This window comes from Panthera onca, chromosome B4 (genome assembly GCF_046562875.1).
Source record: "Panthera onca isolate mPanOnc1 chromosome B4, mPanOnc1 haplotype 2, whole genome shotgun sequence".
Classification (NCBI taxonomy): Eukaryota; Metazoa; Chordata; class Mammalia; order Carnivora; family Felidae; genus Panthera; species Panthera onca.
In genome coordinates, this window is record NC_138345.1 from 71,905,259 (window position 1) to 71,975,916 (window position 70,658).

General features: G+C 38.5%; 1 protein-coding gene and 1 long non-coding RNA gene across 2 annotated transcripts in view; one reads left to right on the plus strand and one right to left on the minus strand.

Annotated features, from left to right (window-relative positions):
- The window catches only part of DBX2 (developing brain homeobox 2), a 38,173-nt gene extending 33,709 nt beyond the window's left edge, over positions 1–4,464 (minus strand). Inside the window, exon 1 of the mRNA XM_060657875.3 lies at positions 3,941–4,464. Within this exon, the coding sequence (XP_060513858.1) occupies positions 3,941–4,361 (421 nt within the window). The 5' untranslated portion in view covers positions 4,362–4,464. The remainder of the gene's footprint in view (positions 1–3,940) is intronic.
- Positions 4,465–20,277: 15,813 nt separating this feature from the next.
- Positions 20,278–60,503, plus strand: LOC132660347 (uncharacterized). Its single transcript, XR_009601727.1, has 5 exons — positions 20,278–20,333; positions 20,620–20,711; positions 37,463–37,608; positions 56,492–56,557; positions 60,362–60,503. It is a non-coding gene; the product is annotated as an uncharacterized LOC132660347 (long non-coding RNA).
- Positions 60,504–70,658: the final 10,155 nt, after the last annotated feature.

Consider the following 70,658-nt stretch of genomic DNA (forward strand, 5'->3'; position numbering starts at 1 on the left):
CAGCATCACCAACATTCAAGATGCTGTGATTTTAATCTACCAAAACAAATCTAAAGCAAAGTGGTAGCAAAAATAAGTGAGAAACTCTGGCTTAATAAACCAGATCACAAAGTCTTCAAGATCACTTAGATAAAACATAAGTGCAATTAGTTTAAGACAGAGTCATGGATTAACACATAAATAGTATCTGGAACTGGGAGATGGGCAAGGAAACGAGGATGTACATTAAGTTTTAATGGTAAGAAGCAATCCTAACAAGGGGCCAGAAAAATGCTACGGATCTGGTTCCATTCCTGTACTGCACAGTACAACTTACCTGATAAAATTACCTAAAAAATAAAAAAAAAAAAAAGAACTCACCTATCCAGAAGAAACATGTGGTTTCTAACCCTTAAAAGGAGTAGCTTCAACAATCAATAAATTACATTCAGAAAATTACCTTTATGTCAAATATTTTTAAAATGTTTAAATAACAAATGTTATTAAAAGGCAAGACTCCACGTATTTTGAATAAAACTGGTGACATAACCAAGAGAAATGTAAAATTTTCAGCTTTTTACATTTCAAAGCTCTTTTATATATATAAACATAAATATTGTAATCTAGCACAATATTCACCCAATAATGACATTAATGAACTTTTCAGGAAGGATCTCTGATGATTCTAATTTACTTGCAGAACCTCCTGGTTTCCCCTAATAAACTATAACAGATCTAAGGACTCAACCCTGGATCTATCTTCTATCTACTACCTTCTATTGCACTGTGCCCCTCTCCAGCCTTGAGAAATACCCTTTGATTTCTAGAGTTTTTAAACTACATTTTATATATATATATATATATATATATATATATATATATATCCCCAACTGTTTTATATATAAACAACCTGACAACATATAGCTATGGAGAGTCTTTTTCCTACTGTAAATATTCAAAGACTTGCTAGTTTCCAGGGATGAAGAACTGACAGCTATCCTCTCATTTATTACCTATAAAATCTGTGTTATTGCTTAACTGTCATCACCTTGCAGATCCACAGCAAGACAAACAGGAAGGGCAATTTCTTTCCTTATGGACTCACATACAAAATCACAATCTGATGTATTATTGTGATACACGTAATCAGTTATCACTAGATTCTGATATTCAATGAAAGACTCGCATAAGGAATACGAAGGTTTGGGACATTTTTTTTTTTTCCTCCTTCACAAGTCCACAGATGTTTCCACTGTTAACTTCTGACAAAAACAAAATTAGCAAGTGAAGTAATCATTGTAGAAAAAAACTGGCCTCCATGAAAATTAAAGCAGCGAACAGCTATGAAAATGCTTGGAAAGCCATACAGCAGTCCAAACATGGAATGCCACAGGGGCAGAGACAGTCATCCGTTTTGTGCAGTGACGATCCCAATGGTCTAGAACAGAGCCTGACACATGGGAGATACTCGGTAAGCACTTCCTGAACAAATGAAATAGATGGCATCATTAAAAATCGGTAACAAAGATAATGAAGCAGAAATGCATGCAGTGGCATAAATCCCCAAGTTAAAGGGCTCTGTATTTCACCAAGGCACCAGTAAAAGGAAGTCTGGGGTTTTCTCATTCAACATTTAGTTTGGTACACTCAACAAGACTGGAAAAAAAGTGAGTACTCAATATGCTGAAATGATTAAAAATCCCATTTTGTGATCCACTCCTAAGTAAGGATCTAAAGGATTAGCAGTGGTTGTTCACTGACATCTCAGAAAGAAATATAAGGAAATACTGTTATCTTTTCAAAAACAGTAGCTCTTCTATACTCTCTATAGAACATCAATCACTATGTCATCAGTCAGTTAATTTTCAGGTGATAGTAACCTTGTCAGCACTCATTAAAACTTCATAATTCTACACAGCAGCAATGAATTCCCACAACATTTGGTAGGACAAAAATCTGTCACTTAAATAAAACTAGGGCAATGTTCAGAAAATGACATTCTGTGTCAAATTACAAAGATAAATGAATGTAAATGCTGGTTTTAAGCAGCATATTTGTGGGCACAAATATAGAGAGTTTTAATTTTCTTAAGATACTTTTGTAGATTCAAAAATTAAACACACCCCTTATAAGACTATTTTTTTAAATAAACGGTTATTTTTTCAGAGGAAAATCAACCTAGGAGAATCTCAAATCTTCAATGAGGGCTCAATAAAACACCAGGAATAAATATGTGCTTAAACTGTATTAGAATACTTCAAAGGGAAATACAAATTCTCATATTCTCTTAACTATTCCAAAAAAAAAAACCACATTTTTGTATTCTGACACTTTAATAAGTGTACAAGAGTTAATACATCCTTGAAAATTTTTTGTAGTTAGGAGACCCTTTACCCAATAATCGCAATATTTTGAATGAAACAGATACACAAACCTCTTGTTCAGTTATTAAAATATCTGCCTTTGATTTGCATTTGGTTTATTTGAATTTAACCTGTAAAATCTACAAAGGGGAAAACTAAGTAACTTTCTCTGGTTGAGTAGCCAATCAGGATCAGGGGCAATTTAAGAATCCTTAAAAATAACTTCTATGAACACAATGCCAAACCACTAAAAGTTATGCAAATCACCATTTTTTTGTTTGAAAATGTTATTTTTTTGTGACACAGCATTATTTACTAACTCTTGTCTAGGTGAACCGGCTTTATACGTTTCTAATTTTCCAAACACTTCAAAAATAAGAGAGTGGCCCAAATTACCAAGGAACATAAACTCTGCCTTTAACAGTTATTTTTTCCTTTCCCTAGATGCAAAAGGCTTCCCAGGTTCCTTAGGTTTTACACTGTGTGAATGAGACCGCTCATATAATTATATTTGTTCCATTCTGTTAATAACCATTTCAAGCTGAAAGACCAGGACAGGTTCTAAACATGTTAAGTTCTATACAGCCATTAGCAATAAATTTGATCTGGCAGTTTGCTGGGACAATGGAATCTGCTGAAAAAGCGTCTATTAGTCATTCTGGACAAACCCATCGGGATTAAAAGAATGAGTTAAGATCGCCTAAGGACGCAGCCAAAAAAAATTAATAATAATCCAACTAGATCTCAGCTTCTGAGTTTCCAAAAGGCTTCCCCTTTTTTTCACCGCACATTTCGGCTGCCCCTCCATACGCTTTAGCTAAAATGTGATTAACCCGTCCACATTCTCTGCCCAATCACACCACTTAGGTTTTATGCGAAAATTAAACCAAAATTGCCTTTCTTTTGATAATTTCCCATTTATTGGTGAACTTCCTATTCCAGGTGCCAATTCAGCTGTTTCAGCTCAGCACGAAGAAAAAGTCGTCCTTGATTTCCTTGCGCCTCCGTGATCCCAAATACTAAGAGCAGAGAAAGCCAAAAGTTTGCGCAACTCTTCTTCCAAAAATCTTTGCGAGCGCTCTTGAACGGCCCGGGCCTTCGCTGCAGACGCAGGAGCAAAGCCCCCGAAGCGGGCCGCGGGAACTGCCCAGGGAGCTGGTGTCCCGCGGCCTCCAGGGCTGGAGGCGGCGAGCAGAAACGCTGAACTTAGGAACAAGACGGGTGAAACTGGTCCAGCGAACCCAGAGATCTCGGGACTAGGGCTGCTCTTTCCCGCTAACCCAATGTGGGGCATTCAGGGTTTCTCCAGAAAGGCCTGAAAATCAAGGCAGCCCTACCACTTGTTGAACAGAGAGGAAGCTGGTGGTATGGGATAGGGGTGGAGGGGGTGTCACAGTTAGTGGCTGTACCCTATGTACCCGCGAAGTGGCATCCCCAAAGAAGCTCGAAACGCTCGAGGAAGGTCCCAGGCCGGAGCGGATCCGGGCGCGCTGGGGCCAGGGCTCCCTTGGCGCAGCGCGCACCCCCGGGAGCTCGGATCCCGGACCTGCCGGGTCGGAGGCGCCGGGCGCGGCTGGGGAGGAAAAAAGCTGGCTCACCTGGGGCTGACGGCTGGAAGGTAGAGTCTCGATCCCCCGGAGCCCGGCCCGGCAGCCTGGCGCCGTCGGCCGAGGGGCTGAGCACTTGGAAAGCCCAACGCGTGCCGTACGGCGCTCCGCCGGGGCTGACCGGTTCGGCCGCGGGGCACAGCTTGAGGGGAACGGGGCTGGCCGGCAGGGGCCGGACCTGCGCGCCGGCTGCCGTGGCGGCGGCGGCGGCCACTAGAGCGGACGCCGGGCCGTGGTGCGGGGGTGGCTGCAGCGCGTGCGGCGGGGCGCCCCCAGCCCGCAGCAAGTTCTCGATCAGGAAACTCTTGCCCAAGTTGCCAAAGCCCGGAGCCGCGGGGAAATTGAGGAGCGCGGAGGACGCCACCACGTCCCAGTACGCGCCGGCGTGGGCCGCCACGGCGCTGGGGAGCATAGTGCGACGCCCGCGGGCCGCCTGCGCGCCCGCCTCCAGCTCCGCGCGCCGCACCGGGCCCGCGCCGCTCCCTCCCGCCGCTGCCTCCCGCCGCAGCCTCCCGCGGAACCGGAGCGCGCTGAGCCCGGGAAGGAGGAGAGGGCACCGAGGACGCCGGCAGGCTTGGAGCGATATTATTTTTTTGGGTTGGGCGTTTTCTTAAAGGATGGGAGGAGTGAATGTGGGAGGGGGAAGCTGTGCGTGTCTCTGGCCCGCGGCGCAAGCTCTGGGGGCGCCGGGGAGTCCCTCCCGCTCCCTATGCAGATCCGGATGGTCGGTTTCTCTCTCTCTCTCTCTCTCTCTCTCTCTCTCTCTCTCTCTCTCTCTCTCTTTCTCTCTCTCTCTCTCTCTCTCTCTCTCAGAAGGCTGGAAGGTGTGTCCAGCCCATCCATTCATGTCACCCGGCCCACAAAGTGACAGACGCGGCCAACAATAAGGGCGGCCCCAGAGTCTGAGCTTTGGCAAAGGGAGGGGACGCGTAGCGGGAAGGTGGGCGTGGAGGCGACGTGAACCGGCCGCGCTCATCCCCTCCCGGCGGCGGGAGCCCTAGCTCTGGAGCCCGCGCAGGCCCCCGGAGCGCCAGGGCGGTGCGCCCGGGGGCGGGCGGCACTCTCTTCTGGAGACCGTTCGGCAGACCACCTGTTGGGCAACCCCCGGCTCTCCAGTGTTGATGTCACTTTCAGGAACCGACGGGCATCCTGGGGAAGCTAACAGGCACTAGAGGCTTGAAGGACTGTAGTCATCAAATAGAGTCGCGAGTGTTACTGGGACTGTTGTGGTCCCGCAGATAGATGCAAAGTTTTAAAGAGTGGGTTGCATATGCGATGTGTTCCCCTTTCTTAAGGCAAAGAAAGTGAGTTTTTCTTGGAGACCTTTTAAGAAATTTCAGAGGTTCTAGTAGTTCGTTTCCAATCGCTTTTTTAAGATCATTTAGGAATCACTCCAGAAGAAATGTTCCGATAAATTTTGATCTAGAGAAAGGGATCTTAGTTGGAGGTGGTTAAATATTTGGGTCCAAAACCCGGCAAGAAAAGCCACCACCAACTTTTCCTAACCAAACATGGTCGGGTCCTCCTCCACAGAGCCCAGGATGAGAACACTGGATTATTTAGGATTACAGTTGCTCTCTTATCCCCCTAGAAATCTGGGTAGTTTCCAGTTTATTAACAGCCTGCTAGAGACTGGGCAGAAGAAAAAAGGGTGTGTGTGTGTGTGTGTGTGTGTGTGTGTGTGTGTGTGTGTAGTTAAAAGTTCCTTTAACCACAAGGCAATTTAAAGCTCCTCATTTTAGAAATTGTATCAATGGAATTTTAAAACGGTGACTTCTCTGTCGATTAACAATTCCCATTGCTACACTCCTGTGCAAATTCAGGTGAATTTATTTAAAATAAGATTTTTAAAAGATTGTGAAAGGTTTGGAGTTACATGTTTAGTTTTCCTCTGTATCCTAACAATAATAATATGGTTCCTAGTTTCAATTTACTTAAAAGCTAGACAGAGTTGCCAGGCTAGTAAGATAAATTTCCTTTTAAAAATTCACCTGGTTGATTTGTGTTTCATTTACTCTAAGGATGTCCAAAGCTTTCTAGAAATCCACCCTCCCTACCTGCTGCCAAACGGAAGGAAAGTTATTTGCAAGGTTGGGGTATGTTACTAATATTTGTTCACTTACTGATTTAGTCAACAAACTTTTCCTGAACATTTCATATTTATGGAGCACTTTTGGTGGTCCTGGGAATATATAGAGAAAAGTCTGGTCCTTGCTTTGTAGGGGTTCACAGCTTAGTGGGGAGAAAAACAAGTAATATCTGAGAAAGGGATTGTAATTTAGAAGGAAAAGTGAGAGAAAATCTCCAGAGTAAGATTCCTGTAAACTGAGTCTTAAAAGTTAGGGATGGGCTCTGAAGTAGTAACCTTTGAGATTAGCAAGGAAAAGAGAAATTACATCATCCCTGCCAGTCCTAAATCATAGCCACCATTTATTCAGTGTTTACATTTGGCCAATTATACACTAAACAGTTTGTCCATATTAACTTGTAAACTTCATAATAATTCTATAAGCTTGGTACTGTTTTTATTCCAGTATTACTGACGGGGCACAGAAAATTTAAGTAACTTTCCTAAAACAACACCACCACCAGAGTGATAAGGTTAAGATACTATCTAAGCCGGATGATTCCAAAGCCTTAGAACCTTTAAAAAAAATTTTTTTTACATTTATTTATTTTTGAGAAACAGAGTGAGACAAAGCGTGAGCAGGGGAGGGGCACAGAGAGAAGGAGACACAGAATCTGAAGCAGGCTCCAGGCTCTGAGCAAGCAGTCAGCACAGAGCCTGATGCGGGCTCGAACCCACAAACTGTGAGATCATGCCCTGAGGCGAAGCTGGACGCTCAACCAACTGAGCCACCCAGGCACCCCAAAGCCTTAGAACCTTTAAATTCAACTCCAGTCTCTTCACAGACCTATTTGCCATGCTAAATGGTGTCACCTGGCCATGCAAGGGAGGCTAAGAAATCAGTATCCTGTTGTTCTATGACAATGCAGACTCGAGTCAAGAGGAACTGTTGGTTCACCCAACTTGCCATAGATAGGAGACAACTGGAGAAATCCAGACACAAAATGATGTGGAATTTATAGAATTAATGGCAAGAAAACAAAATGGAGAGGATAAATATTACAAAGGTTGAATCTATAGGAACGGATGATGCAGTTCTCAACTGGAGGTGATCCCTTCCTACTCAAGAGACATTTGGCAATGTCTGGGCATACTGTTGGCTGCCATAACTTGATGAGAGGATGGGGCAGTTAGACACTGGCACCTACTAGCAGGAAGCCAGGGATGCTGCTAAACATCCTACAATTCACAGGACAACAACAAAGGATTACCCAGCCTGAAATGTCAATAGTGTGGTGGTTGAGAAACCTTGGTTATAGAGGAAAAGGGGAGAATGTAGGATCACTTCTAGTTTTCTGGTTTAATGACTGAGTAGACCTAATTCATCAGGATGGGGACTTATAAGATGAAGAGCAGGTTTTACATGGACGTGTGAACAGAATGATGGAGATAGATGTTCTGGTTGTTTGTGAGAACATCCAAGGGGGAATGGTATAGTGAGAAGAAAAATAAGCCAAGAGACAAAGGCTGGGGAATATCAATGTTAAGGGGATGGATAAAAGAAAGAAGAGTCTTGAAGGAGACTGAAAATGAGCAGTGAAGATTTGAAAACTGAAACCAGAAGAGAGAATGGAGCCTTGGAAGTCAAGGGAGAGAAAGTTTCAAAAAGGAGGAATGACAGATGTTGGTTAAGAATAACTGCTGGTTTTGCCCAGCAGTTTCTTTTTCCAACTGGACAGACAGCTCCAGTGCATTTCCCAGTCTGCCTTTCAGACTGTGTATGGTCGGAATAAGAGGAGAAGTGATATAGTTCTCCTCCCATTCTGTCCCCTAAGGATTCACACAGTCCTCCACTCTTTGTTCTTCAGCTCCCAGATGCAGAGGTCCAGGGGATGAAGACGTCCCTAGGGCATGATGGAACCACAAGATGAAAGCAGCCTATGTCCCTGAATCACCACAGAGAAGGCACACAAAGATGAATATTTACATAAGCAGATCATGACATAAGCAAAAAATAAACACTTATTGGGTAATGCCATTAAGATTTAGGAGTTGGTCTCCACAGCCTATCCCACCTACCTTAATTAATATACTAACTCTGTAAATGCCTCAGATTGAAAAAATAGTAATTTGATTCTTAGTGACTTGGGCAAAAGCCTTTTCAAGGGAAGCAAAAGAAGTAGACATCAGTTTGTGCATGATTGAAGATGGATATAGAAGGTAAGAAAGTAGAGAGAGACAAGTTGAAGAAACAGGGGGAGAGCTTAAGGGAGTTAATAGGGTAAAAAAAAAAAAAGACATGAAAATATTATAAGGTAAGAGAAACGAGGCTGGAGATAAAAGTGTGTTTGATGGAGCAAAGAGAGGTGGTAAGCCCAGCACAAGCTGTGTGGGCTCTTTACCTCTTGGTAAGGAAGTGTTCCAGGCCTAAAACCGAGTGAGCAGAATTCCGCATTCTTATGCAGAATGGAGCCCAAGGCTTAATTCTCACCCAGCCCTGTGCTCAGTCACTGATTTAGAGAACTCCTTGCCTAAATCCAACTATGATCTTAGCAGCATCCTGGGACTTGAACGCTGTCACATTTCCTGAAGTGAATCTTTCACACTGGATGTGAACTTGAAAGGGCTGAGAGATGGACATCATTGAGCTTATAAACATATTATAGGACTGTTTCTGTATGGGCTTACACATAAATGTTTAAATGTGTCGTAGAACTCATTCTGACATTTGCCTTCATACTTGGTCATGGGGCTATGGGGATGGCTCTAAACCTCTTAATCTGCTTAATTAGCTATTTGAAGCTCCTGATAACTTATGAAACAGAACTTAATCGTTGAGAAAGCCTAATAGGCTCAGGCCATTTTGCTGCAGTGTTTCATTCCTTGAAGAAGCACTTTGGTCTGTGCTGAGATCTAGTCCAAAAAAAAAAAAAAGCATCAACACAAAATCACATGCCTTCAGCGTCAGACGGATGAGACCTATGGGCTAGCGAGGTATAAAGTAACAGAGTGTGAGTTAGCTATTAAAGAGGGGGCGGGGTGGAGTCGGAGGCTGCTAAGCAAAGCATGGGCTTAGAACTATTTGTATGGGTAGACCTGTTTGTCACTGGTCTGAAGAAGAAGGCTGGGGCCAGACTGTGTCTTATAGGTAGCGCACAGGATTTTGGATTTTGCCTTTGAATCAATGACATGTGTGCACAAGAAAAAAAAAAATGTAACTATATGTGGTGATGGATGTCAACTTAAACGTATTGTGGTAATCATTTTACTGTATATATCAAATCATATGCTATACACCTAAAACTAATACAATTCTATATGTCAGTTATACCTCAATTTTAAACTGAGATATAATTTCAATTAAAATGCAATTTAAAATGCAAATGTGATCTCATATTTGCATTTCAAAGGACCACTACTGTGGTATGGAGGCTGTGCCAGGATCTGGAGAAGGTGCTGACTAGAGACGTACAAGTAATTCAGGAAAGAGATCCTGGGACTTTGGGCTGGGTTTGTGGCATGACCGTGGAGAGAAGCAGGAGAATATAGAGCCGTCTAGAAGATAACTGTAAATTTAGAGTGTGAGGAAGTCTTGTCTCCGTCAGAACCAGCGTGCTTGGTTTTATCAGACCGTGGGAAATATATAGCCCATTGTGTTTCCTGATATGTTTTGAATGCCAAGAAGTTGAGCTAATTTTAGAATTTAATTGCAGTAACTCTCTTAGCCTGTACTTCTGTTATCTCCACCTTCAGTTCACTTTAGATCTTTTGTGTTTATTTTGATGGCCCTGTTATATGTGAATCCATTTAGTGCAACTCCTCCAACCCTATAAATAATAAGCAGGTAAATATTTTTTCTTTTAAACACACATGCTTATTCTAAGAAGTAGAATTTTGTAGTGGAATCTAAAGAAGCTTCCCTAATTCCTCTATGATCAGTTGAATTCTCCCTTGGGGCAGGAGAGTCTCTGTGCTTGGTGGAGAGAGAAACTTGTAGCCAGGTAATATGCACTCTGGATTGCTGACCTCACTGGCACCTCTGAGCACCTACTCCAACAATCAGACATTTTTGAAGAGAAGATGTAATTGTGAGGAATTAGTTCTGTTCTCAACTGAAAGGAGGAGATTCAAGAATATCCTTGTAGCCTTCTTAGTAACCACTGGAAATCTGGCTGGTGCAGGGTTACTCAGGGAGAAATAAATTATTTCCCAAGAACCGCTAACTATGTAGAATCTCTCCACTGCTCAACACCCACTCACGACTCAGAACTTGAGGCAGATTACATCTTAATCCTTAAATTAGAGAAAAAAAATTTTTTTAAATGCACAGGAATATGTTAAGAGGTACATTCAACCAATTCAACAATAATTACTCAATTAAATTCTATACAGTAATGTACTTTCTTAAGTATTCTCCCATTCCCTCTGCCCCGCCCCATCCCCAAATACTCTTGGGTCTTCAAAATAAATTCTAAAACTCTGGCTTACCTCTGAAAGACATTTATAAATATGTTTCAGTTTTGATCTGGCAGGACTCATGCTCTCATTGTCCTCCTTTTCCTGCACATGTCTTTTCTGGCTGGCTCTGTGGGCTTTTTGTGTATTATTTTGCCATGCCTCAGGCATTGTTCATCTCCGTGCCCTGCATGCTACCTTCAAGCTCTATTTTACTGACTCTCTTCTGTAACTGGGAGACTTCCCAGTTTCTTTCCAGGCTATTCAACTTCTTTGGCATTCCTTGCTCGTTGATCATTTCTAACCACTTTTCCACTTGTACTGCTTGGCCCAAAGTGGAATGGGAGACTACTGAATGATTTTGAGGAAATTACTCTGGATGTTGCTGAGCGGTAGTCTTTTCGACTGTCCCTCATTGTCTCAGTGTCCCCACAGCCACAGGTGCCCCTCATTCATATTGAAATCCTACAGTTTTCTGGTTTGCCCTCAATCACTGCTTTGGACAAAAGGGAGGACACACATCCACATCGCACTGTGAATTTTGTCCTGTTCCCCAATGTTTACAACCAAAATAGTCCCTTCACACGAACATTAAGTGTTTTTTTTGCATTTACTGCCAAAAGTATGAAGTACACACAGAGAAGTTAATCCCTTATGAAACTGCTCTGAGGCTATGAACCCAGACTCTCTGAACCAAATTTAGACGTGTCAGCCTCCTTGCTTTAAAGTGTCATTTCTCTGGCGAGGATTTGTCTCATGTAAAATGTAATAAGCATTTTAGGCAAATAAAATTAATCCCCAGAGGTTTTTTTTTTTTTTCTTTCCTAGCCCCCCTGTTCTCTATTGAGTTTCCCAGCTTTGATTTATCTGGAAAGTAGAGTAATATTACAAAGCTTCTGAAGTAAGCATTGCTTGACAGCCGACCATTTAAATTGCGTGGTGTAACTCTCAAGTGACCCTCCTTATGTCACTCAAATATTCTCTCTTGTTTTCAGGCTCATGCATATATTTCACTCTCCCCATCATTTCATCTACACATCTTCCCCAGCCCCAATCCAACACCTCTGGTCCAACTACACTTCTTTCTTTTAACCTAAGCACAACCAACCTCAGGAGCTTCCTGAGTGAAATCTGAAACTGGCCCCCAGAACAAGAAGGGCAAGGAGAGACCTAAGAAAGAGACCACTCCATATAGGGCAGTGGCAGGTTGGATAAGCCAAGGCATACCATACGAGATTTCTCTCAGGTGGCCACAAGACCAGTAGATCTCTGCATCCATCCACCAAATTTTAAAAGTTTATATAGAGTCTTTAACTGGGTTCAGTCATGTTATACTATCCAGATATTCTCAATACATTGATCTCTGAAGGCCATGTCCTTGAAAACACCTTCCACAATGGGAACAGTGGGGAAAGTATATACTCCAAGCACAGGGGGTGGGTGTGGGTGGGGGTGAGGAGCCTCTGATTGCCCATGCCCAGTGTTTAGTTCTATGGTCAACTGGCAATCATTCACATTCAGTTACCTCCTCCAGAACACCAACTCTTGACTGGCTCTTATAGTCTTACGTACCTTCCTCTTCCATGGTGTGTCTTGAGCAGTCAGCAGGTTTCACTAACATGGAAGTGAGTTGTCTGGTGGCTATCTGGCTGCACTGGATAGCCATTGTAGCTCTCTGTGGTAACTGTAGGCTGATATCACAACATCAGTAGAGGCACATGCAAGAGAAAACACGGATCATGATAAGGATTCCCAAATTAAGTAACATTTTTTTCCACCAAGAGTCCCATGATCCAAACCATTGATTGCTAAGTCCCTTAGGCTATGGGTTGGATCACTCAAGGAGTTCACTTGTATCCTCATATGATTTAATAAAGATGACACATTAGTATACTCATCCGGTATGGACACACAGCACTTTGGATAATGGCATAGGTGCCTATTACAAGGCATTAGTAATGTCCAAGGCCATTCTATTTTGGAAGACAGTTTTTCTCATTAAAAACATTTCAGTGTTCAGTTAAGGACAGGCTTTGTTAGCCATCATTTAAGGTTTGCTGGGTGAATTTGATAAGGGCTTCTATATGTGCTATAATTATTCCTGGCCAATGGAGGAAACAAAGATGGTGGCCAAATGATTGTACTGGTGGAAAACAGGAATTCATGGACTGGTGGACTTTGAAGTTATAAGGGTGTTCACATCATCTTTAGTTGCGGTAGCATCATTACTAGGGTAAGATAGTGGTTGATTTCTTGACACTTTAGGTCTGTTATACTTTTGGGGTGAATTTGCCCCTGACTAGCTGACTTTTAGCTGCAGGTTGCTGATAATATTTGGCTGACTTGCAAAAGTGCATTCACTAAGAGGAGTTATTGTTTTTCTATTGAATAGGGTTAAAACTGATTCAGGTGGCTACTTGTTCCCATGGTTATAGAACAGTCACTTTAGATAAAGCTTGTGGAAACTTTAAATTCTCAATTCTCCCTTTTTCTCATTCATCCAGAGCTCTAGAAGAGATAATCAAAGATTTTCTAGATCTTACCACAGTTGTTGATTCTATTTAAAGCTATGGTTTATAGAGATAGGATTTTTAGATGGAGCATTAGTGTGGTATTATCCTGTGTTTGTCTGGAATCATTTTAGTCATCTGTCAAGATGGTGATTATGCAGAAATATTTAAGACTCTGGACAAAAGACATCAGATATCTATGAGACAAGTAAATATAAATAGAAGTATTTAAGAAGGCATCAGAAGATTCTTTAGAACTAGGTCTGATTGAGTAAACAATTCCCAAAAATTTCCTATGACCACCTTAAATAGCTAGGTGGCCTTTTTTTTTTAAAATTTCAGTGTAGTTAATATATAGTGTTATATTATTTACAGGTATATAATATAGTGATTCAACAATTCTATGCATTATTCAATGCTCATCATGATAAGTATACTCTTAATATCCATTCTCCCACTCACCTTCCCTCTGGTAACCATCAGTTTGTTCTTTATAGTTAAGTCTGTTTTTTGGATTCTCTCTCTCTCTTTTTTTTCTGCTTTTTTTGTTTTGTCTCTTAAATCATATGGTATTTGTCTTTCTCTAACTGACTTATTTCACTTAGTATTATATTCTCTAGATCCATCCATGTTGTTGGAAATGGCAAGATTTCATTCTTTTTTATGGCTGAGTAATATTCCAGTGTGTGTGTGTGTGTGTGTGTGTGTGTGTGAGAGAGAGAGAGAGAGAGAGAGAGGGAGGGAGACAAAGAGAGAGAGAATATGTGTGTGTATACTACATCTTCTTTATCCACTCATCTATTGATGGAAATTTGGGCTGCTTCCATATTTTGGCTATTGTAAATAATGCTGCAATAAACACAGGGATGCATGTACCCTTTGAATTAATGTTTTTGTATTTTTTGGGTAAAAACCCAGTAGTGTGATTCATGGATCATAAGTTAGTTCTATTTTTAACTTTTTGAGGAACCTCCATACTGTTTTCCACAATGGCTGCACCAGTTCACATTCTCGACAGTGCAAGGGGATTCCTTTTTCTCTACCTCCTTGCCATAACCTGTCATTTCTGTTGTTGATTTTAGCCATTCTGATGAGTCATCATTTTCCTGACCACGTGTGATGTTGAGCATCTTTTCATGTGTCTGTTGGCCATCCATAAGTCTTCTTTGGAAAAATGCCTAATGATGTTTTCTGCCTATTTTTAAATTGGATTTTTTTTTTTTTTGGTGTGGAGTTATTGAAGTTCTTTCTCTGTTTTATTGGATATATCATTTGCAAATATCTTCTCCCATTCAGTACGTTGTCTTTTAATTTTGTTGACTATTTCCTCTTCTGTGCAGAAGCTTTTTATTTTGATGTGGTCCTAATAGTTTATTTTGTTTTTGTTTCCCTTACCTCAGGGTCCAATCTAGAAAAAAGTTGCTATGCATGATGTCAAAAAAAGGTATTGCCTGTGTTGTTTTCTAGGAATTTTGTGGCTTCAGGTCTCACATTTGGATCTTTAATACATTTTGAATTTGTTTTTGTGTATGGTTTAAGAAAGTGGTGCAGTTTCTTTCTTTTGTGTGTTGTCCAGTTTTCCCAACATCAGTTGTTGAAGAAACAGTCCTTTTCCCATTGGATATTCTTTCCTGCTTTGTTTAAGATTAATTGACCATATAGTGTGGGTTTATTTCTGGGGTTTCTGTTTTGTTTCATTGATCCATGTGTCATTTTTATGCCAGTACCATACTGTCTTGATGACTATAGCTTTGTAATATAACTTGTGGTGCCTCCAGCTTTGTTTTCCTTTTTCTTTTTTTTTTAAAGTTTGTTTGTTTGTTTATTATGAGAGAGACAGAGAGGGGGGGGGCGAGCATAGGTCAGAGAGAAATGGAGAGAGAGAGAGAGAGAGAGAGAGAGGGAGAGAGAATCCCAAGCAGGCTCCACACCACCAATGCAGACAGAGCCCGACGTGGGGCTTGAATTCACGAACAATGAGATCATGACCTGAGCCAAACTCAAGAGTCAGATGCTTAATTGACTGAGCCACTCAGGCACCCCTGTTTTTCTTTTTCAAGATTGCTTTTGCTATTTGAGGTCTTTGTCATTCCATACAAATTTTAGGATAGCTTGTTCTAGTTCTGTGAAAAATGCCGTTGGTATTTTGATAGGGATTGCATTAAATGTGAGATGGATTTGGGTAGTGTAGACATTTTGACAATATTTGTTCTTCCAATCCATAAGCATGAAATATCTTTCCATTTCTTTGTGTCAGCTTCAGTTTCTTTCATCAATGTTTTCTAATTCTCAGAGTACAGGTCTTTCACCCCTTTGATTAGTTTTATACCTAGGTGTCCTATTTTTGATGCAGTTGTACATGGGATTATTTTCTTAATCTCTCCTTCTGCTGCTTCATTTTTGGTGTATATAAATGCATTTCTGTACTTTGATTTTGTATTCTGTGACTTTACTGAGTTAATTTATGGGTTCTAGTAGTTTTTTGGTAGAGTCTTCTGGGTTTTCTACATAGAGTAACATGTCATCTGCAAATAGTGAACATTTTACTTCTTCGTTACTGATTTGGATGTCTTTTATTCTTTTTGCTGTCTGATTGCTGTGGCTAGGACTTCCAGTACTATGTTAAACAAAAGTGGTAAGATTTGACATCCTTGTCCTGTTCCTGACCTTAGAGGAAAAGCTCTCAGCTTTTCCCATTAAGGATGATGTTAGCTGTGGGTTTTTCATATATGGCCTTTATTATGTTGAGGTATGTTCCCTCCAAACATACTTTGTTGAGAGTTTTTATCATGAATGGATGTTGTCAAATGCTTTTTCTACATATACGGAAATGATCATGTGGTTCTTATCTTTTACATTACATATGTGCCATATCATGTTGATTGATTTGTGAATATTGAAACATCATTGTATCCTAAGAATAAATCCCATTTGACCATAATGAATGATCTTTTTAATGTATTGTCGTTGTGGTTTGCTGGTATTTCCTTGAGGGCTTCTGCACCTATGTTCAACAGAGATGTTGGCCTATAGTTCTCTTTTTCTTTTTGTAGTGTCTTTACCTGGTTTTGGTATCAGGGTAATGCTGGCCTCATAGAATGAATTTAGAAGTTTTCCTTCCTCTTCTATTTTTTAGAATAGTTTGAGAAGAAGAGGTATTAACTCTTTTTTAAATGTCTGATAGAATTCACCTGTTAAGCCATCTGGTTCTGGGCTTTTTGTTTGTTGGGAGTTTTTTTGATTATTGACTCAGTTTCCTTGCTGGTAATTGGTCTGCTCAAATTTCCTATTTCTTTCTACTTCATTGTTGGGAGGTTCTATGTTTCTATGAATTTGTCCATTTTTTCTAGGTTGACCAATTTGCTGGCATATAATTTTTTATAATCTCTCATAATCCTTTGTATTTCTGTGGTGTTGGTTATTATTTCTCCTTTTACACTGTGATTTTGTTTCAGTTCTCTCTCTCTCTCTAAATATTTATCAATTTTGTTGATCTGTTCAAAGAACTAGCTCCTGGTTTCATTGAGTTTCTATATCATTTATTTCTGTTCTCATCCATATTATTTCCTTCCATCTACTGGTTTTGGATTTTGTTTGTTGTTCTTTTTCTAGGTCCTGTAGGTGTAAGGTTAGGTTGTTTATTGGAGCCTTTTCTTGCTTCTTGAGGTAGGCCTGTATTTCTATAAACTTCCCTCTTAGGACCACTTTTGCTGCCTTCCAAAGATCTTGGACCATTGTGTTTTCATTTTCATTTGTCTCCATGTATTTTTTTATTTCCTCTTTGATTTCTTGGTAGACTCATACATTATTTAATAGTATGCTATGTCACCTCCCTGTATTTGTTCTGTTTCCACATTTTTTTCTTGCGGTTGATTGCTAGTTTTACAGCTTTGTGTTGAGAAAAGATGCATGGTGTGACTTCAGTCTTTTTAATTTGTTAAGATTTGTTTTAGGGCCTAATATGTGATCTGTTTTGGAGAATATTCCATGTGCACTTGAAAAGAATGTGTATTCTGCTGTTTTAGGATAGAATGATCTGAATATATCTGTTAAGTCCATCTGTTCCAATATGCCATTGAGGTCATCATTTCCTTATAGATTTTCTGTTTGGATGATCTGTTCATTGATGTAGGTGGGGTGTTAAAGTTCCCTACTATTAATGTGCTACTATCAGTTCCTTTATGTTGGTTATTAACTGTTTTATGTATTTGGGCGATTCTGTTTTAGGTGCATACATATTTAGAGTTGTTATATCTTCATGCTGTTTGTCCCCCTTTGTGATTATATAATGTCCTTGTTTGTCTCTTGTTACAGTCTTTGTTATAAAGTCTACTTTGTCAGATATAAGTATTGCCAACCCAGCTTTATTTTCATAGCCATTTGCATGGTAGATGTTTCTCCATCCCCTCACTTTCAATCTGCAGGTGTCATAGGTCTGAAATGAGTCTCTTGTATGCGGCATATAGATGGGTCTTGTTTTTTGTCCATTCTGTCACCCTGTGTCTTTTGATTGGAGTGTTTAGTCCATTTACAGTCAAAGTAATTACTGATGGATGTGTATCTTTTGCCATTCTATGCCATCTTATTGCCATTCTATTACCTGTTTTATGGTTATTGTTGTAATTCTTCTCTATTCATTTCTTTCCTTGTTTTCTTGTCTCAACATAAGCTGCCTTTTTTAGTGATATACTTGGATCCCTTTCTCTCTTTTTTTTTGCATATCTTTTACTAGTTTTTGATTTGTGGTTACCATTAGGTTTGTATATAATGTCTTCTGCATATAGCAGTCTATATTAAGTTGTTGGTCATGTAAGTTTGAACACAGTGTTTACTCCTCCCCCCTTGCACGTCCCCCCCCCCCCCACATTTTAGATAGATGGTGGGAGTCCCTTGGCTGATTTTGCCTTTGTGCTTCCTACATTTCTTGTTCTCACATATGGTCTTTTTTCCACTCAGAGTCCCCTTTAACATATCTTGTAGGGATGGTTAGTGATTGTGAATTCTTTTAACCTTTGTTTATCTGGGAAACTCTTTATCTCTTCTATTATGAAAGATAGCCTTGCTGGATAGAGTATTCTTGGATGCAGATTTTTCCCTTTTGGCAATTTGAATATATCATGCCACTACCTTCTGGCCTGCAAAGTTTCTGCAGAAAAATCTGATGATAGCCTATGGAGTTTCCCTTTTATGAAACTGTTTTGTTTTTTCTTTATGCTTTTAAAATTCAATCTGTATCAGTACTTTTCATCAGTTAATTACTATGTGTCTTGGTATAGACCTCCTTGGGCTGATTTTGTTGGGGGCTCTGTGGCTCCTGGATCTGAATTTCTGTTTCCTTCCCCAGATTTGGAGAGTTTTCAGCTATTATTTTTTCCAATAGATTTTCTGCCTCCTTTGCTATCCCTTCTCCTTCTAGGATCCCTGTAATGCAAATGTTAGTATACTTGATGAGTTGCTGAGTTCCCTAAGTCTATCCTCATTTTGCATATTTTTTTTCCTCTCTCACCTGCTCAGCTTGACTGTTTTCCATTACTCTGTCGTTTGGGTCATGATTCATTCTACTTCCTGTAGTCTGCTATTTATTTCATCTAGCATGTTTTTAATTTCATTTATTGTGTTCTTCATCTCTGGTTCTTTTTTATCTCTTTGTTAAGGGTCTCACTGATGCCCTCCACTCTTTTCTCAAGTCTAGTGAGTATATTTATGACCATTACTTTAAATTCTCTATCAGGCATCTTACTTATCTTTGTTTCACTTAGGTCTCTTGCTATGGTTTTGCCCTGTTTTTTTCATTTGGGACATATTCCTCTGTCTCTTTCTGTATGTTATGAAAGTCAGCCACTTCTGCTTTTGAAAATAGTGGCCTTATGAAGAAGAGGTCCTGTAGTGGCCTTGCAATGGAGTGTCTCCTGGTTACCAGAAGCTGGCAGTTTAGGATGTCTCCTATGTGTGTTATTTGCACTCTGCTGTTGGGGCTGATCTGCTTTTTCCTTCAGTCCAGTCAGCTGCAATGGCTCTCTTTGACTGTTCTGGGCAGGGTTTGGTCCCTGCGATGATAGTGGACTAGGCTAGAGCTGCCTTGGGCTTGAATTGAGTTAGACCAGGCATTTGCAGAGACACAGTAGCACCATACCACAAGGTGCTTTCCCTGTGTTGTCCCCTGAGAAGCTTTCGTTGGTGGGCAGGGCCTATAACAGACCAGCTGTCTGACCCCAGCCCACTGCTGGGGCCACAGTCTGACTAGTATGTGTGGTTGCCTTTCCCTCTCCTTATGGCAGAAGTCACTTTGGAGTGACTGTCAGAGATGCTTGCATACTGCCAGGATTGTGGCCCTGGTTTGAATGGGCTCTGGCCAAGACTGTAGTGGAGGGTGCAATCCCAAAAAGCATGTGAGGTTCGGATGCACAGTTTTAGCAAGGTTTGCATGTTGGTCCTCCACCAGAGGGGACCTGCCACCATACTGCTAGGACCAACGTTACATAAAGTGTGCTGGCAGGGAGACAGTGCTGGCATGGCTCATACTGGTTTTCTGTGTGGAGGGAACCCATAGCACCAGGACTGAGGCAGGCCTGGCTGGAGAAGACAGATTTGCCAAAGCCAGACAGGGCAGGTAAGCAAGTTAGGTAATGAATTATGTGCTATGTTGATTCCTGCAGATGACCATGTATTTGTGCTGGGGCCTGGGGAGGGAAATGGTACCTGCTAGCTCCTTTGTTTCTGCAGGAGTCTTCCAGAGATCTCTGTCTCTCCAGGACACATTCTGAGATTAGTAAATAACTCCCTCTCTATGCCCCCAGGCCTTTTCCAAACTGTTGCTTCTGTCCTGTATCTCTAGGGGCTGTTATTTGTGCTGTCTTTTTAAGGGTGGTAGTTCAGTTTCCCTCTTGCTCTCCTGGCTCTCCCAGAGCCAAGCATGCTGATTTTTAAAATTATAGGCTTTAAGTCCCACTAGTTATAAAAACTCATGAAATTTGTCCTATACCTATTGTTTTGTTTGTCATATGAACTTTGCTTCTGTTATATTATTTTTTTATGTGTTGCAATTTTGAATTGTGTAATCATTTCTAATGGAGCTGTATCCTGTAGAAATCTGCTATCATCTGACTTTCATGGGTATCACTCTAGAGATGCTTTGTGGCTACTTCTGCCAATTTTCCCTCATCTGCCAAGATGAGGTCTTGGGAAGATGCAAATTGAAGAATTGAAACTGAAACCCAAGCTATGTATTTTAAAAGAATAATGCCATATTGTATCCTGTAATTTCTAGTTGTTTTATATCAGTAGGTTTTGTTTTTATTTTACAGGTCTATCTCAGAGTTATTGTGGCTTCAATTCCAGATCACACATAAAAGTGAGTGTCACAATAAAATGAGTCAAATGAATTTTTTTGGTTTTAAGTGCATATAAAAGTCACATGTACACTATGCTGTATCTATTGTGTATAATAGCATTATGTCTGAAAAATGTACATACCTTAATTTAAAAATACTTTGTTGCTGAAAATGCTAACAATCATCCTAGCTTTCAGTGAATTATTGCTTTTAGTGGTGGAGGGTATTGCTTCAGTGTTGATGGTTGACCGATTAAGATAGTGTTTGTTGAAGGTTGACATGACTGTGGCAATTTCTTAAAATTAGATGTCAGTCTCTTGCTGTTTCTACCACCTCACCTCTGCACCCACCTACAAAAAGGGACTAGACACTGAGGAACGACAAGTACAAGGCCAGAGGTGAGTGCATACTTGGTTTTTAAGAACAGTAAGGAGGCCAGTGTGGATGCAGCATGGATATTTGGGAATTTAATGGATATGTTATTGGGAGATAACCTGGAACCAGGTCATTTACAGTTTAATAGGTCATCAGAAAGGCTTTCAGTTTTATTCTAAGTGTGATGTGCAATGACCTAATGAAAGGTCAAAACAAGGAAATTACATGATTTGGTTTATATTATGGAATAGTCACTCCAGCCTCCAAGGAGGGAGTTGGAAGAGAAATGAAGTGGTCCATATGAGGAATAACAGTGGCATGGCCTAGGGTTGAGGTAATAGTGGCAATAAAAAGTGGTCATACTTGGGGACTACTTTGAATTTAGCTCTTACATTTGCTGATGGATTAGGAGTCAAGGATTACTCCTTTTAATTTTATCTAAGTTGCGTGAGATGCTACGAGGTGCTATGAAATCACTTTGGTGTGTTAGTTTGGGATGCCTATTAGACATACAGGTAAGGATGTTGCTTAGGGCATTAGATACAGGAGTCTGGAGTTCAGGGGAGAATTGAAGCTCAATATATACATTTGGAAATCATCAATATGTAAGTGGTATTTAAAACAATATAATTGGGTTAGATCATCCAGGGCAGTGCTTTATAATCTTTCTTATGTCACTGACTACATAAAAAATTATAATAGCTGTATACTTGAAGAGGCAAACAGACAAAGTTGTGTGAAGCTAGAGGTGATGACCAGGAACCTCCAGGAATCACATCTCAGAAACGTTTATAACCTGTGTGCTCACACTGGTTAGGACAGTAGTCAAAAAGCATGCCATGGTAACTTCAACACTTAGAGGTCACAGAGTAGGAGAGTATTTAGCAAGAGACCGATAAGAACTTGCAGGTGGTAAGAGAAAATTAGTACCATGTGGCATTCCAGAAGCCAAGTAAAGAAAGTGATTCGAAAAGGAAAGAGAATCAACTCGTCCACTGCTGCAGTTAGGTTGAGTAAGAGGGGGATCAAGAATTGACTATTACCTGTTTTAGAGATGAATGAACTGAGGCTCAGAGAGATTTCCCAAGGCTGGGGATGGGTCTGAGAATCTACATTTTAAATAAGATTCCAGGTGATGAAGATGCTGCTAGTTCCTGGATCACATTGACCATTAAGGCTTCCAGACCAAACTCTTTTGCCTAATTCTTTTCTTTAATTCTTAAATAGAAAACATATATTTTAAATGTCTATTTATTTTGAGGCAGAGAGAGAGAATGAGCAGGGGAGGGGGAGAGAGAGAGAGGGAGACAGAGAATCCCAAGCAGGCTCCGCACCATCAGTGTGGAGCCCGACATAGAACTTGAACTCACCAACTGTGAGATCATGACCTGAGCTGAGATCAAGAGTTGGACGCTTAACTGACTGAGCCACCCAGGTGCTCCTGTAGGAAATACTTTCTTAAATAAAATGGATTATTAGATCGGGCAAATTGAGATTTTCAAGGACCTTAACAATTATTATTTTAGTCTAGTCATGAAAATGAAAGCCTGATTAGAATGGGTTCAAAGGATATCATAAGTGAAGAGAGAGTGGCAGTGCATTTAAGGAAATCTCTTGAAGAGTTTGACTCTAAAGGGGAGCAGAGTAATAGAACAGTATTTGAACGGAAATGTGTGAGGGATTTTTCATTTTCTAAGGGAGCTATTATAGCATGCTCCTGGACTTAAAAATAACCCAATGTTGAGGCACCTGGGTGGCTCAGTTGGTTAAGCGTCCAACTTTGACTCGGGTCATGATCTCACGGCTAGTGGTTTCGAGCCCCATGTTGGGCTCTGGGCTGACAGCTCAAAGCCTGGAGCCTGCTTCGGATTTGGAAAGCAACTCTATACCGTTTACACAGAGTTTTATTCAGGGTAACTTACTGATAGGGGTTGGGCAGATGATAACCCATGTCATTATGCAGCTATTCTCTGCAGTCTAGGCCTTAATCCACAGCTTTTATAGAGTGAGAGACATTGTGGTGTAGTCAAAGGATATATATCTTAAGTAGTGCCTTCTGTGAAGATACAACAAAAAGAGAAAACTGCAGGGCACCTGGGTGGCTCAGTTGGTTAAGTGTCGGACTTTGGCTCAGATCATGATCTCACAGTTTGTGAGTTCAAGCCCTGCATCGGGCTCTGTGCTGACAGCTCAGAGCCTGGAGCCTGCTTTGGATTCTGTCTCCTTCTCTCTCTGCCCCTCTCCACTTGTGCTCTATCTCTCTGCCTGTCAAAAATAAATAAATAAATGTAAAAAAATTTTTTTAACAAAAGAGAAAACTACAGGCCAGTATCCCTGAGATACAAAAATCCTCAAAAAAATATTAGCAAACCTCATACAACAATACATTATAAAGATCATTCACTACATTCCGGTGGGATTTATTCCAGGGATGCATAGATGGTTCACTATTCACAAATCAATGTCATACACTATATCAGTAAAACAAAACAAAACAAAATCATATGATCATCTCAATAGATGTAGAATAAGCATTTGACAGAATTCAACATCCAGTCATGATAAAAAAAAAAACTCTCAACAAAGTGGAGTTAGAGGAAGCATAGCTTGACATAATAAAGGCCATATATGAAAAGTCCACAGCAAACATCAGACTCAGTGGTGAAAAGCTGAGACCTTTTCCCCTAAGGTCAGGAACAAGACAGTGATATCCACTCTCACCACTTTTAGCCAACAAAGTACTGGAACTTGTAGCCACAGCATTCAGACAAGAAAAATAAATAAGAGGTATCCATAGTGATAAAAAATTAAACTGTCACTATTTGTGGATCACATGATGTTGTACATAGAAAACCCTGAAACTGCAGCAAAAAGGAAAAAAAAAAACTACTAGAAGTAATAAATTCAGTAAAGTGGCAATATACAAAATTTATACCCAGAAATTGGTAGTGTTTCTATACACAGAAAGAGAAATTTAAAAAAACTCCATTTACAATTATACCAAAAATAATAAAATACCTAGGAATAAGTTTAACCAAAGAGGTGAAAGACCTGTACTCCAACTATGAAACACCGATGAAAGAAATTAAAGATGATACAAATGGAGACATATTCTATGCTTTTTGATTAGAAAAGTTAATGTCAAAATGTCCATATTACCCAAAGCAATCTACAGAGTCAATGAAATTCCTATCAAAACACCAACAGCATGTTTCAAAAGCTAGAACGAACAATACTAAAATTTATATGGAACCACAGAAGACCCTGAATGGCCAAAACAATTCTCAGAAAAAAGAACAAAGCTGAATGTATTATAAAACCAGATTTCAATATATACTACAAAGATATAGTAATCAAAACAGTGTGGTACTGGCACAAAAATAGACACAAAGATCGACAGAACAGAATAGAGATGCCAGAAATAAACCCATGATTATATAGTCAATTAATCTATTGACAAAAGAAGCAAGAATCTACTTGCGTAAAAGATAGTCTTTTCAATAAATGGTGGTGGGACAACTGGACAGCTACCTGTAAAAGAATGAAACTAAAGCACTTTCTTACATCATACACAAAAATAAACTCCAAATAGATTAACGATTCAAATGTGAGACCTGAAACAATAAAAATCCTAGAAGAGAGCATAGGCAGTAATTTCTATCACATTGGCATAGGAACATTAGTCTAGATATGTTTCCTAAGGCAAGGCAAACAAAAGCAAAAATAAACTGCTGAGACTACATCAAAATGAAAAGTTTTGCAAAAAGATACCTGGCTGAACAGGAAAAGATATTTGCAAAGGACATATCCAGTAAGGGGTTAATATCCAAAATGTATAAAAAACTTCTACAATTCAACACAAACCACCCCCCTAAATAATCCAATTTAAAAATGGGCAGAAGACATGAACAGACATTTCTCCAAAGAAGACACATGACCAACAGACACATGAAAAGATGCTCAACATCACTCATCATCAGTGAAATGCAAGTAAAAACCACAATGAGATACCACATCAAACCTGTCAGAATGGCTCAAATAAAAAACACAAACAATTGTTGGCGAGGATGTAGAGATAAAGGAACCTTCATGCAGTGTTGGTGGGGATGCAAACTGTTGGAGCCTCTGTAGGAAATATTACGGAGGTTCCTCAAAAAATTTAAAATACAATTACTATAGGATCCAGTAAATACTGGGTATTTACCCTAAAAAAATGAAAATGCAATTTGAAAAGATATGCACTCATGTGTTTATTGCAGCATTATTTACATAGCCAGGATAAGGAAGCAACTCAAGTGTGCATTGATAGATGAATGGATAAAGAAGATGTGTTGTGTGTGTGTGTGTGTGTGTGTGTGTGTGTGTGTGTGTGTGTCCACAATGGAATATTACTCAGCCATAAAAATGAGTGAAATCCTGCCATTTGCAACAACATGGATGGATCTGGAGAGTGTAATGCTAAGTGAAATAAGTCAGAAAAAGACAAATACCACATGTTTTCACTCTTAGGGAATTTAAAAAAACAAAAGAAATGAACAAAAAAGACAAACTGAAAAACAGACTCTTAGAACAAACGTGGTTGGCAGAGGGGAGGCAGATGGAGGAATGTTTGAAATAGGTGAAGGACAATTAAGAGTATACTTATGGGGTGTCTGGGTTGCTCAGTCAGTTAAGTGTCCGACTTCAGCTTAGGTCATGATCTCACAGTTCATGAGTTCGAGCCCCATGTCAGGCTCTGTGCTGACAGCTCAGAGCCTGGAGCCTGCTTCAGATTCTGTGTCTCCCTCTCTCTCTGCCCCTCCCCCATTTGTATTCCCTCTCTCTCTGACTCTTTCTCTCTCAAAAATAAAAGAAACATTAAAAAATATTTTAAAAAAGAGTACACTTATTTTGATGAGCACTAATATATAGAATATTCAATCACTATATTATATACATGAAACTAATATAACCCTGCATGTTAATTATATTGGAATTAAGATAAATTAATAAATAAAGATTAAAATAATAAGAAAATTTACAGCAAAGGAACGAAAAAACAACCTACTAAATGGGAGAAGATATTTGCAAATGATAGATCAAATAAGGGATTAATATGCAAAATATTTAAAGAACTTTACAACTCAACACCAAAAAAAGAATCTGATTAAAAAATGCACAGAAGACCTGAATAGACATTTTTCCAAAGAAGACATACAGATGGACACAGACACATGAAAGATGCTCAATGTGGCTATCAGAGAAATGCATATCAAAACCATAATGAGTTATCAACCTATACCAGTTAGAATGGCTACAGTGAAATTGACAAGAAACAGTAAGTGTGTGAGGATGTGGAGAAAAAGGAACCCATGGGCACTACTGGTAGGAATGTAAATTAGAACAGCCACTGTGGAAAACAGTATGGAGGTTCCTCAAAAAAATAGAAATAACATCCAGTAATTCTAGTATTGGGTATTTACCAAATTTGAAAAGATACATGAGGGTGTCTGGGTGACTCATTTGGTTAAGCATCCGACTCTTGATTTTGGCTCAGGTCATAATTTCACAGTTTCTGAGATCAGTCCCACATCAGGCTCTGCACTGACAGCATAGAGCCTTCTTGGAATTCTCTTTCTCTCTCTGCCCTTCCCCTAACTTGTGCGAGCATGCTCTTTCTTTCAAAGTAAATAAATTTTTAAAAAAGGTATATGCACCCTATGTTTACATTACATACGGCATTATTTACAATAGCCAAGATAGGAAGTAACCTAAGTGTCCATCTATAGATAAATGGATAAGGAAAATGCGGTATATATATGTGTATACACAATGGAATGTTACACCACCATAAGAAAAGATCAGAATGAGCCACTTGTGACAACATGACTGGACCTAGAGGGTATTATGCTAAGTGAGATAAGTCACACTGAGAAAGACAAATACCATATGATTCTACTTATAAATGGAATTAAAAAAATGAATAAACAAAAAGCAGAATCAGAACTATAAGTACAGAGAACAAACTGGTGGTTGTCAGAAGGGAGGGGGTGGGAGGTTGGGCAAAATGGGTGAAGGGGAGAGGGAGATACAGGTTTCTAGTTATGGAATGAATAAGTCACAGGAATAAAATGCTCAGCATAAGGAATACAGTCGATACTGTAATAGTGATGTAACGGGACAGATGGTAGCTATACTTGTGGTGAACATAGCATAATGTATAAACTTGGAAAATCACTAAGTTGTACACCTGAAACTAATGTAACATGGTATTTCAACTACACTCAAAAAAATTTTAATTAAAAATAAAGTGGTGCCATCTGTGCACTAGAGGGATTCTCAGAAAAAGCCTTTCTGCATTGCAGTCAAGACATGGGTTAACCTCCAAGGATACTGGAACACATAGTCCTGCGTGAGGTAGGTCATTATGCAAACATGTGCAAGATGAAGGGCCAAAGATGGAGTCAGTATTGTCAGCACTCCTAAGGAAGATAAGAGAGTTCTTAACTGTTTACTGTTCCATTTAGTACAGTAAATAAAAATATCCACTGTGTGTGAGTGGCACAGGAGTTCTTTTTATGTTCAAAGAGAAAGGAAACTATTTTTTTTTAAGATTCTCAAAGAATTGAGGAAGTGAATTGGCTAGGTAAGTGTTGGAGTTCTGTCTTAAGATTTGTGGTCATAAATTTTAAATTGTATGGTTGTGTAGTTGTGAGTTTAGCTCCAGCAGGAGCATGCACAGAGCAGACAGAGTTGTACCTAAGTATGGTTGGGTTTTACCAGTGAGTACAACAGGGGAACAGAGGGGCAAGAAGTTGAGGTTAGGTGGAAGGGAGTGATTATAATGATTAGCCATGGAATCTAAGCGGGGTAAAAAGACATGTAAGTACACAGGGTAAATGATAACTGAAAAAGTTGGTAGGATCAATAAATTAAAAATCCCCATGGGATCAAAGAATTGTTAAATTCAGAGTGTTTGAGGATCGGAGTTAAAATATAGGAGGTGGTACTCTGTAGAGAGCTGCATGCTTGCTATTGAAGGTGTCATGGGCTGAATGTGTCCCCTTCAAATTCGTATGTGGTGGTATCAGGAGATGGGGTTTTGGAAGGTAATTAGGTCATAAGAGTGGAGCCGTCTGAATGGCATAAGTATACCTACAAGAAGAGACTCGAGGGGTGCCTAGGTGGCTCAGTCAGTTAAGTGTCCAACTTCAGCTCAGGTCATGCTCTCACGGTTCATGAGTTTGAGCCCCACGTTGGGCTCTGTGCTGGCAGTTGAACGCCTGGAGCCTGCTTCAGATTCTGTATGTCCCTCTCTCTCTTCATCTCCTCCACTCATGCTCTCTCTTTCTCTCTCTCAAAAGTAAATATTAACAATAAAAAATAAAAAATAAAAAAAACAAGAGACTTGAGAGATGATTTTTCTCTCAGCCATGTAGGATATGAGAAAATGGCTACAAACCAGGGAGAGTGCCCTCATCAACCACCTGATATACCAGTGCCTTGATCTTGGATTTCCCAACTTCTTGAACTGTGAGAAACAAATGTTTGCTGTTTAAGCCACCCAGTCCATGATACTGTGTTATAGAAGCCCAAACTGACTAAGATGGCAGGGGCGGGGTGGGGGTGGGGGGTCATTAGTTTTGTGAGGGTGGGAGGGCATTGGGTGTTGTGTTTTTTTATTTTGTCTTTCTGGTAATGACAAGTTCTATGGACATAGGTTCCTGGGTGTAGTGAAGAATAAGGTCATAGTAGAGGACAAGGTCAGGGATGAACCGAAGTTTCAGGGTGTGGGATGAAGCAGTCATGTGGAAACAGAGATGACCAACACTGATGACAAGTCACTGAGTCACATGCAGTCATCTGAAAAGCAGTAAGAGATATGCTAAAACCTTCAGTGAATACAGACAAGTGACTAGAAGGATTGTAGATGCTTACAGTGTGGTGGAACGAAGGGTGATAACCCAATGTAATTCTTCAAAAGGCAAGGACGTTTTTTAGAGCTAAGAACAGCTGTTGGGAGACAAAAGGGAGTAAAGGGGCAACTATTCCACTTCCAGGCCCAGGCAGTTCTGCTGCCTTTACCTCATTTTCCCTAATGCCAGACAAGCCTGGCCAGTGCCTTTTGGAGATAAACAGCATAGGACCTTGAATAGTCATTTTTGATTTGTGAACCATCAAAGTATCCACACAAGAAGTGAAAATAAAATACCACCCAAGTTGGGCTGGAAACTGGAGAAGATTAGCATCTACATGTTCCTTTTTTTAATATGCAAAATACAATTGCAGAGTATGGAAGTCAAAAGACTCTGGTCTCATAGTAAGGATTAGAGCCAAAAGTAGCTTAATTTCACAAAGTTACTTTGTTTACCGATTCTAAATACATATTCACACATATACATACATGCTTATAAAAACTAATTTTTGTTTATATAATTAAAACTACTTTAAAATTTTTTAAATCCATTAACTATATCTGCTCTTATTACCACAGTTGATAAATAGGTATAATTATTCTATTATAATGGTATGCATAGAATATTAAATGTAATGAAGTGAAAATATGATGATTTCACAGTTTTACAACTTTTTCCCTACATAAGCATATTTTACTGTTTTAACTTTGCTGAAAAGATTTATTTTAAGATGTACCCATTTTATTTTTAACTGTGCCCTTGTATTTTGTGTTTCTTTTTCTGCTTAGTGATACTTAATCTTCTTATTATAAACCTTTTATGTGATTTGTATGCATATTACTGCTTTTCAAAGTTGATGAGCTGTTCTCACATTCTTTCAAACACACATAATAGATTGATTTTTAAATTCCCAAATGTTATAAATAATTACTTCTAAAAGAATTCTATGTGAAATCAAAACTTTTCTGTGGAAAACAGATGAATTTTAGTTTATTTAAACTTCTCGATGATTGTCAATGAATTGCTGCGAATACTGTAATAGAATACAACAGAAACGTTGAGGGTGGCACTGAGAGTCTGTATACCCACATCATTTTATGGGTTCTGGAGAAAGAGTTAAGTTACAGTTAAAATTCATTGCTTTTACACAATTAAAAGCTTGAGAAAGCTTGGACATTCAGAGCGTGGTCTCCGGAGTCAGGCTGCCTGGGTTCAAATCCCAGCTTTACCACTTACAAGAAACGTGACCTTGGGGCGCCTGGCTGGCTCAGTTGGTCAAGCATCTGACTTCAGCTCAGGTCATGATCTCATGGTTTGTGGGTTCGAGCGCCACATCTGGCTCTATGCTGACAGCTGGGCACTGCTTCGGATTCTGTATCTTCCTCTCTTTCTGCCCCTCCCCTGCTCACACTGTCTCTCTTTCAAAAATAAATAAACATTAAAAAATATTAAAAAAAAAAAAAAAAAGAAATGTGACCTTGAGTGAGTTACTTAAGCTGTCTATGACAGGCACTATTATTGTCCCTTATACAAAAACAGTCTCTACCCATTCTCCTCTGCCCTTTTCTTGTTGACAGAGCATTCATTCACGCTCCTACAAAGGCTAGAACACCAACTATTCCCCTAGCTTCCCTTAAAGTTAGGTAGTAGTCTGTGATCCAGTCCTGTCCAATGGGATGTGAAAAAAGTCTGTCAGGGATATTCTAGGACAGGTTTTCCTTCCTGTTAAATAGAGAATGGAAGGCAATGCCATTCTTTTTCGGCCAATATTGTTCTGTCTCTCTGATATCTGAAGCTGTGGCAGCCAAGTTGTGAACTATGAAAGGACAAGCCAGAGGGCCAGCCTGAGGGGGACAAAGCAGAAAGAGCTTGGGTCTTTGATGACATCCCTAAGCCACTGGGCAAACCCAGGGAGGTTTTGTTAGAGTTCTGTCCTGTTAGATAAGAAAATGTCCTCATTATTTAATCCATATCTAACTGGACGTACTGTTACTTGCTCATAAGAGTATCTTGATATATTCTCCAATTCAGTGTGGGTTAGATACAACGACAGCAATTACCTTGTCTTGTTTTTTATCTCAAGAGAAAGTTTTCAACATTGCATAATGACATCTATAAGGTTTTTCAGAAACCCTTTATCAGTAAAACCATTTCTAGTTTACTAAAAGTGTTCTTTAAATTATAAATGCAGGCTGAATTATTCTGCATTTGTTTAAATTATCATATGATTTTCCTCCTTTATTTTGTTAATGTGACAAACATTCAATTATTTGCAAATTGAATTCCTGGAAACCCAACTTGTTTGTGATGTAATTAGTCTGTTACCCATTTTGGAGATTGCTGAATTTGGTTTGCTCTTTTCACCCATATTTTAAATAAGATTGACTTTTAGTTTTCCTTTCTTACAATGCCATTGTCAGATTTTGGACTGAAGATATGCTGGCTTGATTAAGTGATTTCATAAAAGTCTTTTTCAGTTTTCTGGAAGAGGTTTGCAAGAGTAGAAATATTTCTTCTTTAAATATATTTTAGAACTTGATAGTTAAACCATGTGGGCCTGGAGTATTCTTCGTAGGAAAGTATTTAATTATAAGTTATTTTTAATAACTGTAAGAATATTCAGGTTTTCTATTTCTTCTTGTGTCAATATTGAATCAAATATATTTTTCCAAGAATGTATTTCACTTCATTCATTAATATATTGGTATAAAATTATCTGTAACATTCTCTTACTATCTTTTTAATATATGCATGTTTTGCAAACATGTAACCTTTTTGATTCTTCACATATTATTTATGTCTTTATTTTTTTTCTTAATCAGTCTCTTTGCTTTTTATTTCATTCATTTCTGCTTTTATATTCATTATTTTCCACTATTTACTTTCTTTTAAAAAAATTTTTTTTAACGTTTATTTATTTTTGAGAGACAGAGACAGAGTGTGAGTGGGGGAAGGACAGAGAGAGAGAGGAAGACACAGAACCCGAAGCAGGCTCCAGGCTCTGAGCTGTCAGCACAGAGCCCAGTGCAGGGCTCAAACCCACAAAGATCATGACCTGAGCTGAAGTTGGTCACTTAACTGACTGAGCCACCCAGGTGCCCCTACTTTCTTTTTTTTTTCTTTTAAGTCTATTTATTTATTTTGAGAGAAAGATCATGAGCAGGGGAGGGGAAGAAAGAGAGGGAGAGAGAGAGAATCCCAAGTGGGCTCCTCACTAACAGTGAGGCTCAAACTCACAAAACTGTTAGATCATGACCTGAGCTTAAACTAAGAGTCTGTCACTTAACTGACTGAGCCACCAAGGCACCCCTTTTATAATTGTTTCATCTACCTGCAAAAATGAACCTTTTCCATCCTTTTACCTTTAGCCTTCCTGAATATATAGCATACATGCTTTGGATGTGTCTCTTATAAAGATATAAAATTAGATATTTTAATCCAATCTGATAATCCTCTCTTTAATTGGAGTATTTAATCTATTAATATTCAATGCAAATGTTGATTTACTTGAATTAAAATATATCATTTTACTCAGCTTTTTATTCATCCCATGTCTTTTACATTCCTTTTTATCCTTTCTCCTTTCTTCCCTTCTTTTAGATCAATTGTTTTTCTATTTCATATTTTCTTTAGTCAGCTTCGAAATTAGTTATATGCTGTTTTATTATTCTGTAGTAATTATCCAGAGATTTCAACATGCATACTTGATTTATCAAAGTAATCTTTTTTTTTAAGTTTATTTATTTTGAGAGAGAGCACATGAGCAGGGGAGGGGGAGAGAGAGAGAATCCAAAGCAAACCCCATGCTGTCAGCATAGAGCAAAACATGGGACTTAGATCTCACAAACCATAAGATCATGACCTGAGCCAAAATCAAGAGTCAGACACTTAACCAACTGAGCCACCCAGGTGCCACTATCAAAGTAAGCTTAGTTGATGCTTTTACTCTCTTCTGAGGTGATGAAAGGACCTTGGAATACTTGGACACTATTAACTCTCCTCCCAACTTACATGCTATTATTGTCATATATTTCAAGTCCTCTATATTTTTTAAACTACATAAGTCATAATAATTGTTGTTTATAATTATTTATAATTGTAAATACATAAATATTCATAAATACATAATAATTTATGTTTACTGAAATTTTTACCATTTCTTTTATTCATCTTCCCATTCTTACTCTCTGAATTTCTATTTAGTATCACTTTCCTTCTTCCAGAAAAATATATTTCAGGTTTTATTTACTATGGATCTTCTGGTAGAAAATTCTCACCATTTTTGTTTAATTCATCTTTATTATGGAAGGATATTTTGATTGGGTATAAAGAATTCTAGATTGGTGCATCTGTTCATATTATTGCTTTCAGGCTTTCATTGTTTCTATTGAGAGAGCATCTCTCAGACTGCTCTTTCTTCAATGTAATCTCTTCTTCCCCTAGATGTTTTTCCTCTTTTTAATTGTTATTCTTCAGTTTTACTATGATGGATTCAAATGTGCATATCAGTTTATTTGTCCTGAATCCAATCATATAGTTTCTTAAACCCGTGATTTGTTGTCTTTTAGCAGTTTTTGAAAAAAAGTCACCCTTTATCTCTTCAAATATTGATTCTTCCCATTTCTGTGTTATGTCTTCCTGGCACTCCAATTAACTGTGGATTAGACCTTTATATTCTTTCTTCTGTGTTTTTCGCATTTATCTCCTCACATTTTGCTTAGATCTTCATCTGAAGTTTAGATATTTTCTTCCAAGCTCTTTCAAATCACCAATTCTCTCTTTATTTGTGTGTAAATTACTGTTAATCCACCCACTGATTTCTTAATTTTGGTTGTATTTTTTACTTGCAAAATTTATGTTTGGATAAGGGGTTTTTGGAGGAGTCAAATGTGCTGTTATTTTTTGTAGTTTCCAACTCATGAGCTAAATTATTTTATTTTACTTTATTTTTTATCTCCTTGAACTTAACGAGCAGGTTATTTTAAAACCAGTGTCTTATTAATTTAATATCTAGTGGTCTTACGGTTCTGTGTTTATTTTCTGTTGTCTCTACTGATTGTCTTTATGCTGACTAATCTCCTTATATGCCACATTATTACTGACTGTGTACCACATATTGTATATAAAAATTTGTGAAATGCCAATAATCCTATATATTTTTCCAATCAATGATTTTACCGCAGGCCACATGGAGAGTTTATCCAAATCCTAAACATTTACAGATTAAAATAGATATTTAGGTATATCTAAAAGGGAAATTGCTGAATATAAAAATTAAAGCTGGAGTAAGCTGTCTCTTTTTTTTTTCTTATGATTTTTTTAAATAGTTTAAGTTTCTGCTAATCATGTCAAACTCTCCTTTTTTTTTCCTTAACTATTCCCCATAATTGAGTCAGCATGTATCCATTTCAATTATTTCAGTTGTGTATGACAGAGAAATCTAAAATAGCTCAGGACTAGAATTTACTAGAAAGTTACCAAAGACTCAGGATCCTTCCAGTTCATAGCTCTGCCATCTACAGAATGTGATTCTAATACTCAAGGTCCATATGGCTGCTAGAGCTTCAACATCACATCTATATTCCAGGGAGACACAATATTTTTGTTTACATTTTATTGGCTAGAACACCATCACATCAACCTAGAAATATAGTCCATGACCTATGTAAAATGTGTGTTCATTCATGAAAGTCAAAGAGGTGAATTAATATTAGGTGTTAACAGTCCGTGCCTCAAAGGACCATGGATTAAGAAACAAAGAGAATTGTAGTGAATTTACTGAAAAACTAAATTAGGTTGTGAAAATGTAATATTTTCCAGGTTATTTATCCCTAATGCAACCAACAGCAAGGAGGGCATCATGAGAAAAGAAATCAAGGCTTGAGAACCTGAGTTGGAGAAAAAAATTATTTGAAAAAATAAAAAAAGGAATAAAAATGTATAGGCAAAACGAATAGGTGAAGAGTGACTTTCCAGGCAGCTTGATACAGTTTAGAAAACTTGTAAATTAAATACCAAGTTCATATTTTTCAGATGGAATATTTTTGTACTATACTGTTGGATGTGCAGGAATCAGAACACCTTAAAAGGTATGCCTGTCACTTTCAGGATGAATCCTTTCAGAAAAAAATGCTCAAACACTCATATCTACCTCTTAATTAAACACGTGACAATTTGATTTCTCACTCATGAAATATTTTCTCTAGACCATGTCCAAAATAGCACTTTGGCTGGCTAGGTTTGTGAGGCATTATTCATAGCACCTGCCCTTGTGGAATTCTAGGGGACTCCAGAGGATTTTATGCAAGTGATGTCAAAGGGTAACACAAGATGTTTTGTAAAGTAGGTTAACATAAACATTTTCAAATAATTACTTGGTTTGGAGACTATCTACTCACTTAACGTATTTTCCAATAATTCTTATATTTGGTAAACTCTCTTCCTGAGCCTCAAATTGTCATACATATTTATGCTGTTAATTTTCCAGTGACTATTCTAAAATATGTCAGTGTTGATCGATGGATCTAAATTCTAAATGCTATCATGTTTTAAAATGCAAATCTGCATTGCACAGTGTCCCTTGCCTTCTTTTTCTTTCAGGGCATTCTTACCTCTGGTCTGTGCTTTGCAATATTACAGCTTATAATAATCTGGCTCTGATGCTAGAAACCAAAGTTAAGAAAATCCATTTAATTCAACAACAACAACAAAGTCTTGGGGGAAAAAAGAATGTACTTTTTCCTTAGTTCATTTAAAAGCAAATGAAAGTTTAGCTCTCAGGAGGGAAGAGATAGGTCAGGCTGTCTTTTGCCCACTTGCCAGATGATGCTAACAAGCCATTGTCTTTCCCCACTCAGGCATGAATGCCTGAGAACTCTTTTTCCTCTGCTTACCATTGCCTTAACCAGCAATACTCTTCTCAGACAGCAAGATACCTGAATGTCTAAACATTTATCTATACTAATACAGGCCCATTCCATGTGAATGCTGCCAGGCAGGAACTAGGCTGTCAGCTTCATCCCATCAAAAAGACTTTCAGTCCCAAGGACTGATGGCAGGTTCCAATTGTTAAGTCATTCTTGCTTGAACTGAATTTTAAAGTCAGGCTCCTACTGTTAAAGAATGGAGCTCAAAGAGCGCATTTAGCCAGAAATGTTGCAATTCTAAATATAATACTCTTGGCTATGGATTTTGTTCTTGTTGTCATTATTTTTAAAATTTGGGTACTGAGTGAAACTCGAGGGCAGCAAATAATGTGGAAGGGCAACCAATACTGCATAATAGTTCTTGTTTTGGTACATTTGCTTTGTAGTGATTTATTAAGGGAGACTGAAAAAGCCTGATTAAAATGCATAAACAGTGCTGAACAGTAAACAACCATGTCTAAGGATGAAAAAATGGGACCCACATGCTGTGCATGGAAATTGCCCTTAACAACATGGCCTATTGTTGAACAGATAGGAAGCCAAAGGTTGCTTGTAATCAAATTTGAAGTTTCCCATCACTTATAAAAGCAACACTTCCTTGTGCAAACGTTTCAATTTGTTGTAGTTAAAAACTGCTTCCTGACTTAATCCGTACAGAAACCAGGAGCTCTTTTGACTGTCAGGTGGAGAGAAAAATTTAGAGAGCCCACTAGACTCAAAAAGACTAAATGAAACCAAGTTTGTATGTTGAGGGAGAAATTACATCTAAAGAATTAACAGGAGCAAATTGAAGCAGCACAGAGCTCAAGATATTTTTTTTTTTTTTAGTATTTCATTTAAACAGGCAAAAAGGAGTTCAATGGCTTGCCTAGGTGCTCACATGACTTCTTTCTGTCACTCAGAAATAAAACAAATGTTAAAGAAAATTTTTTAAAAAATGGCTCACTACAGCCTGAATCCAGCCTATGGGGAAAGACTCAAGAGAAAAATCATTAACAATATCACAAGACTGATACGATGGCTGAATTGCATAAGTATAAATTATTATATGATAATTCCTAAAATTTATGGTTTGAAGAATGATTGTTAATAAAAAAGATAAAAAAATAACTGTAAACTTTTAAGCCATGTTTATGCTTCCACTGTATGGATACGGTAGAGGATAAAGAAAAATAAAGAAGGAAGTTTAATTTCTTTTTAAATACTATTTGTATTATAATCTATAGTGTCTTCAAGTGGAAAGCACTTTTAAACTGCTTTAATACCTTTCTCAAAGAAAGTTAAAGAATGAACAAAAAAGTCATTTTCCATCCCCCTAACCAAATATGCCTGTAGCAGCAATTAAAAAACAATTCACAAGTCTTTAAAAAGATTCTTAAGTCATAAGTCATGAAAAAATTCGTAAGTCATAAAGTCTTATGCTTAAGTATTTAGGTCTTTTTCATTTTCTGGTAATAATATGGTAATGAGCATCCTTATACTGTAATCTTTTATACCTTTCTCATTATTTATCTGGCACAAATTTCCTCACATACAATTTCTAGATCATGGGGCATGAAAATTTTACTTATTGAAAACTGGCCTTCCAGAAAAGTCTTACCATTGTTTATCCTACTAGTAGTACATGAAACTATATTGAAACCATCACTTGGTGTTATTTCTTCTTAATATGTGCCAAATTAATAAGTGAAAATGGCATCTTTTAAAAATAATTTGCATGTCTTTGACACACCTTTTAGAATTTTAATAATTCTCATGATTTTTTTCATTGTTCTTCCTGTATGAATTATCTCTTAATAATGTCTGATCTTTTCATAGGGCAGTGGGAAGATTAAATGAGGTAATTCGTATAAAGCACTTAATAGAGTGATTAGAAAATCTGAAGTGTTTAATAATAGTTAATGAGTTTTAGTTACCATTATGGGTATTGATTTGTTTTCTCTCTTATTACAGATACAAAGGTGGTCAGTAAGGAAACTCAACTTAAACAAAGATGGCATTGAGCATGTAAATGAAGATATGTGCTTAATAGTAAAAGTAAAATTATCCTTTCCATAAAGAACATGAAATTACAAATCTATAGAGAGAAGAAGTTCTTGGTAAGTAATTTATTCATGCTTCTCCTAATCCCTGTAACCACCACAAGCACTTCCCTTTACCTTAGGAACAGAGCCATGAGTCCAAGTTTCCAGTGCACAGAGGTTTAGGGGTATTTGTTATCCTGAGAACTGCCCTGTGGACCACTTAGGCATGTATGCAGGGGGATACAAAGCTGCCAGCTATGAGGAAGGAAATGCAAGTATGGGCCAAGTAGGACCTCAGCGGTCAGGATCAACAACAGAAGGAGCATCAAAGGGGCTCTTACTCTTCCTCAAAACCAGAAAGTAGGCTTTTCAGTACATTAAGAGAGAGTGGCTAATTTTTCCTAATGTCATGAATACAATTTCCAATTTGGCAATAATTGCAATCATCCTGCTAAACTAAAACTCCCTGCCTCGAAACTCTTGCCTCACCCATCCCTCATTACATTGCTACAGATGTGTCATCCGAAACAGGATGGATTATGCTCTTTCATTTTAGAATACTTTAAACTCAAAAAATAATAAAATAAGCTCTTCCTCCACCTCCATACTGTTGCTCATGAAAGTAAGTCTTAACCATTAGCATAACATCCGAGACCATCCTCCATCCAGCCCTAACCTACCTTTTTCAGCAACAACTCCACCTCATTTTTCTGTGCATCCTGTGCCCCCGGTACTAGTCTGCTCACCATTTCTCAACATAACCATGAGTATTCATCCCTCCAAGGTTTTGCTCATGGTAACTATTCCCTGGGCCTGGAATACCTTCTCTCCCTTTTCTGTTGACAGAGAAGCTGCATATTCTTCCAAGTTCTACCCATATCCTTTCCATCAAATTTAATCACTCCTTCCTCTGTAGTCTTTTTTTTTTTTTTTAATGTTTATTTACTTTTGAGAGAGAGCATGAGCAGGGAGAGGCAGAGAGACAGGGAGATTGGAGGGTCTGAAGCAGACTCTGCGCTGACAGCAGAGAGCCCGATGCGGGGCCCAAACTCATGAACCATGAGATCATGACCTGAGCTGAAGTTAGACACTCAACCAACTGAGCCACCCAGGCACCCCCTTTTCTCTGTAGTCTTAATACACAATCTATTTGGCACATTTCCTTCTGCCTTGTATTATTGATGGTTATTTACACAAATGCTTTTCTCTTTAGATTATAAGCACGCAAGAAACAGTGACGATGTTTTAATCATGTTTGATTTCCCCACAGCCTAGCACAATAGTTCACAAAAAAGAAGTGCCTGCCCAGTAATTGTTTTGTGAATTGGACTGAATATTCAATTACCAGTTTGTGTTGCTTTCTATATAAATATGACAAGTATGTCTATGAGAAATAGGCACTCCCCATTAGTTCCAAAGTAGAGTTGCCAGATAAAATACAGAACACATGGTTAAATTTGAATTTGAATTTGAATTTGAAATTCAAATTTAACTGGGTGTCCCATTTTTTATTTGCTAAATCTGGCAACTTTAGTCCAAACACATGCCAGTTTCACCACTGTCAGGGTTAACTCCAGGGCAAGAGTGAATTAGTGTGGGCGTAAATCTCTTCCCATCCAATTCTGCTGCAGTGATGTGTATACATAGCTACCATGAATCCTCTTCACGTGATAATACTTTTTTTAAAAGGCCGAAGAACAAAGGTAGTCATTTATAACTTATCCTTACTTTCTCAAAAATATAGTGGATATTTGAGGAACTCAAGAGAATAGTTCCAGGTATTAATACAAATTCTTCAAATAGCTGGTTGTTCTGATTAACAAGATTGCAAGGCAAACCTTTGAGGTCCCTGAGACATTCTGTTTTTGTATCATCATCTGGGACATTTCTTCACACTGCCTTTGGTCTCTTTTATAATCTCTCTCGTAGCCCAACCACAATGGGGTCATTGTGTGGACTCTTCTTGTGGCAACCTTCCATGCTCAGCCCTGAGGATCCATGTCTGTCCCAGGTTATTCGATAACATCCTCTAACTTTACCCCTCTCCTGCACTCACGTCTCACCCCCACCACTTTTCTGGTTTCCTAGGCAACAGTTTTTTGGCCTAATAATAAACTGATGCTTGCCGGTGTACAATGAGAGGAGATCAATAGAACCCTCAGGATTCTCATTTGTTTCTAGATAACATCTGCAGTTTAACCTTCTGGGGACAATTCCTGGCTCTTCCAAAGTTATCTGATCAAAGAAAGTTGGAATTTCCTGTAGGAGTGGGTGATGTGCTCTGAGAGGGAATTATTTTTTGGAGAAAGAAACCTTGCAGTATCCTTCAAATAAAATTATGTGAGCAGCTGTCTGCTGATGAGTTAAGCAGAACCTCTTATTTTAGGAAATATAGTATGTTCAGACCTCACCATTTTGACTACAATGTAATTTTCTATTTATTCAAATGACATCTAAGTTGAGCTCCTAGTTGCCCATAAGAAACTTTAGAGCTCTTCAGAAGGGCACTCTTATTGCCTCCTCCAGCCCTTTAGAGAAGATACCCCTTACTGTCTTCAAGCCCAGCCTCCATTGAATATCTGTTCCTCTGACTTCTGCAGACAAATCTCCCAGGAGCCCATGGCTTCACTGGAAAAACACTCCCACAGAACCCCAGACACATTTAAAGTAACACAATTGATTAATTGCAGAGAATATGTTTCTGGCCATGCAACATATTGAAAAAGCAACTGTCATTAGGATAAAGCCAATGACTTTGGCCACTTTCTAGCAACTGCAGTTTGGTCATTCACACAAACCATTAACATATGTGAAGGAACCTGTAGGGAAATTGTGCCTGCTGAAAGAAGCAGAACAGAGGCTGTGCTTGGGTTTTCAGAACACCTTCTGACAGGAGAGTGGACAGCCTTCTATCTGCCAGCATATTGCTCCACACTCTAGAGTTGTGAAGGTCAGCATTGTAAGTAACATGTGCATTAGGACTCTGGTTGCTGGTATGTGAAACCAACTGTAGCTGGCTCTTCAAAAACAAAAATGAGGGCACCGGGGTGGCTCCATTGGTTAAGCCTCCAACTTAGGCTCAGGTCATGATCTGGCGGTTTTTGAGTTTGAGCCCCACATCAGGCTCTGTGCTGACAGCTCAGAGCCTGGAGCTGCTTCAGATTCTGGGTCCCTTTCTCTCTGCCTCTCTCTGTCTCTCTCTCTCAAAAATAAATAAACATTAAAAAAATTTTTTTTAAATACAGAACACAAAAATAAAGAGAAATATATCATAAAGATGTAATGACTCAAGGGAGTGCAAGGCAATTCAGGAGAATTCTCAGACTTTAAGGAAAGGAGAGGCTAATGGGTACTGAAAATGGGAATCTCCAGAAAATTCATAATCCTGCCTCTCAGCTCACTTTCTCTGTTTTCCATTCCTTTTTCTCTTCTGCCATCAGTTTCCTCTACTCCCAAATCTTCATGGAGATTTGACCCACTATAATGTCGTCAGTACCATAAATATAATAAAAATTTTCCTTGAAGGGTGGAGTTATATTTCTCAAAATGGCTGCCAGGGGCCCAGCCTCACTTAGATGGGAGGGAAGTAAAGGAGTCATTGCAAGCTGGACAAACACTACAAAAGCTGTGGACTGCAAGCAGTCACATCCACCATTTCCCTGGTGTTTGCCTGACTAAAACAAACCTGGAAGAGGATAATAGTGAAGATGCTAGATATCTGGTTATATGTTGATGTTAAGCTGACAACAAAGCAAATTTAAAATGGTAGTAAAGCATACTCAAAAAATTGTAACTCAAAAAATGGAATGTACCATAGCATATATCAGAAACTCCTATCCCACAAACTCTAACAGTGCACTTATCTGTCTTCTCTGATCCCTAAGCAGGATACCTCTTAGAAATAAAACTTAGTTTAAATGATTTAAAATAACATAATTCCATCTGGGCTCATAAAGGGTTTTTTTGGTTTTTTGGTTTTTTGGTTTTTTTTTTTTACTCTCAAATTACTGCTAGTTTACTATTGACAGAGTTTGGACCTCCTGCATAAGTAAATCTCCTCAGTGCAATCAGATTTCATTCAAAATACTGTCAAAAGAAGTGAAAACCCATCTTATAAAAAGTAACTTGTGAATGCCATTCAGCTCTGTGATAGGGAACTAATAATAAATGTGAATGAAATCTTGCTTACTCAGTGTTTCTCCTCACTTTTATTCTTTTCTTTAGTGCCCCTTTCTCTAATGGTAATACCTTCTAGTTTTCTCTTACAGTCATTTCCAAGGCATTTTTTTGCACTACTGTAATAAAAAAAATCAGTACATTCCTCCAAATTATGTTTATTTATTTACTAAAATACATGCATTATAAAGTGAATAAATAATGAAAATTTTACAAGGTGATCTACAATAAATATAAACAGAAGTGCTGGTATTTTCTGTCTCTGCCCCAATGATCATCTTGTGTGCTGGTCTATAGTCACAGGACAGCTAGTACTTCTAAGTTGAATTGTTGTTAGTGAATTATTTTTCATGCCCTAAAGGACACTCATGAACTTTAGATACAGGGTGTTCTTGGTTCACATTCATCTTAAAATGAATTCTCCAAAGCTAAACTTTTCACTGCGTAAGTGTCATGAAAATTTGTCCACAGTACCAAAAACTACTGAATGGGTATAAAAGTGACCGTCATCAAACCAGCAAAGTAAAACACACACACACACACACACACACACACACACACACACACACACACTAGATAAAGTTAGATATGATGGTGTGGCGGGTGGGTGGGGCTTTGACAGTAAAGCCACCCACACTGAAGTAGGTAGAGCAGTAGCTCAGACTCTGGCTGACTGAGACCCACAGGACCGCAGTAGAAGAGAAGAAGGGAAGCCGGTTGGATAATGATGCTCTCCAATGACCAAATTCTCTTGCTTTGTCTTTACGTTTTTTCCTTTTGTCCACCCTTAGACACTGAGACCCTGAAGTGATGCTGACTCTGCCAGCATTTCAGACCAAAAGGAAATCATGGGAGGCAGTAATAAATAAACCAGCAATCCTGTCTTTTAATAAAGCCCTTATCACAAAAGGAATGACCAAAATTTAACAACAAAACAAAAATAATATTTATTAAAAGAATGGCAGGCAAAGGATTTATACATAAGTACATACAAATTAATGAGAACAGTAAGACCCTTCACTAAGTATTTCAACAAAGGCTAGTCACACACACAAAAAAAATGATTGAATAGCAAATGTGTGGGGAAATGTTCTATTTTTATTTTTTTAAGAAGTCATAAGTTAAAACAGATACTAACTTTCCTCTGTCAAATTAGCAAAGATTTTATTTATGTTTTTATTTTTGAGAGAGAGAGAGCACAAGCAGGGGAGAGGCAGAGAGAGAGGAAGACACAGAATCTGACGCAAGCTCCAGGCTCTGAGCTGTCAACTGTCAACACAGAGCCTGACTCTGACATGGGGCTCGAACTCAGGAAGCATGAGATCATGACCTACGCGAAAGCCAGATGCTTAACCAACTGAGCCACCCAGGCACCCCAAATTAGCAAAGATTTTAAACTATCATAAAGATACTGGCCAGAGCAGTGAAATGAGCTGTTGAATTCATCACAGTTAGAAGAAGCGTATATTAACCTGACCCTTTGGAAATTATTATTTCAATGCAGACCAACAGCTGTAAGATGTATATTTCCTTTGATTTAGCAACTCTTCTATTAATTTATCTTAGGAAAATAAAAAACAAGAATTTAGAGACCAATCTGTTTACTGACACACTATATAAAGCATTAAAAATTATTTTAAACAACAGATTATTTTATGATCTGAAAGTAAGTAAATTGTGATATAGCTACACAATACATTGTTGTTCAGCTTCTACAATTTATGTTTATTAGGAGAGCTTGGTAGTATGATGGATGCTTATGTTAAAGTCATCAATGAAAAAAAAGTAAGATATGCATTTGGCCTACAGTAATAACCAAGAAACAAAATACATCAAAAGAAGGTTCTAGGTAGAAGTAGCCAAAAATTCGGAGTTATTTTTCTTGGTGGATCTATGAATGATTTTAGTTTATTCTTTCTATAGTTTAGTTTACATTTGTATATGTCTTTTGAAAGTTGTATTCATGTAGCATATTTATCGAGGACATATCTACCATGTTCCAGACACTATCCTAAGTGCTTAGGATAAAGCAAACACAAAACCAAAATTTTCACACTCAGTAGTACTGCCAGATTTAGCATAAATACATAGGAATCTCATTAAGTTAGAATTTCAGATAAACAATGAATAATTTTTTAGTAAAAGTGTAGTACTTTATTTGTCAGAGAATTTAATTCACTGGGGGATAAATTTTCTACAATGAGCATGAATTAACTTTTTAAATTTATTTTTTATTATAGCAAAATACACCTAACATAACATTTGCCATTTTAACCATACTAAATATACCAGGCAGTGGTATTAAGTTCACTCACAATGCCGTGACTACTATCTGGTTCCAGAACTACTACATCCCCTCAAAGGGAGAACTCTCTATATATTAGGCATCCACTCCTCAGTTTCCACTCTCCCCAATGCCTGACAGTCACTAATCTGCTTTCTGTCGCTGTAGATTTGCCCATTCTGGATATTTCATATAGATGGAATCATATATGCTGTGTATCAGATTTCATATAAATGGAATCATATAAGACCTTTTGGGTCTGGCATCTTTCAGTTGATGTTTTTAAGGTTCATCCACATTGAAGCATGTATCAGACTGCCTTTTGTATGTATATACCACATCTTGTTTACCCATTTATCTCTTGATGGACATTTGGGTTTCCACCTTTTGGCTATTGTGAGGTATGTATTAATTTCATACTTTCAAAAAATAAGTTTGAGTTAAACCATTAAAAACCCCAGGGGATAATGAAAATCTTTCTCAGAGCCCCCTCTCTCTCAGTTTTCTATGTGTAAATTACTTTATAAAGTAGAGGGCCAGGCAATAATCAAGACAGAATAATGTATTAAGCAAAATAAAATAAAATATGGCAGATATAAAGAAGCACAAAAGATCTTGCCATCAAGAAGCTTATACCAAATTTTGGCAAATGAAAGTCAAAAGTCCAGCATTTAATCCCAGTGAGGCTACTCTGCCTCTCGTTAGAAACAGTTGAGTTTAGATGACCAATTCAGGGCTGCCCCTAGAACAATAAGTAGGGCACATGACATCTGCATGGTTAAAAAGCTTACCAAAAAAGCTGTGCTTCCCAGAAAAAAAGCAAGACTCTTATCCAAAGATAAGTCATATTTTCCAACCTTTAAAGCTACAAAACTTCAGAAATATTGGAGTCCCTCTTCCAGCACCTCCTCACAGCCCATGTAAGATAACTGATTCCTGCCTTCCCATTTTTAGTGAATGTTCTTTTGTTGTAGGTCCTCTGAGGTTTTCAGATTTACATCAGTAAATTCTTCTTCCAACAGCTGGGGTAAGCTGGCTTGCAAAACCTCAAGCCGGCATCATCTCAGAGAATTATGTACCATAAGAGGTAGAGGCGACATGGGGGCATCTTCACACTTCTTTTTCCTTTGGCAGGAGCCCAAGCAACCATTGCCTGACCCAAAGCCAAAGAAAACACAAAAGGGTAAAGGGGAGGAAGATGGGGTGGTGAAGAGCAGAGTCAGAGACTCGAGAGTCCTCGAGGGTCTTATATGGGTCACTTGGTTCATTCTCTCTTCCAGAATTTGCCAGACTTTCCTTCTTTTGCCCTTGCTCTAGTTACCTGCCTTTACCTTACCTCCGACTAGCCGCTGATGAGAATTTTGTGTTTTTCCTTTGAGGCTCAGTGCAAACCCTACCTTCTCCAAAGAGGCTTTGCCGGTCTTCTTGTTCATCTTTGGAAGGTTTTGGAAAGTCTTGCAAAGAGGTTTTGCTGATTCTTGTTCCTTCCTTCCAAAGAAGGAAGATGCAATTTCTTCCTTCTTTGGACTTTATCTTACCATATGTATTATAATTACTGAATATTCTAGTTACTTATATTTGTGTTTTTGTGTTGGTACTTGTTCCCCTTCCTTACTGCCATCCAACAGACATAATACAATCCTCACACATTGTCTCCTCATGGTAGCAAGTACATTCCACTTGTTTCTAAATCCTCTCCACCCTTTAGTTTATTCTGCCACACACCCATGACGGGTTGACTAGTATCATACTCAGGCATGATATTCAGAAGAAAGTATTTAATAGGTCAATAGTTACTTTTTTTAGACTCCCAATTTCAGAGGCAAAGAAGTTTCTTCAAATACAAAGTGCCCAAATAACAGGGTCGTGGTGTTTGCATGCTCACTGCAAGCTGGAAGTATTTGATTCTGTATGTTATCTGGATAGATGGAGCGTCTGCTTTCCTTTGATTCTTAAAAGCATTTGTCTTATAAGGGTGCCTGGGTGGCTCAGTTGGTTAAGCATCAGACTCTTGATTTCGGCTAAGGCTACAGTGCGGAGCCTGCTTGGGGTTCTCTCTCCCTCTCTCTCTGCCACTCCCTCACTTGCAGTCTGTCTCTCAAAATAAATAAATAAAGTTAACAAAAAAAAGAATTTGTCTTTTAGGGTGTAAAAGGGAGAATTTAGGTCATGCCTCTCTAGATACCTTCCAAAGAGTACCCTTCCTTCATTTTCATTTTTTTACCTTTAACCATTATTTTTCTACAGTTAATTTCTCAACTTTCTACATCAAATCATACAAACTTTTATCCTGTTACTATTTTAATAGTTTTTCTGTAGTTTTAACCCAAATATTCCAAATGATCATACACTAGAATAATTTCCATATTTATATGAAGAGTGGGAAAATAGCACTCTCCCATAGAGAAAATAACCAAAGCATTAATATCCTTAACCCAGAGTACCTGGGGATATTGTTGTGAATCAGACTGCTGACCTTTCACATCACCCTAATAGCAGTAGGGTTGTCAACACTTGACTTTGTAACTTATCCATTCCTTCAACAAATAGTTATTGACTATAATGTCTGAGGTACTGCACTAAGATACTGCACACTGACTCATTTTCCTCCTAACCCTGTTCTTGTTCTCTTTTGCCAGCACAGACTTTCCAACCATCCCTTAAGGACTGGTGTTCTCCAGGGGTGTGTTCTTGAGTCCCTTCTATTATTGGGAATGGCTAACATCTGATGCAGATGCAACCACTTCCCTCTCTGGAACCAATGGTTGATACTAGTCATCACTCATGGTGCACTCTCCCACTACTCCTGAAGGGGTCCTTAAATTCTTCCTCAACATAGCATCTAGGAAAGTTCTCTGTTCTTCGGAAGTGATACACAACTGGAAATATTTCTTCTTCTCCTGAAACTTTCTCCCTGAATGATTTCATCTACTCCTAAGGCTTCCACTTTCACTTGTGAGAAGATGATTCTCAAACTCCTCCTGACATTTTTCCCTGAGTTCTAGATTCATATTTCCAATAACCTAAAGTTCTTCTCCAGTTAGTGCCTCAAACTCACCTCATCCAAAACCAAACTTACTATATTCTTACCTGCTCTTAGAAACTTATTATATTCTTACCTATTCTTAGGAATCACTATTTACAATCACCCAACCTGGACTTTAAACTTATCTCTTTCTCTTACCTCTCACTGCTCATCTGCATTAGCAGTTGGTCATTAAGTTCTATTAATTCTACTTTGTAAATGTCTCCTAACTATATTACTTCTTACTCTTTTCCACCTCCCTAGTTTAGGCCTTTATGTATTGCCTACATGGATTCTTGTAATAGCCTCTATCATTCTCTGTGAACAGATTACCCCCTCTCCAGATTATCCTCCACCTTGCCATCAGTTGTCCTCCTGGAGCAATGATCCGACTATATTAGTGGTTTCTTTCATTCCTCCAGTAGATCTTTGAAATCCTTCAGTGTCACCAAGAGAAATAGCAAATTCCTTCTTAGGAGGATACCTGGAGGCCTTCACATGCTAGCTCTGCCCTGACTTTGCAAGGACATTTTTCATCACTTCCCAACTCCCAGCTCCCTGCCTCAAGTGTGCAGGGAGAGTACTCCCTAAATACACCAGGAGCTTTCACACCTGGGTGTCTTCCTCCTTCATGTTGTACAATCTGCATAGAATGCCTTTCCCCCACTAACTGCCTAGGAAAATTCTCCTCCTTCAAAGTTTTTTTCTTCCCTCTTCTTCTGTCCCCTTACTCTCCCCACCTGTGTCCCAGCCTCTATTAGTGGTACATGTTGCTATGTTGCATGGCGGTGAGTTGAGTCTATTCCACCAAGCTGTTGACTCCTAGTGCCATCTTATCCAGTTTTGTATCTGTAATATGAATAGCAGAATTCCTAACTCAGTAAAACATGAATGGATATTCTTGACATATGCCTGCCCATATTCTAAATCATTTTTCTCTTTAAAGAATAGATGGGTAGTAAAAAAAAAAAAAAAGAAAAGAAAAGAAAAGAAAAGAGAGAAAAGGAAAGAGAAAAAGAAAGAGAAAAAGAAAAAGAAAAAAAGGTTAATTTGGCTTACATTTGAGTCTTATCACATGGTCTCAATTTGGATATTATTGAGTTGCCAATATTTTTCCCAAGGCTCCAGTGAAATGGTCTTGGAAAATTATGCAGTGAGGTGGTTCATCCAGACCTTATAAAATAAAATTGTCCCTTCATTTTCTTGTTTTAGAAACAAAAAGAAAACCATCAATGCTTGATTGACATAAGCGGAAAAACCCTTTTGTTTTGTATAATCCAGTGTTTTCATAAGTAATTTGCAGAGTAGGAAGAGGAAAAGAGTCTTTGTAGGGGGTTCCAGAGGCATTCTGCCCAAGGAAATCTGATTAATTTGAATAGCAGAATTGGAGTCTCCAATGGTACCTTATAAAAACCATCCCTAGGGAAAAGGTCTTCATAGTAACAAACTGCTTCTACTTCTGGATAGAAATCCCATTTCATGCTGCCTACAAGCCCCTGGAAGAAAATGTTCTGTGACACTTTCAGACTGAAATCTGTTTTAAAAAGGGAAACCTGCTTGTGCTCGCTTCGGCAGCACATGTACTGACAAGGGAAACCTGCTGATGGCGGTGGTTGGGCATAATAATATGATAAAATCAAATTTTGGTCTTTGTAATGACATAACTCTTTACTATAACATTTTAAAATGTGAGAAGGTATACCAGAGAGTTAATGCTCACTAGACTTTAAAATTGAAGCTGAAGTATTTGCAGGGATGGTGGCAGGTGCCCCTGAGCCAATCTAATAATATTTACCTGCATTATAAAACTGTATTTAATAAGGCAAATGGGATTAGTGAATGATAGTGTACTTTATGAGAGAATAAGGGCCTGCTGTTCACGTATTGCTGTGAGCAGTTCCCTTTGGGATTGTTTCACGAACTGATTGAAATTACATTACCCAGATTTTAAGTGGAAGCATTAATAAATGGATCAAGACATAGAAGGGTAGAAAAAAAGTCCCAGAAAGCCAGAATACCAGTAAGTGAATCTTTCTGACAAAGAAAAAGATGCCAGATTACAAATGAGCACTCTCTTTAGAGAATGGGCTAATGCAGTGTGCAGGCTTGGATAAAAGGAACAATGGTCACCTTCTGACACCAGGCTGTGTGTCTGGTGAGCATCCCTCAGTGCAAGTGTTAGTACTGTGTGAGTATTTATTGTGTTTCTATAAAGTCCTAATGAGCTCCTTGGGTGAGAGTGAAACCCTTTGCTTTTTCACACTGTGCTCAAGACCCCTAAACTTCATGGGGTCAAATCTAAAGAAAGGGTAATGGACCATGAGGTCCAGCTTAATAGACCTGATATTAACACAGCAGCAAGAGTGTCACCAAATGCAAAGTTTAGGGCAAGCCATGAATGAAGTATTTGTTACACTTAAATAATATACAAAGGTTATAACAGAGTAGTGGCACTATATCAATGTCATCATTGCAGGACTTTGAAAATCTGCCATGTATGAAATAACCCTGTAGCACACATCTTTAGGTTCCAATAGATGAATTTGCTTTTCAAATGGTAGATTAGAATAGAAAGTTATGCAACTACAGTGACTAAACTAGTTATTTTTAGATATTAAAAGTCTCTTGTCCATGGAAATAATCAAGCTACTCTCAGCATCTAATATTCATATAACAAATGTGTTGCACTCTATGCAGATTATACAGTTCGTATACTTAAGTGTTCATTTTCTCTAAATGAAATAGAGTTTTTCTTCTACAGTCGTCTGGTGTTTTTTAGGATAGGACAGATGTCCTTTGCTTTGAAATGAGTAAAACATAACCACACTGAGTATGATGTCATGAAGCAGAACCACTTGTATAAATAGGACTCTTTCACCAGACTCCTTTATCCATGTACTTGTTGGCTCATCACAATAAGCCTGGTCTGTTGTTACAGTGAACTTCAGTTCAAATGATGCAATGTAAGCCACAGACTTGGGATCTGAGAGCGCTGCCCTCTGCGGTTTTGTTCATAAGTTAATATTAAACACATCATCACTCTCGCACATGGGTAAGAATGGGAAGATCTGAGGGTATAAGCCAGTAAAAATATTTGTGTGCTTGTTCACCTTCCATGTTTTTATTTCCTGCTGGGTTAAATACTTGTCTTTGGGATCGACTCAAGTAGGTTGTAAATTTTTTTAGGACAAGGACTGTATTTCTACTTCTACTGTTTTATGTTTCTATTCCCAACACCAAAGACAAAGCCACAGTATTGTCTACACCCTCCAGACCTCATGCATGCATATGTAAATGTTGTTCATTACTTATCATCTCCTCTTTGTTTTCATGACTTGATTATCACAAAAGTGGAAAACTGCATTTATTCAGGAAATTAGACAGTATACTGTCAAATTAGCCAACATATGCTGTTGTGAATTTTCAACAGACTACTATGTGCTAACCCTCATTTCAGTTTGCATTAATAACTTGATTTCCTATCCCATCCACCAATTTTCAGAGGTTACTAGAATGTCACTTTCATATTTGTAAGATTACACCAGGTTCAAACAGATGAGAAGGGTTTCAGAAAACTCAAGGGTTTCAGAAAACTAGTTTCTGTGTTTAAGTACATAAAACAAGGACATTTACAAACAAACATAAAAATGCTTCCAGATTTTTCAAGTTCCATGGTTAACTGTTGTCATTTCTCTTTGACTAATCCCTATTATGACTAGTAGGAATGGAAAGAATGACATGACCATTTTACTTTCACTTGTTTCTCTTTTAAAAGGAAATACAGAGAAATTCAAAAGTGTAAACGAATTAATTTTTGTTAATAAAGGAAAAAGCGAAGGCACTTATCTGTTGATGGGGTTGATCCTAAAAAAGGGAGACTAGGAGCCAGCTGAATGTGTATGATACAGCAACATCAAAACTCTGACCTACCTAAAAATATCATTTCCACCAGGCGGCCAGAAAACTTAGAATTTCTGTCATTGGAGTCTTTACTGTGCATTAGAACTTCATTTACAGATGGTCCATTAAAATACAGGCACAGTGCACTTAACCCAATAACATCCATTCTCTCTGTGGTTTGTAATAGCCAAGGGCGGGCTATAGTCCAGAGCAGATTGTCTGAACCAAAAGAGAGTAAAAACTTGAGACGAGAGTGAAGACTTGAGTAAAGTAGGATGTGAAGGGAATTCTGGAGACTCAGGAGGTCCCAAGGCACTGGATATGTGCATTAAGAAGTCACCACCTGGGGTGCCTCGGTGGCTCAGTCGGTTAAGCGGCCGACTTCGGCTCAGGTCATGATCTCACAGTCCGTGAGTTTGAGCCCTGAGTCCGGCTCTGTGCTGACAGCTCAGAGCCTGGAGCCTGTTTCAGATTCTGTGCCTCCCTCTCTCTGACCCTCCCCCAGTCATGTTCTGTCTCTTTCTGTCTCAAAAATAAATAAATGTTAAAAAAAAAAAGAAAGAAGTCACCACCTGAGAGAATGGGGCAATACTGAAGACTGCCTTTTTCAAAAGTGGGCATGAAGCCTGGTTATGCCTATTAGTGAACTGTTTCTAAAGGTTTCCCTAAAATGAGCAGTTCTTACAGGAGCTTAAACATACAAAGGTATAGTTTTCACACACAAAATAATAATGTAGAATTCATGTCTTCTGATATCATTTTATCCGTCAGTCCAACACAAATGTTAGAAGAGAGATACTTCCACTTCAAGCCAAGATGGAGTCAGTCAGACCAGTGTACCTTTCCACCATATGTATGCACCCACAGATCTGAAACAATTATTTTCAAGACACTGAACATTAGGAAGTGAAGGACAGTGATACCCAAAATGATGATTTTTTAAATAGACTATTTTTAAGAGCAAGTTTAGAGTCACAGCAAAATTGAGCAGAAAGTGCAGAGAGCTCCCAAATATTCTTTCCTTCCCCCCCTGACACAGAGCTTCCCTAAGAATCAGCATCCCACACCAGAGTTGTACACTCATTATGATGAGGAACCTACACTGATACATCCTTATCACCCAGAGTCCATAGTTTACCTTAGGGTTCACTCTTGGTGTACATCCTATGGGTTTTAACAAGTGTATAATGTGTGTAATGACATGCATCCACTATTATAGTATCCTACAAAATAGTTTCACTACCCTTAAAATCTATGTTCTGCCTATTCATCCCTCCCTCCCTGTTAACCCCTGGGAACCACTGATCTTTTTACTGTCTCGGCAGTTTGCCTTTTCCAGAATGTCCTATAGTTAGAAGAATCATGCAGTATGTAGCCTTTTCAGATTGCCTTCTTTCACTTAGTGATACACATTTAAGATTTCCTCCATGCCTTTTCATAGCTTGATGCTCATTCCCTTTTAGCATTTAATGATATTCTATTGTCTGGCCTTACTATGCTTTATTTATCCATTCACCTACTGAAGGACATCTTGGTTACTTCCAAGTTTGGGCAATTATGAATAAAGCTGCTATAAACATCCATGTGCACATGTTTGTGCGGACATAAGCTTTCAGCTCCTTTGGGTAAATAACAAGGAGCACAATTTCTGAATCAGATGGTAAGAATATTTTTAGTTTTGTAAGAAGCTGCCAAACTGTCTTCCAAAGTGGCTGTATTATTTTGCATTCCTGCCAGCAAGGAATGAGAGCTCCTGTTGCTCCACATCCTCTCCACCATTTGTTGTCAAGTGTTTTAGACTTCAGCCATTCTAATAAATGTGTAGCATTACCTCATTGTTGTTTTAATTTGCATTTCCCTAATGACACGATGTTGAGCATCTTTTCATATGCTTATTTACCATCTTTTTATCTTCTTTGGTGAAGTCGTCTGTTCAGATCTTCCACCCATTTTTTAATTGGGCCGTTTTCGTATAGTTAGGTTTTAAGTGTTCTTTGTATATCTTGGATAACAATCCTTTATCTGATGTGTCTTTTGCAAACATTTTCTCCCAGTTTGTGACTTGACTTCTCATTCTGTTGACAGTGTTTTTCACAGAGCAGAAAATTTTAATTTTAATGAAGACTAGTTTATCAAGTGTTTCTTTCATGGATTGTGCCTTCTTTAGGGTGGTATCTTAAAAAGCCGTTATCTTGCCCACGGTTATCTGGATTTCCTATGTTATCTTCTAGTAATTTCATTGTTTTGGGCTTTGCATTTAATTCTCTGGTCAATTTTGATTTAATTTCTGTGAAGTATGTAAAGTCGGTGTCTAGATTCATTTTTTGTGGAGTGGATGTCCAATTGTTTTAGCATCATTTCTTGAAGACTTTTTCTCCATTGTATGTTGTTGAGTATCAGTTGACTGTATGTATGTTAATTTGAGTTCTTTATTCTCTTCCACTGATCTGTTTGGCCATAATATTGTCAATACCACACTCTCCTGATTATTGTAATTTACAGTAAATCTTGACCTCAGGTAGTGTCAGTCCTCTAACTTAGTTCTTCTCCTTCAATATTGTGTTGCTATTCTGAGTCTTCTGCTTCTCTGTATAAAGTTAAAATCAGTTTGTCAATAGTCTCAAAATAATGTCCTGGGATTTTGGTTAGTATTACATTAAATCTATAGATCAAGTTTGAAAGAACTAACAACTTGACAATATTGAGTCTTCCTATCCATGAACATGGGGTGATGAATTTTTTAAATGTTTTGCAAATAGGTAAGAGATGCTTTAATTCGGAAAATTACTGATACGTTATTTAAAAACAATAGTAAAATCAGTGGGTTTTTTTAAAGGACACTCTTTGATGACTTTAATTATAAAAATTATTAAGTATCCCCCAATTTTTTTATCAATGCTTAACAATTCATTTATTCAAGAAATATTTATTGAATACTAATAGAAGCCAAACACTATACCAGATGCTGGGGATAAAAAAAAGCACACAAGACAAGGTTTTTCTTCTCTAGAAGATTGCAGTTTAGAGGGAATGAGAAATAGGGGATTGCACTGTTGTTTCATAAGGGTTACTGATCAATGTAAAAACTACAGGGTACTCTGGAATCAACTAAAAGCAAAACTTAGCTTGAAGGATCAGGGAGGGCTTCCTGCAGAGGGTGACATTTCAGGTGAGATGACTCCTTCTCTTCCCAACTTTTAAATATTGAAGGACTCCATCCTCTTGGCTATCAACATCCAGTCCCTAGACAATTGCATCAATTTCAAGACTAAACAACAGCTTGGGCTCCTGGGTCCCAACAAGATTCCAGTACTCCTGACTTCTCTCTTGAACTCTAAACTCAGATATCCAACTGCCTACTAGACATCTACATTTGGATGTCTAAGAAGTGCTTCAAATTTGATATAAGATAGTAGTCCTGATTTTCTCCTCCAAACGCAGTGTCTCCCCAGTCTTCCCACCTGTTGCTTAATCTGAAAACCTTGGAGTCACTCATGACTTCTCCCTTTCTCTCTCATTCCACAGTCGATTCATGGGCAAGTCCTGTTGACTGGTCTCAAAATAAATCCCAACCAACTCCAATGACTTCCCCTACTATCTCCCTAGCTCACACCCATCATCTCTTATCTGAACCATTGTGATAGATTAGTGGCTCTTCCCTGAATTCCAGCATTGTTCCCTACAGCAGCCTGAGTGATGTTTTTTTAATACCTATGGTGTCAGTTTCCTGCTCTCAGTTTTCAAGAGGCTTCCTACAACACTTAGACTAAAATCCGCATTTCGTCCAATGACACACCTAGATTATTTGGCCCCTGCTTGCCTCTCATTTGTTTCTTATTGCTCCTACTTTGGCTTACCTCCCTCTTGTTATAGCTGGCTTGTGTGCTGATGCTCACAAGTGCCATTCTCATTTTCTTATCAAAGCCTTTTCATTTGCTCTTCCCTCAGCCCAGAACTTTCTTTCCTCAGATCTTGGCAGGGGTCTAGACTCACCCTTCGCATTTCAAGAGCCCAAGGCAAAAGTGAAAATAGACACTCTGTATCTTGTGTTTAAAACGATTAGACAACAGAGGTGCCGGGATGACTCAGTCAGTTGAGCATCCGACTCTTGATTTCGGCTCAGGTCATGATCTCACAGGTCATGAGATTGAGCCCCGCATCGGGCTCTGTGCTGGGCGTGGAGCCTGCTTGAGATTCTTTCTCTGTTCCTCATGTGCAAGCTCTCTCTCAAAAAACAAACAAATCAATCAATAAATAAAATGATAAGACAACAAACTGCCAAATGAAATAGATTATATTCTCTTGCCTTGACAAATGGACTTTCTTGGTGACAATTTTTCTTCAGTGGAAAGCTATGGTTATTACATGGTATAGTAGACAGTATCAAAGATTTCTAAATTTAATAATATCTATAATGACTATCAAAATTTTAATTAAATTGTCTAAGTAAAGATGAAATTGTATTTCTTTTTTGGAAAAAGCATGTAAATTGTAGTAAATATTTTTATACACATAAAATGACCCACAATTCTGGTGTTCAATGTCCATTTAATTTCAGTGTAAAAAGTCGAATTAATTTGTATCTCCAAAACTACAAATCAGAACATGAAAAGAAGGAAGGAAGTGGACATTTAGCATCAATGGGAAATAGTTTTTCACTATGCAAGAATATGTTATTTTCCGAGAGGAATCTGACAACTCCATATAACCTTTCACCTTAGTGCGGCTGTTACTTGTGTCCTCTCCAGCTTGAACCGCGGAGCAACTCACCCACCCTAACAGCATTAGGACACTGTGGCCTTTAGTTTTGAGGTCACAGCCCAAGAGATTTTTGACAAGAGTTTCCCTGGAGCCTGAGCAGTTTTATTCACGAGGAGAGACATTTAGGGTCACTCGTTGTGCTGTGCCAGCACTGAGCACCAGGTTCTGAGTAACAGAAGCACTCATGTGTTCTCTACAAATTTGTTTTTGTGTGTTTGTGATATGTGGGTCCCTCTAGCCAAAAGAGCCTGGGGAAACTGCCCTCTTGCATGAGCCTAAGGGTGATGTTACAAAGCTCATGCCTATGATTCTTCCAGGCTTTGATTCTTTTTTTTTTTTTTTTTTTTTTTTTTTTAAATTTTTTCCCAACGTTTTTTATTTATTTTTGGGACAGAGAGAGACAGAGCATGAACGGGGGAGGGGCAGAGAGAGAGGGAGACACAGAATCGGAAACAGGCTCCAGGCTCCGAGCCATCAGCCCAGAGCCTGACGCGGGGCTCGAACTCACGGACCGCGAGATCGTGACCTGGCTGAAGTCGGACGCTTAACCGACTGCGCCACCCAGGCGCCCCCCAGGCTTTGATTCAAACACCACCTCGTTAGGTACTCCCCAACATGCATGCACACATAAATGCCCACGTATACACACATGTGCCTTTATAATTCTCTAGTCTCTTTTCCAGATTTAATTTACTTCAGAGTACTTATTCCTACCTGACGTATGTTGTGTACTAATTTTTTATTGTGTATGTCCCCACATACAGAGTATGTAAGCTCTGTAAATAAATATTCCCTAACTCTTGCCTCTCTAGGTCACTGCTGGGCAGTGTGTGCGTGTGTTCAGGGGACAGTGAACAGGAGCATCAGCTAGAAAGAAGGTAACACACGGAATGCAGGAAAATTACCCAGTTTGCCGTTGTCCAGGGATACTTCTGACAAATACCGTAAAATAACTACCGTTTGCAGACTTGTGTGTTTGCAATTAAAACTAAGGGTATCTTCGATAGATTTTTTTGGTTTGGGAGTAGAGCAATGAAGGCTAATTGCACACGTTCCCCTTCAGTTTTCTGCAGTGAGAACTTGAATGCATCCTCTGAAGTCCTTTCTCACCCTCTGTGGCCCCTTAGCTTGTGTCCTTAAATGAGATCATAAACACATTACCAAAATCACACCCTCACCCTTACAAATATGTTTACATGATAATATCATTTACTAAATAATAAAATGTAAAGTGAGAAAGATAAGTCCTAGCTCAATAAAACTCGAATGGAAAAACAATTAGCAAGACAGCTACAATCTAAATGCAAACAAAAAATATTCTCATACATAATTCTCATAAATAGAAAGTTCCTGTATTTCCTGAGCTTTTTCTTTTCGTTCTTTCTTTTTTCTTCTTTTGATCTTTTCCTCCTCTATTCTCTTAGTCTTTCTCTCAAACCATCACTCATAGATTATACCGGTAAAAAGTGCATAAAGGAAATCATTGTAAAAAATAAAGTTAATATATCATGACTGAAGCCAAAAATACATACTTTCCTTATAATAGCAGTGAAGGAGAAAAAAATGTAGAACTCATCCCATTAAAAGGGTTATTAATAACACTTCACTAATAACATAGACTTCACTGGGTCAGCAGTTTAGCTCAAACAATCCCTGACAGCAAGCAACCTCATCAGGGTTTGGTTCCTTTTTTCTTTTGAAATGTTTCTTTGCTAAATTGTTTCTGGTGTGCCTATGTCAATGGCTTCAAAGCATTCCTTTTTTTCTTTTTTTTTTATTTTAAACTTTAAAATGTATGCTCTCCCTTCAGAAGTTTCATACAGCCTTCTAAGCTGTTGGAAATTGAATCTTTTCATGGCAGTAATGATGATCAGTTAGCTGATGTAAACATTCAGTAGCTATCCAAAATGTCTGCATCAAATGCTAAGTAAAAATATGAGATTTCGTGTTTTATTCTAAAGACATAGACTCTTTTATAAATAGACATCATGAATTAAGAGTGATTTGTGGTTTCCTTGGAAAATTCTGCCACCTAGAATTTATATATAGGAATCTACAGCTAGAAAAATGAGGTAGACCCCAGAGTTTTAGGGAGAAGACATGTATAATTCTACACAATAACTGATGGAAAAGAGGAGAAAGAAGGAAAGGAAATCTTAGTGATAGATTCACAGTGTTTCAGGAAAAGAATGATGTAATGTTCTCAAATTAACTTTACTACAGGTTTGAGCAGTACTCTGGGTACAAATTGCATGGCCTAGAGCCATGATTATCTCTGTTTCTCTGTAGAAGAGTGTGTTTTATTAACAAGCCTTTATTAAATTACTATGTGCCAGGACGTGTGCTATCCACTAAAAATGTAAAATGTAGTACACATTCCAGGGAGGAAGAGCTACCTATTTTTAAAAAACAACAACAACAAAAACATCCCATTTAATACCCAAAAGAATCGAAAGCAGGGTCTTGAAGAAATAGTTGTATGCCCATGTCCATTGCAGCATTACTCACAATAGCTAAGACATGGAAGCAACGCAGTTGTCCCAGGACAGATGAACTTCTAAACAAAATGTGGTATATACATACAATGGAATATTATTCAGCTTGAAAAAGGAAATTCCGACACGTGCTACAGTGTGGATGACCCTTGATGACGTACATTGTGCTAAGTGAAATAAGCCAACCATAGACATACACAAAAACTAATACTGTGTGATTCCACTTATATGAGGTACCTATTATGTTTAAAATCATAGACACAGAAGTAAAACAGTGATTGCCAGGGACTGGGGGAAGAGGAAATGGAGAGTTACTATTTAATGAGTATAGAGTTTCAGTTCTACTAGAAGAAAAGAGTTCTGGAGATAGGTGGTGGTGATGGCTGCATAACAATATGAATGTAATTAATGCCACTGAACTATACAGATAGAAGTGGTTAAAATGGCAAATTGATGCTGCGTGTATTTTATCACAATAAAAAAAATCCAAAAAACGACCACACTTTTTAAAAAAGTGTAAGTATGTACTGGAAACAACGTACTGTGCTGTCACTGAAGAGGAAACAATTACCTCTGTGTCAGGTGGAGACATGACCAGAGAAGTCTTGCAGCACAGGGATAGCTGAGGCAAGGACCACACAATACATTAGCACTTGCTCAGTCACTGCCACTTAACATCAGATTAACCAACACTCCTGTCTCGTCTAGAAACATACTGCCTGGAATCCATGGCTACTGGTTCCTGGTGGGAGTGACTGTCCTCTGGAGTGCCCCAGACTTTCCCTCTCACTGAAGACTTGTGTGCTTATCACGTCAGACATGTTGATTCCCCAGAATGTGTGCCAATTGTATTAAGGATTGTAATTACTCAAATTAAGTATTTTGTAAACCAATTGTATTTCAGCATGAAAAGGAATAGAATTGTTGTCTCTAAAAACGTACGCTTTGGAAATTCTCCATGAATTAATCCCTATAAAAAAATTGAAGTTGTTGTTGTATTGTGTAGGTAAGACACCTAAAAGTAACTGCATTCATTACTTTGCAAGTGCACTTAAATTTCTCTTCCTCTTTAATGAAAAATGCAAAAAGGATAAAAATAATGCAAGATCAACTATGAGAAACTTCAGTCAGCAGAACTGTTCTCAAAGAAAAAGCCTTGGCCCTGCACTGAAGTTTGACAACTAAATGAGATATTTGTATTTTAATTATGAGCAGTTCAATATAGATACACAAAATTACGTACATAATCTTTTATCAATTCTCTTTCTCTACCACACATCAATTACAGGTATGGTTTCCTTGGTTCAGAAGATACAGTGGGTCACCCGGCGGACTCAGTTGGTAGAGCATGTGATTCTTGATCTTGAGATCATGAGTTTGAGCCCCATGGTAGGCCTGGGGCCTGCTCCTGAAGCCAAGACTACACTATATGTTAACTAACTTGAGGGAAAAAGAAAAGAATTAGTAAATAAATATTTTTTAAAAAGAAGACATAGTGGTTTATTTTTTTTATGGGTAGTTGGGCAAAACTTCATTGGAAGTACATCCATAATATATTTAAAGATATCATTTTAACCTTTGCCTAATTTTTATTTAACTTATGTAGAGGGATAGTGTTTAACTTGGGATTAGTATGTTATTCAAATGGACTCATTCTTCTGAGAAGTAAAACCGAAGTTCCACATGAGAAAATGGGAAGGCATAAGAATTAAATTAGTAATAATTGAAGGGGAAAGATACAAGTTTCTAGGGTAAGAGACAACTCAGAAAAAACCCAATCACAGTGGGCCAACTGAAAGTAGAAAAATCCATAAGCTAATAAAGAAAAAGAGGAAGATTTCATTAGATCATGAGAGGCCATCCAATCCAAGTCATCCTCTTATTGCAAAGATCACTTCAGAACATTTTACCTGCTTAATTCTGCACACTAGGTGGCGATAGGGAGGTTGCTGTTACAGAATGGTGACAGTAGTATGTAGCCATAATTAGCGGGTTCTCCTCCCAGTACTAGGCCCATTGAGCTCTTTTCAGATGTGGAAAGAGGCAAACATTTTCTGGCCAGAGAGGTAAGCCAAAGGTTCTATTGTCCAGTGATTATCTACTCAAATAAATGCTACAATATATAGAGATAGTTCTATGACATGGTTGGCCTCTGCTGGTAAGAATTTTCTTCACATGCTTGATTAGATCTGGATCCTTCATCTTTTGGAGATTTGCCCCCTGCACTTGTGGATCCAGTTTGGGGAGGTCCAGTTTGGCTCTTTGATAATGTCTCTGGAGCTTGAAATGATTTCCAGTGGTGAAGGCCCATCATGACCCATGTACCTCATATGAGGTAAGCCTAAGAAGACATAGTGGTTTAGAGCATAGACTCTGGAACCAGATTGCCTGTGTTGAATTATGACTCTATCACTTATTAGCTGTGTAACTTAATTAATCTCTTTGCACTTTAGTTTTATCATCTATTTAATGGGGCTAATAATAGTAACTATCTAAGAGATTTAGTGTATGTAAAGCCTTAGAACAGTGCCTGACACAATAAATGCTATAGAAGGATCAGCTATTACCAGTACTAGTAATGGCACTGATATCCCTGCTACTGACTGTCCTCTGCCAGGGACAGAGAGACAGAAGGATAGGAAGAGGAGCGGGCATTTGGAAAAGGGAATGGCCTGCAAACCACTGAGTTGTGAGCATGCCCACTGGAGGGGTAGTACCTGGGGGGAAGATGGATGATGAGGTGGTCTCCCGTCCGGATAGGGATGCTGCTTTTCGGCCATCCCACTGCTAACCCACCCTACACCTCTAATCCTCTCTGCTCTCTTGATCACTTATTGTATGCCTGGTTTTGAGATCCTAATGAACGTAGAGATTGAGCGGTCTCACACTCTGACAAATTTACAATTTAGCAAAAGGTTCTCACGCATAAATAATGCAAGAGAATACATGTTGTTAGGAATACATTATATATTCTGTATGTAAAAGTGTATTACTACTTTTAGAAGGTGCAACAAATTGACCTGAGAGAGGCTGATAGAAAGTAATCATTGAGCTGGATCAATAAGAATTTATCCATAAATGGTAGCATAAAATAAGAAGCATCCTGCATATATCGTTGCCATCACTAGAATTAATAGAAGAGGTCATCAGGGTGCTCTTTCCAAATACAGCAACAAACCTTCTGCCCTACACTAAAAGATTTGGAAAATATAACATCTGTATCACAAGGTCATGGGTATTTTCAATTTGACTTCTCCTTGATAAAACTCTGAAATAAATTGTTGAGCCAAACCACCTATCTATGATTTAGTCATATGACTCCTGAAATATTTCTTTCCTCCATCTTCCTATTTTTTTTAGCTCTCTAGGTTAGACAACTGGCAAGATAAAAATGAACATGAAATGTTGAAAACAACCAAGAGAAAGCTATAACCATTGTTCACTGTCTTTCCCTTCAATACAATACAATAAAAGGAGATTCCATAAAATCATTCCACTTTGGTATCATACTTTATGGGCAATGTCATTCTGACATCATTATTCTGGGCCTCACGTTGACATTATAGAAATGGGGATGGGCGAACTAACTTTTTCCTGAATGCTCACTAAAGATTGGAAATGGACAAAGAGGAGATCAAGCACTCAGTGGTGGGATTTGGCACAGAAAAGCAGCTACAGCATAGCTCTGACTTCTACCCCGAAATTTATTCATTGTGTGACATTGGAAAAGTTCCAGAACTTCTGTAAAATGTGGACACTAATTCTTACCCTCTGGTATTTCTGGAATATTAAGAAAAATAATTAGAATACCTAGCACATTATAGGTACTTAGTAAATGTTTCTCGAATGCATAAACATACAAAATGCAGTTCTTTTTATTCTTCACCTTTTTCAAAAATACTTTATTGGTTTTTAATTTCAACAATAATTGTATCCATTTGCTAGGGCTGCCATCACAAAGAACCACAAATCTGGTGGCTTAAACAACAGAAATTTGTTGTCTTGCAGTTCTGGAGGCTGGAAGTCTAAAAGCAAGATGTTGACAGCCAAAGTTGGCTCCTTCTGAGGGCTGTGAGGGGAGGCGGTCGGTGCTCCAGGTCTCTCTCCTTGACTGTAGATGGCCATCTTTTCCCTGTGTCTTCACATCGGCTTCCCTCGATGCCTGTCTGATTCTCTGAATTTCCCCTTTTCGTAAGGGTACCAGTCATCAGAACACCTACTACAGTATGATCTCATTTTAGTTTAACTGATTACATCTGTACTAATTTCAAATAAGGCACATTCTGGGGTACTGGGGAGCAGGTAGGACTTTAAATATGAATCTGAGGGGGATATAATTCAACTCATAAAGGTAATGAAGGCTTTGTGTAGTAATTCAAGCAATAACGACATATGGAAAATTAATGTTCTCCTCCCCCAATTTAGTTCCATTCTTCTGCTTCCAACATTTTGGAATGTATCCTTCCATAAGTCTTTCTGTGACCCCCAACACCCCAGATATTACATAGTCCTATAGTTAGACACACACCCACCTATACAGCCTCTTTATAAAAATTCAAATGTATTACAACTATTATTTAGCCCTTGTTATTTTCACTTCACAATATATCATGGATATTTGTCTAAATCAATGAGTGTAGACCTATGTAAATGTTTGAAAATATTCTAGAGTATACATAAAATAATAACCTATTCAATATTTGTCTTACTGGTAGATGTTCAGGGCACTTCAGCGTTTGGGGGTGTTCATTTCTTAAATGCAGAAATATGCAGTTTCACTCAGCTTTTTCCTTAAAACTAGTGCTTCTATTTAGGTAAGTTAGATTCCTAGAAGTGACATTTCTAGGTCAAAGATCTGCACATTTAAATTCAATATTACGGGGCACCTGGGTGGCTCTGTTGGTTGAGCATCTGACTTTGGCTCAGGTCATTATCTCGCGTTCATGAGTTCAAGCACTGCACCAGGCTCTGTGCTACAGCTTAGAGCCTGGAGCCTGCTTCGGATTTCTGTGTCTCCCTCTCTCTCTCTGTCCCTCCTGCATTCATGCTCTGTCTCTCAAAAAATAAAATAAAACATTAAAAAAATTGTAAATAAATAAAGTTAATATTACCAGGTGACTTTCATTTAAAAAAATTTTTTTTAACGTTTATTTATTTTTGAGACAGAGAGAGACAGAGCATGAGCGGGAGAGGGGCAGAGAGAGAGGGAGACACAGAATCGGAAGCAGGCTCCAGGCTCTGAGCCATTAGCCCAGAGCCCGACACGGGGCTCGAACCCACAGACCACGAGATCGTGACCTGAGCTGAAGTCGGATGCCTAACCGACTGAGCCACCCAGGCGCCCCCCAGGTGACTTTCAAAAACGTTTTAGCAATTCACGCATTCACCAGTAGTGTCTAAGAGGTATCAGTTTTATCCACACTTTGGCCAAAGTAGATTTGGTCCATTTTTTTTAAATTCCTGTCTCTCCAATACATGAAACATATCTCTTTATTTCTTTAGTGTACATATCCCTGACCACCACTGCGATACAGCATCTTTTTAAATGTTTACTATTTGTTTCCTTCATCCGATAATTACTAATCATCTTATATACCCATTTTTCTGTTATATTTCTTTTATTCATTTGCAAGAGTCGTCTAAAATAAAAGGGAAATTAGCATCTTCTAATATTTGTTGCAAATATTCTTTCCCACTCTATCATTTGTCTCTCAACTTTTTAATAGTGCCTTTTGACATTCAGAAATTTTATGTATATACTCAAGTCAATCTATTTCCTTAATGATCTGTGAATTTTTCTGCCTTGCCCATGAATGCCCTTACCCTACCCCCAAGATTCATAGTCTCCATTATATACTAATATTCTCTTTGTATTTATTCAAGTTACAGATCTCTTTGTTTTTCTTTCAGGTGAATGTTTCATTACTTTAATGCTATATATAAGGTAATTGTTCTTTTTCCCACTAAATTGAAATATAAGCATCACTCTATACTAAGTTTTATTTTAAAGAAACCTTGAATCCGTTCCTGTGCTCTCTGTTCTGTTTCATTGATCAGTTTGTTCATTCCTGAGCTAATATCCATATTATTTCGGTTGTAGTAGCCATGTAGGAAAGTTTACTCTCTGGTATGGTAAGTTCCCTTCATTGTTTGTTTTCTTTCAAAACTTTCTTGACAATATTCATGCACTTTTTCTTCCATGTGAACTTCAGAATGATTTTGATGGGTTAAAACCAACAACAATAACAACAGTGAGACTCTGATCGAAATTGCTTTCAAAATATGTATTTGGGAATATTAATGATTTTCCCTATACAGGAATCACACACATCAACCATATGAGCTCAATAGGAAAGCTGTGGCTTAGAAAGGTCGTGTGCCTTGCCCAAGGCCATGCAGCTGGCAAGAGACAGCAACTGCCTTTAATGTCTTTCTGGCACAAATTCCATAACATTAATCACCTCCTTCATTGATATCAGAGAAGGAAAGTAATAAATTGAATTACTGAAGTTCTCCTGACTAAACTACATAGCAGCTTAACTATTTACAAAGCTGTCGAGGCTAGCAGGACTTGACCAAGCATGGCACCAGTTTATAAGCAGATTGTTAGCTTTTATCTCAATAAATTGTTTCTCGTTTTTCAAAAGATCTATATAGAATAAGAATAAGAATAAACTTCCATTTACTAAGTACCTGGAAGATTCCTGGTTCAAACACATCTTTACTGACACAAAATCCGTCATTATAACTTGACTTTTTTGGTTTAAGAATGTATTCTTCTAAAATGTAAATATTCTTGTTTGTTTGTTTGTTTGTATTAGAGAGAAAGTGTGTGAGCAGGGGAGAGGGGCAGAAGGAGAGAGAGAACCTCAAACAGGCCCCATGCTCAGGACACAGCCCACTGCAGGGCTCAATTCCACGACCCTGGGATCATGACCAGAGCCGAAATCAAGAGTCGGACGTTCAACTGACTGAACCACCCAGGTGCCCCTGAATGTAAATATTCTTCTACAGATTACTGCATATATTGGTGTGAATTGGTTTAATTGCTACTCTTTTAATAACCAGCTAGCAAAGTCTCTACTGATAAAGGTTTGCTCTTGGGTGGTGGGACATGGAAAGGGGCATGGCTTTAGAAGGTGGGACGCCACCTCAGAGCGGCCAGGGTTAAAAAGGATGCTGGAGGCTAGAAGAAATCTGCAAAGGCGGACAGACTAGCCAGCAGATAGCATAGAAGGGAGGTGGGGCCGAGTGAGAGACAAGAGGCCACCACAGTTACTTCGCACTGTCTGTCCACTGGGCTAATCGGTCCTGCCCAGCCAGCAGGAGACAAATGAAGCAAATCCTCTGGAAGAAATGGATGGCTGGCCTTGGTCTGCTCTCCCTCCTACACTGACAGGACTGATAGCTAGCTCGCCTATTCTCAGAGCAACCACATTTCTTAATAGGAACTCTGGCCACAGTTTGCCATCTCTGCTGCTCAGAAATAAAGCCCTTTTCAAAACATTTCAGAAAATAAAACAACAAGAAGGTCATCTTCCAGGGAAGAGCTTAGCCTGAAGCTGGAAACTGGTTGTTAACAGATGGACCCATCAGGCAGCAAATAGGAAAACAGGCGAGGACTGAACCAGGCAAATCAAAACTTGTCAAAGTCAGTTAACTGACCAGTCAGTACTATTGAGCACCAGCTATGTGCAAAGTGCTGGTTAAATCGAGTTTTAAAAAACCACTCAGTGTAACAGACTGATATGGGCTACACATCACCTGAATGCTCCGTAATTTTGCATGTCTCCAACTCCCTTTTTGTTCTCGGCAGAATAAAATTAGATTCTGCCCCTCATAGGAAATCACAGTGGTGATGCCAAGCATAAATTTTCTACTCATTCTGCTTGTGTGTGATGTCTGTTTCTTTAAATTAGTGGATCAAAGTCATGCTTGTAATATTTTCTCAGAAGAAATCAATGGGTACAGCATAAATTGAGGAGCAAATAATTTTCATTATAGGGAGAAATAATGTCAACTTACTACTCCAGAATGTAGGATGAAGTATTAGTGATATATTTGTTAACTTGGAGAGAGAGAGAGAGACAGACAGACAGACAGAAACCAAAAAACAGACTCTCAACTATAGAGAACAAACTGATGCTTACCAGAGAGGAGGCGGGGAGTGGGGGATGGGTCAAATAGGTGATGGAGATTAAGGAGTGTGCTTGTCATGATGAGCACTGGGTGATGTGTGGAATTGTTGAGTCACTGTATTGTACACCTGAAACTAATGCTACACTGTATGTTTACTAACTAGAATTAAAATAAGAACTTTAAAAAAATACTCATTAACTTGGGGTGCCTGAGTGGCTCAGTCGGTTAAGCGTCTGACTTTGGCTCAGGTCATGATCTCATGGTTTGTGTGTTTCAAGCCCGGTGTCGGGCTCTGTGCTGACAGCTTAGAGCCTGGAGCCTGCTTTAGATTCTGTCTCTCTCTCTCTCTCTCTCTCTCTCTCTCTGCCCCTCCCCTGCTCGTACTCTCTCTCAAAAATAAGTAAACATTAAAAAAATATATTCATAACTTAGTAAAAAGATTGGCATCAATCCTAAATTCTCCATATGTGGGTATAATAGGTTTGCCTAAAACATTTTCAAATAGAAGGGAGGTTATTTTAAAATGCAATACAAAAGTCCATTATTTAAGAGTATAAAAGGTGCGTCTCACTACTGTGCACCAAACTCCAGCAGTATATTAATACAGGCAGGTGTATGTTATTTGCAATAGACATATACCTCCACTAAAAACGCAAACAAACAAACAAAACGCCTGTGTAGGAATGGAGTTTGGTGGAAGTGGTGCTGGATTAGAGGTCACAGGTTCTCTACCAGGCTGTGCTCGCTCTGCTGAGGGCATTGCATGTACCAGGTGGAAGATGCAAATGAGCTGAAGCACAGCCATGGGCTTTGAGAACTGCAAAAACCTACTAAATGCAAAACATTCTATTATCATGTGACAATTGGAGTGCTTTACTTGGGTCTGCGTAAGTAAAAAATTTTAAATGCCAGTATGAAAATTTATATTCCATCGGAAAGCTCACCATTCAAAGATTTTTGCAGTTTTTTGTAATGTAAATATACCATCCCTAAATCGATTTGTTTTTGTGAACTTAATTTATTTGGTTCTCTTAAAATGAGCTTGCTTTACTGGTCATACATGACAGTTTCATGTTTGTTCATCTAATCGATTCAAATCATTCTGTCCTCAAAGGTCCCCTAAGTGCTCAGTTGGGTAGTGATTGCTTCAGTTCCTGTACCGGCCACAGAAAGCAAGGGTGGCAGTGTCACCACCCCCAGGAGTCCCAGGATCTCCACTTAAATCCCAACGCCCCATATTCTCTCCTTAGAACTGTCGTTAAAGAAACTAAAGCATAGTATAGCAACAGGGAAAAAATGGAAAAGAGCTCCTTCGTTGCATGAAACTTTAAATTTTTTTTAAAGTTTATTCATTTTTGAGAGACAGAGAGAGACGAGTATGAACGGGGGAGGGGCAGAGAGAGGGAGACACAGAACCCAAAGCTGTCAGCACAGAGCCTGATGTGGGGCTCAAACCCAGGAACCATGAGATCACAACCTGAGCTGAAGTTGGACGCTTAACCGACTGTGCCACCCAAGCGCCCCCATTGCACGAAACTTTAAATTTAAAACTGAAAATCACATTCTGTAACTGCAACAATGACAATAAAAGGCACTGAGGAATAATAGACTCAAAGGCAAATGTTCTGGTGCAGGGGGTGGTACGGATCATTGATAGTAATCAATTTTTATCCAACCTAGTAAGGAGTCTCCATGAAACTATTCTTTGTTGTCTATATGACTAAAATACAAAGACAAGAAGCCAAAGAAAATACAAGCAGCATTTAGGAAAGAATGTGGTTGGCATAATTTCATGACTGTGCTTTTATGAGTATAGATGTGTAATTTGCACTCCACTTGCTGCAAACTTAGGCTTTTATTGCAAAAATAAATGCCACAAGAACATTATTTAAATGACCAGAAAAAGTGGAATGCTAACATTTAAAAAGTATGTAATATGATTCTTCTTAAAACTATAAGGTACATAGAATTATAAGTTATAGTTATTAGGTTATTTTACTTATGTTAATTAATTTATAATAATATCTTTATTCTAGGTTATAATTATTAACTTATAATTATTAATTTATTTTATTTATATTAATTTATATTATAAACTTGTATATTCAAATTTGGACACAATTGAGGGGTAGGTGTATACAGCCATATAAGGCTTTTTCAACTCTTACATTCAAAGGGTCTCACAGTCCTTGATCTAGAAACATCTTTGTGAGCATTATAGGAAATTAGAAAATGTTCTTTCTATAGTCACAACCATGAGAAGAAAACTGTGGGTTGCCATTAAGACCCAGCTCCTCCCATCCATTTTTTAAACTACTCAACCCTTCTCATTTTAAATAGCTCAAAATTACAAAAGACCAGATTCCTCATTCAGTTTCACCCACACAATTCCCACTGCCTTTTTGCAAATTGTATTAAACACATCTGAAGGTACATTTATCCCAAGTGAATGTGGTATTTATTTATTTGACTTCAAATTAATATTCATTTTGTGTTAAAGAAATTTGTTAGCATTTTTGTGAAAACCTCAAAGGTCCTAGAAAATCTATTTTAGTATGTGTTTTTAATTCTTGACTTTCAACCACCTACTAAGCATTTACTGTGTAGCAGTCCCTGTTTTAGGTACCAGGTGTGCCAAAATGAACAGGATACAGTCTTCTCAATTCTAAAACTAAGAATTAATAAGGGAATAATTCTTCAGGTCTAATCTATCAACATATTTATTTGCAGATGCTCCAGGTAGAATTCACAAGATAAACATGAAAGTGTAAAATAGCAGTTGTTGGTGAACTTATGTAACTGATAATTTCCCTAACTTGCTTCATCCACTTTTTGGGTACTCAGGTGTCAGTACCAGTGTTTCAGTGTGCGTAACGTCACTTGCTTCTATCAAATGACGTTATTTAGACTATCCCATTGTGAGTGTGTAATTCTTTTTTTTTTTTTTTTATGTTTATTTTTGAGAGAGAGAGACAGACAGAGCACGAGCAGGGGAGGGCCAGAGAGAAAGGGAGACAAGGAATCTGAAGCAGGCTCCAGGCTCTGAGCTGTCAGCACATGGGGCATCTGATATGGGACTTGAAACCACAGACTGCGAGGTCATGACCTGAACCAAAGTCAGACGCTTAACCGACTGAGCCACCCAGGTGCCCCATGAGTGTGTAATTCTGTAAAAATAAACATGACGTGTTTTACCATCCTTAAAAGGACAGAGAGCATAGATGGGTTCCAAGTTCTTCCACCCCATCAGTTATTTCCTAGCAGCCTTTCTGTCCACAGCACACAGCTTTACAAAGGTACACCATGTTGGTGATGTGAGTTGTGGCCCTGGATCTTTTCCTCCAGACTCACCACATGCCCATACTTTCTCTATACACTCAATCATTTTATGTCAATTTAAAACCCTTCAATATTGCCTTAAAACCATCAGTATAAAATCCAAGCTTCTTGGAATGGCATTGGAGGATCATCATGATCTGTCCCTTCCTTAGGTCCAGTGATATCAATTACTTGCAGTCGCCAGAATATACCCTGCTCTGCTTTTTCTCCTGACTTTTGCATATTTTGGCCCCTAGAATCCTCATCTTCCCTCTGTTCCCTTATTCTGGCTAACCTTTGTGTGTCCTTCAATGCTCAGCTTAGCTGTCTTCTTCCCCAGAACCTTTCTTGATGAGCAAAGAGGTCAAGTGACTATCATACAGTAGGTTATGTGCCTATCAAAAATTGTCCCATAGAGGGGTGCTTGGGTGACTCAATTGGTTAAGCATCCTACTTTTGATTTTGGCCCAGGTCATGTTCTCATACATCAGGCTCTGCAATGGGAGTGGAGCCTGCTTAAGCTTCTCTTTCTTCCTTTACCCCTCCCCCACTTGCTTGAGCATGCACACTCTCTCTCTCTCAAAAAAGTTGTCCCATAGAACTTTGGGCTCATCCCATTCTTAGTGCCTGTCATTTTTTGTGTGTGATCATTTGTTTAAATATCCACTTCCCCAATTATAAAAACAGAGAGTCAGTCTTATTCACCTTTGAATCTTCAATCCATGACATACATTAGGTGCTCAATAAAAATATACTGGAAAAACTAGGGAGTAAATTTGCTCTCCCTAAAATGAAACATATAGGTTTGTCTGCTCATGTTGGCATGAGGTTCTAATCTACCAAACTGAGAATTCATGGAGGGTGGATAACTCATCGAAGATTCTCTTGCTATAAATTATGCAAATGAGAAACTATATGAGAATAGCTGTTCAAAACATTTTCATTTGGCTAAGCATTAAGAATCAACTTGCGTCTGATTTTTAATTTACTGATGAACAGGGCAATACATCATACCAGAAAGGGATGG